A 70786-nucleotide genomic window follows, 5' to 3' on the forward strand; every position below is an offset into this window, starting at 1 on the left:
CAGCCCGTATATCTCGGGGAAGGACAAACAGGGATCATTTAAACATCAGCCCTTTTGCCCCCTAGATGATATTGTGCATGACGAAACACCCGGCTCCAGGCCAAGCTCTCCCCTCCTTGCAGGGGCATCACCCTGAGCGTGATGGCCGCGTTGGGAAGGGCAGGTCCAGAAAGCAGGACCCTGCCTGCAGCATCCGGGCAGCCGCAACTGGCAGCCCCAAGCTCCCGCTGGGGATTTGGATCCCATTCAGTCTCCTCCTCTTACCGATTCTTATTAATTCATGCTCCTGATCCGAGGCCTCCCAGATGTCCTCACATCTTGTGCCAGCTCCCTAATCAAGCTGGCCTGCTCTCCGTCCCCTCTGGGCAGGAGGCATCAGATACGAGGTGGACAGAGCGCCATGGCCAGACCTCAGGTATAAAGATACGATGCCTCCTGCCTCAGCCAAAGCAGGGCTAAGATTTCGTCTGCTTTCTGCTCACAGGTCTGTTGGCTTTCTGGGTGCAGGCATTGCATATTCTGCAACAGGCCAAGTCATTTTGTCAGGTTAAGTGGGTGCAGGCTGAAAATACTCCCTCAAACCTTTTTTTCTTTTTTTTTTTCCTGGTCTGTATGATATTTCCTGTCGATACTCTTGTCCTTGAAATTAAAAATATTAAAAACAAAAGAAAAATCCCGTCCCTACATTTCTAGTGTCTATGGCTCAGTATTTAAGGATACCTTTTCAACAAAAACCCGCAGCACTGGAGATGCTGCTCAGCTCTCCAGCACCTGCCCCTCCCTGCTCGGCCCCCGCGGTGATGCTCCGTGGGGACGCAGGTCCCATTCCCAGTGCTCCCAGTGCTCCCATGCTGCCCTGTGCACCCTCAGCACATGATGGCTCTAATGAGGGCTCTGCAGATCCCGTAAGAGAAAGGCCACAATTCCTTTTTAATAATACGGGAGCGTTCGGCTGGGACCTCACTGCTCCAGGCTCTGTACGTCCACACATACTCTGACCTTAAAAGCTCAGTGGAGCTGGAACCTACCTGGGACCCAGAAAGCACTGGGATGAGGCCAGTAGCCGTGGTCCTACCACCGCTGCCAGCCTGGGGCTGGGGACATCCCAGGGCTGCCCAGGCGACAGCAGCGACTCATCCCTGGCACCCCGGCCCCGCTCCGGGGCACTTCCCACCAGCCTTCCCCACGTCACACCTCGCTGGCTGCCGGTCCCGCCGGCTCTCGAGGACAATGCGTGTCCCTACAACCCAAAGGCAAAAAGTCCTTGAACTTTCTGTGTGATTTCAAGGGGGTGGGAAGCCCAGGAGATTACCGAGATCAATAGAGGATTTGGGTAAAACAGGACCCGCCATTGACTTCTCCCTCTCCTCGGGCTCTCAAATCCTCGGCTGCTGCTGCCCTGTCCCCATTAGCTATTGTTCCTATTCACTTTAGATGAAGGGGCTTTTGTTGTAGGAGCCCATGCGGGGTCACATCGCCCCTCGGTTATCAAGCTGTTTCTCTCTCCTCTGTCCCATACTCCATCTCCCCGGTACAATGGGATGTTTTCTTCTGCGGCAGCTTCCTGACAGGCAGCGGTTCCCTTTGCCTTCAGACCTTATAATCACTTGTTAAGCTGTGCTAGCCTCGGGCTCCCCTGTCCCTTTTCCACCATACTCTCCCAGTTTAACCCCTGATCCCATCTACGCTACGGGTCAGCTGGAAAGAGGAAAAAATTCAGCCGTCCCAGTGGGGCTGGGGCGGGCTGTGCATGCACGAGGCGTCGGAGCTGGAAGCCTTCCACTTTCCCGATCGCACGGGAACACCTGGAAATATCAGATGGTGGAAACAAAGTTTTCAGCTCTTGTTTGCCAAAGCGACGGAGCATTTGGGTTGCTGAGTTTAAGCCTTTGCAGTCACTTGTCAAAGGGCTCTCCTGGTAAGCAGGTCTGTTTCCTTGGCGTCCCAGAGGGAGAGCATCCCGAATCAGCTCGTTTGGGGAAGGCAACCTTGTCAATGGGTGGCTGCTGGCAGTGGAAGGGGATTTTGGCACTGGCCATACTGGGAGAAGAGCCCCGCTCGCTCTCAGAAGTAGCACCAGAAGCGACTTGTGCAGCGGAACATTCCTGGGGGGAGGCAGGAGGGGGGCAAGCAATAAAATCATAAATAGATAAAAGGAGAAAAGAACAAGCGAGCAAGGTAAGGAACGAGTGCAAACAGGACCACGGAGGAGAGCCTGCCAGGATCATCCCTGGGCTGAGCCCACGCCAGCAGCGGGGCCGGTGCCAGGGAGCCGTGAGCCACGGGCACCACACGCAGCCCCGCAAGCCGGGACAGCCACGCTTGCCTCCCCCCTGCCAGCCCACCGGGCAGGGGGATCGCACCCCCTGAGCTCCCCTGGCCCCCCAAGGCACCCCGAGGCACCCCGAGGTACCCCGAGGCACCCCGCTGCTGCCAGGCTGCGGGAACGGCCCGCTGGTGCCTGTGATGGGGTGCAGTGAAAGGCTTCAAAATAGGTTGATCGATCAACGGGGCAGAAATTTAAGGGGGAAAAGAAAGAGTCTGCACTGAAAATGTTAAATCAGTTGTGTAAGAAGCTGAGTAAAATGGCAAGCACCTTTTGCTCCAAGCCTCTAAGTCATTAAAAAAAAAAAACCAAACACGTTATCCCTGAGAAGGGTTATTTTTGCATTAGGGCTAAAACAGAGAAGAGGTGTCAGTTCTCAGAACTGGATGTCATGACGTCAGACACCCAATTTTTCTGGCTATACAGCATTCACCAAACAGTCTGTGTACCGAGGGAAACTCATCTAAAAATAAGGACAAAACCAGTCTGCTAATAAACCTCTCTGGAATCTCCTGTTTGCAGCTGTACTAGCAGAGTCGGCAGCAATGTAGGGTACAGAGGGGTGAAATTATTCACTATTTCGTTGCCCTGTATTGCACTTTCTACCAGGTAAGACACCTTCCTTCTCAGAGAGCTGCTGCTGGCTACCGGAGCCACCGGTGTGTTCAGCCCCAGCAAGCAGAAACGATGAGTCAGGTTCTGGGAAAAAAAAAATCACAAGATTGCCTTAAATATCGTAAGGCGGTTTTAAATACAGATAATTTTGGCTTATTGCTTTCTAGACACCGAAACTTTTTAAATAGACTCTGGTCATATTTTCCCTAGGCAACTGGTGACTTTTTAAAGGAAAGCTGAGATTCTTACCAATATTTGCAGGAAAAAAACAGCAAACACGGGTCGTGCGGTATGATCACAGCAGACACACACACACACACACACACACACACATCCCTCTTTCGCACCAATTTCACTTCTCTTTTCTTGTTTTCTCTGCTCGAAATGACTATATATTCGAACAGAAAATGCAGCATTGTTCTAAGTGTCTAGGAAAAAAAGTATCGTAATAACCAGCATACAGAAATCAAACCACTTTGAATTGATCACGCTCCTCTGCGGGGCCCACTCCAGAGCCCATTGATGTCAGCAAAGGCTTTTCATCGACTTCAATGAGCTGCGGATCACAGCGCAGATTTATAAAGGCATTTAGGTTCCTAATGATGGAAGCAGTTGCCTAGAGGTGTTAGGGGCCTAACCTGCTTATAGCCTTTTGTAAATCACACCAGGCATCTACTTAACATGTTGAAGCATTGAAATACCTGAAACGCTACAGTATCGTGAAGTCACCAAACATACCGAGCTGGAATTACGCTCGCTAATTGGAGATAAAGTGATCTGGCTGCAGTGAAGCTGGGGTGGGTATGGATTTGGAAATCCATATATTCAAGATAAGCTTTTTTGTTTGGAAAGGAAAAATGTCATAAAGTTGGGAGAAGATCTAATAGAATAATTCATTGCAAATAACATTTGTTATTAATTTTGGCCTGTTTACTATTTGGAAACACACTTTTATTAGCCAGCCAGCTCTGCAGATGGCTGATTATTATTCATTGCAATTTTTTCCCTCCCTTTTCATTTAATGATTTGTGGATACACCGGCTTTATTTCCAACTAGTTGAAGTTTAATTCCTCAGCTAGGTCCATACCAAAAGGGTGGCGGGGGGGGAGATCTAAGTCAAGTGTTTCATGTGCAAGTTTGTTTAAAAATTCTATAATCTATGACAAACATTTCAAATTAAAAGGACATTCCCACAGGCAATGAAATAATGAAGCCCTTCGCATGAGGCAGCCGAGGCATGAAGCTGATAGCTATTTCCACATTTCATGTACTCTCAAAGGAGAAGAGCAAATTGTGAGAGCAGCGTCGTGTTGTGTTCGCAGATATTTCTTACCAACTGCGGGCCAGATTCTGCAGCCAGCCTAGGGCTAATGTGTTCGAGTGAGGGGGGGAAAGGCTGATTTCAGGTCTTTCTGTGCCGTATTCAGCACAGTGCTTAGTGTAACTCTTGGCTGTAATACTGCAAGTATGTTTTACACCCGTGTCAGTGGTTTCACTGGTTTTAAGGGGCACTGTTCTTCCATGTAAAGATATTTGTGTGTGTAGGGGTGGATATGATCGTCAGGCAAATCAGGAATTTGTGCGCAGGTACCAGAGGGATGGGGGGGGGGGTAGTTCAAAAATCTGAGTGGACGGACAGAAGGGTGGAAAGAGTGCGGTCAGACGGACATCACGGTCTCCTCACACTGCACACACTTAACGGGAAAGGCCTGCGGAGTTCGGGGTGGGTTTCCCACCGCTGCTCCAGCGAGAGGCTGGAAAGACAGTCGGCATCTCGAGAAAAGCTGTAGAGAGCTGAGACCTTCTCTCTGCCCTACGGGACATGCCCGCACCCCCCGGGACAGCCTCCGGGCACCCTCGCATCCCTCTATCCCCTGAGACAGCCTCCAGGCATCCCTCTACCCCGCGGGACAGCCTCTGCAGCACCCTCGCACCCCCCCGGGACAGCCTCTGGGGCACCCCCACACCCCCGTGACAGCGTCCCGAGCACCCCCTCATCCCTCTATCTCACAGGACAGCCTCCGGGTGATCCCCGCACACCCTGGACAGCCTCCCGGGGCACCCCCGCATCCGTCTACCCCCCGAGACAGCCTCCTCGCATACCTCTACCCGCCGGGACAGCCTCCGAGGCATCCCCGCACCCCCCGAGGCATCCCCGCACCCCCCGGGAGAGCCTCCCGAGCACCCCCGCATCCCTCTGTCCCCCAGGACAGCCTCCCGGGGTACCTCTGCACCCCTCCCCACCCGAACGGGCTCAGCAGCTGCTTCCCCGCGGGGCCGCACCCCCCCCGCACCCCGCGGCTCTGCCGGGGCCGGGCCGGGGCCGGCTCTGCCCCCCGCCCCGCCCCGCCCCGCCCCGCCCCGCGCCCGGCGATGTCTCCGCCGAAGTTTGCGGCGGCGGGCGCTGCACGTGGGAGCCCCGCACCGAGCCCCCGGCCCCGGCGGGCTCCAGCACCGCTTCCCCGGAGCGGCAGCGGGGGCGGCTCCCTCCCCCCCGCCCACGGCGGGGGATGCCCCCTTGAAGCGCCGCCGCGGCGTGGCCCCGGCGCTGGGGATGCGGCAGCGCGCAGCCCCCCGCCACCGCTGAGCACTGCGCGGAGGGGCCGCGCCGGGGGGCGGCCGCGGAGCATGGCCAAGGCGCCCGGCCGCCGCCTCGGGGTAGCATGGCCGTGAGCGCGGCGGCCCCCCCCGCCGCCGAGCCGCTGCCCCGCAGCATCTTCAAGAAGTTCCTGGTGATGCTCTGCTCCCTCCTCATGTCCCTCTACGTCTTCTACTGCCTGGCCGACCGCTGCCAGACCCTGCCCGGGCCCATCATCGCCGCCGGCGCCGCCTCGGAGGAGGAGGAGGGCGGCGGCGGCGGCGGGTACCTGGGGGGCTCGGCCGAGCTGCCCCCCTGGCAGGCGGCGGCGGCGCGGCGCAAGCGGCTGCTGCAGCGGCTCAAGCAGCGGCGGCGGCGGCAGGAGGCGGCGCCGGGCGAGGAGGTGCCGGCCGGGGGCGGCGGGAGCCGGGCCGGCGGCTCGGGCGGCGGCGGGGGCAGCGCGGCGGGCACGCCCGGCACCCTGGCGCTGCTGCTGGGCGAGGGCAGCAAGCGGCTGCCGCAGGCCATCATCATCGGCGTGAAGAAGGGCGGGACGCGGGCGCTGCTGGAGTTCCTGCGGGTGCACCCCGACGTCCGCGCCGTCGGCGCCGAGCCCCACTTCTTCGACCGCAACTACGAGCGGGGACTCGCCTGGTACAGGTACGGGCCGGGCTGGGGCGGGCGGCGGGGCCGGGGCCGGGGCCGTGGCCGAGCCGGCAGTGCCCCCCGCTGGCCGCGGGGCCCCTCCGCCGCCCACCCGCGTCTCCCCGACCCTCAGCCCCGCTGCCCCGACCCCTCCTGCCCTCCAAGCCCCATCGCTGCTCCCCGAAGCCCCGGCTCCGCTGCCCAGACCCACCCGCCGATCCTTTTCTTACTCCCCCGATCCCCCCCGCTTCGCTTGACTCCATTTCCCAATTCCCCGATCCCTCCATCCTCTCTCTCCACCCTTTCTCCCGTCCCTGCTCCCAAATCCCCCAGCCCCTCTCTCCCCCCACATCCTCCTCCATGCCCCCCCACCACCCCATCCCCTAATCCCCCACCCCTCCTCTCCCCCCGCTGCCCAGGGCATCCCCTCCTGCCCCGGTTCAGGGACCCCCCGGGGGTGCCTCCCCGCACCCCGGGGTGCTGCCTGCAGTGGCGGGGGGGGGGGCAATGGGAAGAGCAGTAGGTGCCCCATCGCCCTGGGGACTGCACGGGGATGCTGAGGCAGAGCTAAACCCTCCCGTGAGGAGCACAGGCCCCCCAACACCTTGCTGCTCCCCAGCATTTTTTTTGGGGGGTGCTTTGCAAAACCTGTGGCTCATCCTCACGCTGAGCTGCCCCGCAGCCCCAGCTGCCTCCCCTTGCAAAGCATCGTGTCATCACCTCCCGCGACTCCCAGTCCGGAGGTGCGGACGTTGAAAGCAGCTTCCCTATATTTAGTGCGGAGAAAAAACATATTTCCCATGCAAACGTTTTGGCAGCCCGGTAAGGAGTAACCAAAAATGTCAGTTCCAGGAGCGCAACCCACACGTTCACCTTGCCTAAGAAACGAGCAAAAAGGTACATGAGGTTCTTCTTCCAGTTAATTAGTGCTTCATTAAACCGAATAAAAGGTATCCCCTTTAAAATGAGACAGTAAACGTTAAAGCCAAGGGGCAGGGTTCTCATTAATGTTGTTTAGGTGTTTTCCTTGTGTGTTTTAAAGTTAATAGAGGAGCATCTTCTGGCAGATTCCTATGGAAAGGCTTGGTTAGGGTGGGGGCGAAACTGCTCTTTTGCTGAGTGTGTCTGCGTTTGTGGCTTTCTTGAATGAACAAGCGAAAAGGAGAGGATTTCGGGTACCCCCGGAGCTTGTTTTACTTTCATGTTAAGCCCAGCTATTAGCAGAGAGGACAGGATGGTTTTGGCTCAGCTTGTGGTGACAGTATTGAAATGTGGAGTAGGAGAGTACTGACAGTCCGAGTGTTTATGTAAAAGTCTTAACACGTGGAAGTGATGAGCTTCCTTGTGTCTCTGCCAGTGTCAGAAACACGCTGGGTTTTTGCAGGCAGCAGAGTGTGGGTTCTCTGAGAAGAAAGATTTCCTTTTGTGTGGGCTGAAGCTGTCTACAGAATTATATTTTTAGTCTGCGCTTATCCATTTTCCGCGTGCTGACCCCGTATCAGAACGGAAACGTTAAAAACGAATCTGAAAAACCTCAAGAACTTTTAATCAAGTCGTGACTTTGAAAAATAAACACATGGCTTTGGGGTGGCATCTACCGAAATTTATGGTGGCTCTGCAGAAAAGCTCATTTCTCAGAGATGCTCGCGAAGCCTTGAGGAGCAGATGGCGGTGGAATAGACCCGCTCCTGGAAACGGTGCCCGAGCGAGAAGCACAGCCCCAGACAGAGGAGGAGCCACGGGCATTTAGGGCATAGTACAGTCCTCGGTGTAGGGGATTTGATTTTCCAGAGGTTCGGTCTTGGTCTTGCAGCTCTTGCTCATTGGAGGTGCTGCCCTGCAGGCTGTTTGTGGAGTCGTTATGTTTTAGCATTTGGTACATGAGCTCTCCCATTAATTGCCGCAGTTTGTTTGTTCTGGTATTTGATGTACTGAGTTTCATCTTTTTTTTTTTTTTTTTTTTTCTTTTATTAGCGCTGTGGAGGCTGAGGTACAGTGAATTCTTTGTATGGGATTATTCCTTTGAGACCTAATCTTGCTGGCTTTGCTTGTATGAGTAATCTTTACTAACACACAGAGTCCCGGCATGGTGGCAGAGCTGCGGTGTCAGCTCGCCGGTAACCAGTTACCAGCCTGTTATAAATACTCATTTAAAAAAAAATATCTGTCTCTCTCCACGGGTTTGTTGTAATCTTTGATGAGGGTTCAGCGCCGGGGAAATGGCCAGATGTTTGCCAGGGGTCCCCATTTCTTATCTTTGGCATCGGAGGCTTAGGTTTCACGTGCATTTCTGTTTCCCAGCGGTCAGACTAAACAGCGTCATTACGAGGTATAAACAGTTGGGTTTGCTTTCAGCACCCGCGGGAAGCCGGCGCGGGCAGCGAACGCCCCGTCCCAGGGAGCAGAAAGCTCTGGGCTGTTCGCAGCGACGTGGGCTTGTGAACGGAGAAGGGCCAGCCAGCCTGCACGGGTGGTGGTCGGTGCCGCTGTCACAGGGGTCCGGAGGTGGACTGTCACGAGGGTGCCCACGAGGACTGTGGCAGGGTGACTGTGGGGTGTTGGGCACGAGAGGGACCGAGGGCTGGAGCATCTCTCATGAGGAGAGGCTGAGGGAGCTGGGGCTGTTCAGCTGGAGCAGAGCAGACTGAGGGGGATCTTATCAAATACCTTAGGGGGGGGTGTCAAGGGGATGGGGCCAGACTCTTCTCAGTGGTGCCCAGCGACAGGACAAGGGGCAACGGGCACAAACTGAAACTTGGGAAGTTCCATCTGAAAATGAGGAGGAACTTCTTTGCTGTGAGGGTGCCAGAGCCCTGGCACAGGCTGCCCAGGGACGGGGGGAAATCTCCTTCTCTGGAGATAATCATACCCACCTGGACACGACCATGTGCAACGTGCTGTGGGTGACCCTGCTTCGGCAGGGGGTTGGGCTGGATGATCTCCAGAGGTCCCTTCCGACCCCAACCAGTCTGGGATTCTGTGACCGTGGTTCCTCCTGGAAACAAAAGAGCAGCTCCGGTAACAGCTGCTTGTTACATGGCGTGAGGGTGGATAAACGGGGCTGAGCTGTGGCTGCAGCAGCAGGACGATGCTCCCAAAGTGGCTGGTGAGAAGGTGGTACCCATAGGGCAGGGGCTCGCGAGGCACAGGCTTGACACGTGAAAGTCCTGTCACCTACTGGGGTGCTACAAGAAAACACCGTCCGTTAAATCAAGTGGAATAATCTCTCGGCTCTTAAAGCCTGAGCTGTGCCTGGGTAAGAAGGCAGCTGTTCTACCGAGAGCCTGGTTTTATAAAAACCAATCCGAGCGATTTAATTTGGTGAGTGTGACACCTCCGTGCGTGGGTTGAATACCGAGGGAAGTTGTGTGCCGAAAGCAGCTTTCTCCATTCGGGGTTTGCAGGTCCTCTCTCCATATGGGCACGAAAGGAGTTGGGGGGGAGCCCACAATGCTCACATTGACCTCCCAGCACAGAGATCTCCGCTCCAGCCCCGAACAAGGCTATTGAGCTGACAAGAGTTCAATAGCAGGTGAGGGTGGGTTTTAACAGAGTTCAACTGCCATCCCCCACCCTGAATACAGCTCTGTACAGCCTGGGGAAAACTCCCCGGAATAAGGACTAAGCCAGTCAAGTGAAAAAATGTCTGGATTAAACAGAAATATCTGTATTTGTGGGTGATATTGCGAGTCTGGCTGGTTCCCTCTGATCCTTTGTTAGTCTCGCGCTGATTGAGCTGCCTGTTGGAATGTCATTACGCTGTCAGTCACCCCAGGAACGTTTATTTCATATGTTTTAATCTCCCTGCCTCTCTAGCACCGATGCCAATTGCACTAGAGTGAAGCCAAGCTAATGTCATTAGATCACACCCGATCCAGGGGAAGATGAAAGATGACTCAAAGTTACTCCGTCAGGTTGGGTGTTGAAGTATCGATCCTCCCCGATGCTTCCAGAGCTGGGAAGTTCTGTCTCCTAATTAGTGTCCTCTTGAGATTTTTCTCCAAGGCTTTTTTTTTTTCCCCTCCTTCTTTTTAGTCTAGGCAGCCACTGATGTTTCTGAATTGAAGGGAACAGAGAACATCTCGTATGCTGAAGATGTCTGGGGTGGAGGAAGAGGGGGTTTGTTTTGGGGGGGGACATGGTTACAGCAGCTGTGAGCAGCTGCATCCCCCCCTGTGCTGTTTCCCATCCTCTGTGCCCCAAATCACGGTGAAATGGCAGTCCTGGGGGTGGAGGAGACGGGCTGCTCCCGAGGCAGCGGGTGGCCTGGAGGTCTGCGGGGTTATGTGGTCACTGTCATTCAGCAGCGCAGGCTGCGAGTGCTTTGTAAGCATGGAAGTGAGGATGGGAGCATCGGTGTGGGGAGCAGGAGCGTGTGGGTGATGCCAGGGGAGGCTTCCAGGGAGCGAGTACAATTCATGAAAGGTGGAGCAGGACCAGACGGCTGTCAGGAGGAAAGACCTTGTTGCAAAACCTCCTGTGGGAGGGCGATGCTGTAGCAGTAGTTGTCTTAAAGTGATCTTCTCCCCCACCTTTCTTCAGCCATCCTTGCAGCCTCTGCAAGAAACTCCTGGTCTTTGCGTTCAGGGTGTACCCAGCCCAGAGCGTGGGTTGTGCCCTTGGACATGGAGTTTGAGCCGGTTTGGGTTTTCAGCTCCCTGCTGGGTGCACGCCTGCTTGTAGGAAGGTCTGGTTTAGCAGCGCCTGCTCCTCGTCCTGGGAACAGCTCGTCTCCCAAACACATCTGAATTACTAATAGCATCAAGCGCAGCCTGCAGCAGTTTCTCTGGAAATTGCAGCCTTGGCCAACCGCATGCTGAGGAGGATCAAGGTCCTTGTTTATTTATTAGCTGTGTAATCAGATACCTCCCCCTCCTGAGCTCATGGTGCTGGGTGCTGTATAAAAAGGGAACAAAGGATGGTCTTGGCCCCAAAGCGCAGGTAATTCACTGGAACCAACAGGTGGAGGTGAGCTGAGACAGGCGTGAAGGCGGTGGAGAGTGTTGGTTGGTTGGGCAGCGTGGGTCTCCTGGCCAAGGAGCCATTGGAGATGGAGGATGAGGTGGGTTTATGAGTGGTTGAAGGGAATTCTTGCTGGGGAAGAGCAAGGGGGAGAAGGAGCTTGTTGGAAACGCTGATGAGATCGGGACTGGGGTCATTGGGTCTGTTGTAAAAAGACAGTAACTGGTTCTGGTGCTCAAGTGCTTGGCCGCTGCCTTTGTGCATGATCTGGGCTTGGGTTCTCTAAGGCATTTCAGTAAAGATTTGAAATAGTTTGAAGATTGGCACCCTACTGCGGGGGAGATCATAGAATCATAGAATCATTTTGATTGGAAAGGACCTTTATGATCATTGAGTCCAACCATTAACCCAGCACTGCCAAGTCCACCACTAACCCATGTCCCTCAGCACCACATCTGCATGTCTTTTAAATCCCTCCAGGGATGGGGACTCCACCACTGCCCTGGGCAGCCTGTTCCAGTGCTTGATAACCCTTTCGGAGAAGAAATTTTTCCTGATCTCCAATCTAAACCTCCCCTGGTGCAACTTGAGGCCGTTTCCTCTCATCCTATCACTTGTTACCTGGGAGAAGAGACCGACCCCCACCTCGCTACACCCTCCTTTCAGGCAGTTGTAGACAGCGATGTCTTGGTGTGCCTCAGTTTGCCCATCTGTAAAGTGAGTGGGAAGTCACTGCCCTGTGCTGCAGGGTTGTGACTGTGGCATCTCTCTCCGGCGCAGAGGTGAGGTGCTATAGGGAGTCTGAGCTTGTTGGGCTGTGATGTGGGTTAAATAACACACAAAGCAGGTGAACCCTACCAGAGCTACTAGCAGAGGTCCTGCAGCCTTGGTGCAGCTCCAGCTCACTGTCCTCTCATGACAAAGTGGAGTGCCATCCAGACGCACACCCCTAGCAAGATCTAACTGCAAAGAGCTGGGGCTGGGCTCTTTCCCCTCTTACTCCTGAAATAAACCCCAAAGGGTTATTATTTTTGGTGGTTCTTTTAAGCATTTTGCATCTATACACATCACTTCTGTTTTCTGTTAATGGAGAAGTTCATGTCCAGGGTTTGTGTCTGTTCCTGATGATGGAGTGAGTTCCTGAGTTGGCGTATAAGGAGACATCAACCCCATTCCCATTAGAAAGTATCAAAATAAGGACTTAGGATTTTATTGGACTCTTCTCTCAGCAGATCCTGTGGTCTACATGGGGATATACTGGGGAGGTTCAGAAGTCAATAGACCCCATCCTCCTCTTCAGTACTGCTTCACACCCTGGTCCCTGGGGCGCGGGAGGCTGGAGTGGATCGTCACCTTCCTCGTCTACCCCATGGCTCTGCCTGGGCCTGGGGTGCTTGGAAAGCGGGGCTCCCCTGGCCCTGCCTGCTGGTGCTGAGCAATCTTGAAAATATGGCCTCGACTGTCCAAGATTTTGTCAGTTAAATTCATAGAGCTGGGTCTCGTGAAAAGCAGCGCGAAGCTCCAGCTGGCTGGGGCGAGAGCCCATTTATGGCAAAAATTGTGATACTCCTCAGAGAAGCAGCAGATTCACCCCGCTGAAACCACTAGCCCTCCTGTAAGGTCAGATCTTGCAAATCCCCACCTGTGCACGTAGCCTGTCCTGCTGCCATCGGCTCTGCTGCCTTCGGGGGGGCTTCTGGGAATAATTATGTCAAGTCTGGGGTCTGGGGCCGTGCTCTGGCTGCACCATCACCACCAATATGTCTGTTCACCGCAGCCGAGCTAGGATTTCACCCCGACCTTTTGAAGTCTCTAATAAGAGCAGTTAGGTCTGGGGAGGGGGAAGGGAGCTGGTGCCTTTCCAAAGAGTTCAGAGCAAACACCAAGTGATCAGAAAACTTGAGAGTAACCCCCCTCCCTGACACAGGCATTAAAACTCCTGAGCTGCTAATTATGCTTTTCCCCTGGGGAATATCAAGGTAACCCAAACTGCTCTCGCAGAGGCTGGTGAGGGGGAGCAGGGGCGGTTGTTGTGGCCATAAATCTTTGCAAATCCTCATTACGTGCAGGTATTATGGAAGGGAAGTGGATTAAGTTGCAGTTAAAGTTGCGTTGCTGGGGTTGGATACTGGGGTCTTACCCCGTTACAAAGCCCTGTGAGGGTCAGCGGGGCTGTTCATGCGAGGTCTGTGGGACTGGGGCCATCCCGGGCACTGTGAGAGTGGCCGGTGTCTCTGCCTGTCTCCTGCATAACCCACCTCCTGGGAAATTCAGTTTTTCATGGTGTGGAGTTAAACATGTTAAGCCCCAAACTGCACCCTCCTGAGCCCTCGCGACTCCCTGGGGTGGGGTATGCGAGCAGAACAGTGCCCGCAGCGGGAATATAAATAGAGTTGCTCGAGGAAGTGAATTATTCTTGGCATTTCTTTCATCGAATGGTGTGATTCTGCAGGAGGAAATCTTTCAGCAAAAGAAATCGCCGGGTCCCTTCATGCATGGCAAGACCATCCGTCTTGCTTCCTGGAAGTGAGGAGATTCATAACGTGCTCTTTCTGCTGCAACACCATCTGTTGCAGAGATATAAAGATCCCTGCTCAAACTCCCCCAGGCTCGAGGCTCCCGCAGGGTATGTCTGTGGTGGGAGACAGAGGAGAAACTTCCCATTGCTGCCCCGGGGGAGCTTTGGAAACCTCGTGTGGTTGTTTTCCCCACTGTCGAGCAGCCGTGCCCAAGCGTCACATCAGAAAATCCCACCTGGGCAGCTCCAGGCATCTGGACACCTTCCTTGGACAAAGCTGTGCAGATCGTGGATGCCAGCACAGCAGCTTCAGCAGGATCCTGCCTGGCTCCTGGCTGTGAACAGGAGATGGAGCAGCCTCCCCTGCCCTGGCCACATCACTCAGCTCCAGTTCCTGAGCAGCAGCCGGTGGCTGGAAACTGGGATGTGAACAGCCAGGTCAGGTCTGACCACAACCGCCCTTCCCACGCCTTCCCCAGGGGAAGGATGTTCAGGTTCGAGCACAGCGTCATGATGGGAAGGTGGCTGTTATTTATTTATTTAGATCTCTCTGTAGCGGGATCTTTTCTTGCTGAAAATTGCAGAAAGCCAGGCTGATCTGTTCTGACATCGCCCGTTGGAAAAGGGGCTCCCTCCTGCAGCCCGTGCTCTCTGGGGAAGCCTTTTATGGGAAAATACCAAATCCAATTGGTTTGACTTCCATGTTTATCTCATGGGGGGGGGTGTGTGTGTATACACTCACATGTACGTCTTTGGGCTCTCAAGTGATGCGTTTTGTCGTTAGCATTTCATTTCTGCTTTCATGGTATTGTATCGTAGCGTTGAGTACCATATACCGGCATCTTTCAACAGTGTTTAAATGCTTTTGCACTGTCTGAACTGGACTGTTTGGGAAGCCCTTTTTGGGGAGAAATTCCCAAGCGTTGGCATGTTCCAGCTCAGAGTAAAACAAGTGAGAAAACATCTGGATTTCCCACCTGGGGGAAGCTCTATGTCCTGACCCCTCCGGCACAGGCTTAGCGAGTGAAAAGCAGGAGATGCGATGGCCTGGGAGAAGTGGTGTGGAGAGACCCCGCGGAGGTGGCCTGGCTCGGCTGAGACCCCCAAAACCGCGCTCCAGGATCAGTGTCCCCACGGTGCTGATGTGCTCTGAGCCCCAGTAACATGCCAGCTGCGGAGGCCGCTTTCCCCATTTTGTGTCTGGATTTTTTTGGCTCCAGAGTCCTTCCCCCGGCTGGAAATTTGCTCCTTTAAATCCCTTTGGTCTCCAACATTGCTGGACTCCAGGTTGTGCCTCGCCAAGTTTTGCTTTAAGCCTCAATGAAAAGGTGTTTGGGAGAACGCTGGGTCACTCAGTGCAGCAAGGCATGGCTTTCCCCTGCTCCTGCTGAACCTGTGCCCATGGTGGGGGAACGGGCAGAAACAGGCAGAAAAGCACCCAGAGCCTCTGGCAGAGCGAGGCTTAGCACATGGGGCCTCTTGGCATCTAGCTCCACGCCGCTGTTGGTCTCTAACTGTGGTAGGAAGGGATGCTGGCCGGTACAAGCGTCGGCGATGGGTGCTCAGCGTGTGCTGAGCTTCCCCCAGCATCAGCCACGTCCCCCCGGTGCTGCTCTGCTCCTCAACCTGCTCCTCGTGCTGAAGGTCACGGAAAGTTCCCCTGACTCCTCTTACAAGGGTTGAGGGTGCTAATCCCCACGTCCGGGCTAACTTCCAGCTCAGGTAATTCTAGTCTCTGCCCCTCAAAATTAACTCTCCAGTTTCATCTGGCTCTAGTCGTCTTTGTTCCCTGTCCATGGACCTGCTGGGCACCCTGCTGCTGGCACAGACCCACCACGGGGCTTGGTGTGGTTGGCTTTTGGTGGCTGGGAAGTGGTCTGTCTTCTGGTCTGCAAGATGATTTGGGTTTTTTTTCCTCTGTGCAAAAGCTGCGTGTCACAGCAAGGGATAAAGCTAATGTTGTGCAATAATCCTGCCCTCTTGCACTGCTGAACTGTGCTGTGTGAATATTAATATTTGCCTATAAATGTTTGCCTGGGATTTATCAGTCTTGTACCTGTGTGACAATGGTTGTTAGCTCGTCTGTCATCTCTAAAGAAGGGAAAAAGCAAAAGCCAAAGCTCACTGCGTGCTGCGAGCACAGCCCAGGCAGCGACACGCAGAGCTGGGTGAGAGGAGCGTGGTTTGGGGTCGGTGGCTGGTTCAGCGGCCTCCTGCGCCGGGCTTGGTAGGACCTGGCTTGTACACGTCAGTTCCACCAATGTCTGGCTGCCCTGCATGCCCTGTCCCAATCGGCTTCCCCAGCGGAGCAGGGCCGTGGAGGAAGAGGAGGAGGAAGATGCTGAGCACAAGCACGTGTGCACATGGATGCTTGCTCTTGCCCAGCCTGGCTGCATCGCGGGCAGTGACCATCTCTCCCTGCAGCCTTAGCTCGTGGGGGTTTACTGGGTTTCTTGGTCTGCTGATGCGTTAGAGATGACACAGCTTTACCAGGCGCTGGGAAAGTCCTTTCCACCTGCTTCTGGGCTGGGGGCCATCACTCCTCCAGCTACCCTGCTGTCACGGAGTTGGCTGCGTCTGTGAGTCCACTTAGTTGCATCTTTATCTCCTTGGAGGTTGCTCGCTGTCCATCTTACGTTTCCCCCTCCCCTGCACTGCTGCGCTGTGTTATCGAGTGGCTGTGAGCTGTGACACTCTCCCAGGAAGGATGCTCTTGAGCTCTGCTAATGACTCTCCCCGCAGCCTGGGTCCAGAAGCTGCTGAGAGGAAGATTTCATAGCGATGGTGTGGAGGAAGCCCCAGCACGGTGTGATGAGGGCAGCCGAGCAGCAGCCTTGCGCAGGCTTTTGCTTCCTGCTGCGGGGCGCGGAGCTGGGCTGTCCCCTGGGCTCCGACAGCGGGTGCTGCCGGGAGCGGGCACATGGGGCAAAGCCGTCACGGTGGTGGCAGTGGCAGCACGTCGGGAAGTGGCTGGGACCCTCAGCCCTGGGCTTGTGTGGGGTGGGTGAGAAGGCAGCGGCCATCCCTCTCGCTTCTCCATCTATACTGTCAGCAGCAGGTTGGGAAGAAGCAGAAATAGGGACTCTTTCAAACAGCGTGAGATTAAATTGTGGAACTGGCTGCCCCGGGAGGTTTTTGGCTAAAAGACTCTAAAAGGGCTCCAGAAGTGTTTAGCAAAGAAAGATGCATCAGGAGTTGTTAAACACGGGGGACCAGAAGCAAAGTGCAGCTGAGGGACTCCCTGAGCCTTGGCTGGGGGGGACCCAGGGGTTTGCTCCTGCCGCTGGCACAGGAGTTAGCTCGTGGGTCAGAGGGACCCTGGGGTGACCCAGGGAAGCTCATCTTCCCATAACTGTTATTGGGGGAAAATATGGTTGGTGTTACTGGGTTAGAAATACACTTTCTGGGAGGAAATGAATTTTTCTGGTTGGCGTTGAATGGCCGGTGATTGACAGTGGAGAAAGGAGCATTGGACTGTGCACCCACGGTCGGGGTCATTTTGTGTAAGTGACCATTGACCGCCTGCACCCGCTCAGCTCTTGTGCTGAAGAGCCTGGACGTGTGTGTGTGTAACTCTTAGTTCATACCAGCTGCAAAGTAAAAAAGAAAGATGTCATTTTATCCCCTCCAGGCCAGTGCCGAGTCTAGTTGGAGGCCTGTGGCTTGTGGTGTTCCCCAGGGGTACCTCGGGAGCCTCCGAAGGGGCTGAGACAGTGGGAAGGCCTGCAGGGGAAGGACCTCAGGGCCTGACCCAGATGCGGTGCACAGCGTTTAATTGAGTTGGGCCGGCTCCAGTGCTGCGGGCTGGGGTCAGCCCCGAGCGGTGGGGCAGGCCGAGGCGCCGGAGCCGCTTCGTTTGGCACTTGGACGGGCTGGGCTGTGCCCTGCCTGCGCGGCGGGGGGGGTCGGGGCTCTCTGTGACATCAGGGGACCCACTGTCCCCACGGTGCCGTGCGGGAGGGTCAGCGAGCCCAGCTGCAAGCTGCGGGTTTCGAGGGGGCCGCGCCTCAGGGTTTTAGAGCTTCGTCTGCTCGTTGCTTCTTAATTGCAGTTGAGTTATTTGGCCAAGTGACAGTGAACTGCCGGGTCGCAGCTGATGCCTGGATGCGTCCCCGTTTCTGGCGCTCCCATCCCTGCAGCCTGGCTATTCAAGGGGCTTTGTGACAGTCAAATCCAGCACTCGTTGCCCTTCCTTCCAGCCTGCCCCAAAACGGAGGTGGGAGGAGAAAATCGGTGCGTCTCCATCACCACCTGCCTCTGCCGGGTGCTGCGGTGGGACAGCAGCTCTCCTCCCTGGGCACCAGCATCTCGGGCATTTTCCTGCAGCAGCTGAGAGAGAAGCCATGGGCTTGATTTATCCATCAGGACCCACCAACCTTCCCAGGCTAGATGTAAAACCTCTGGTTTCCTGATTTTCTTTGGTACATGAGAAATATGCTATTGCAGCACTGGATTTTTAAATTTTTATTTATTTTTGGACAATGTAAGCATCTCTCTAGCACATGCTGCTTTCTTGGCTCTCACCCTGGAGCAATGCCCCCAGCCCTGCTCTCGCTCAGAAGCTGCCTGGGCCCGGTCACATTATAGCCCTGGGAAGGTAGATGGGAAAGGCATCAGGGGTGGTGACTGCAGAGCCGAGGAAGGAATTTGGGTGTGTTTCCTCTGGAGTAAATCTGGCTTAAAATTATGAGCGACTCTGGATTTTATTAAAGCCCCAAAAGCAGCGCTTGGTTTTGTTGGCCAAATGGAGCAGCATTGTAAAAGCTGGTGTAAGCCCATGCCTAGATGAAGGAGCCCAAGCCTGGGTGACCTGCAGAGCCATGCTCAGCCCTGGCCGCTCCCAGGGGCTTTCCTGGCTATCACCCCCATGCGACATCCAGGGGTGAGTGGGGTGGAGGAGTCCGGACCCTCCTCCCCTCCATCCCTGGGAGTTTTTGCTGAGTATCCCATGGTCATGGGTGGTCTCGTGGGTCTGGCCTCTGCTCATGGTCATCTTTGTGGTCACCTTGGCTGCTGGGAGCCAGCTCTTCCTGGAGCCCCTTTTCCTTCCCCAGTATAAAGCCAGATTTATCAGACCAGGGAGTTTTGCACCAGCAGCTGAGCCTGCTCTCGCAGGAGTCTGTCTGAGCAGGCTGTGCTCCTGCCTGCCTGCGGCTGCTGGGGTTGCCCGGCATCCCTGGGTCTGCCAGTGGCTCTGTCCAGGGTGGGGAATGCATTTAGGAGCCTGTTGGCTTCCCAGAGATGCATCAGCAAAGGATCCCAAGGAAGCTCTGTCCTGGCTGATCTCCTAAGCCAGGCATTAACTGCACTTGGAAGGAAAGTGCCCTGCACGCTGAAAGCCGTCCCGTCCCTGCTCTGTCCTCGGGGAGGGGGCACTTACTGCACCCCTGTACTTAGGAGTGGAGCCCTGAGGTAGTCCTGCTCCTGCCCTGACCAACCTTTCCCAGCCCACTCCAAGCCCTCAGGTCCCCAGAGCCATAAAAAGGATTCCCATGGGATCCAGAGGATGAGGGGAAGGGCGAGACTCAGGCAGACCGGCGGTGGGCAGAGCCGCAGCTAAGGGGCCGTGGGGCTCCCGGGAGGAAAAGGGCCGGGAGGGAGCTTTAAGGAGTGATTAATGGCCTCGTCCGCAGCAGGGCCATGGGTCAAAGAGGCCCAATTATTTCCTGGTGATACTCCTGCTGGAGGGGGTGATAAGCCAACACGGCAGATACAGGTCCACCTGACCCCCGGCTTTGGAGCAAAGTGAGGGCAGGGGTGATGGCGAGAGCCCCTGAGCCCCCTTCACACTCTCTGCAGAAGAACTTCCAGGCGTGAGCCCGAGGGTCACCCCGACATCGCTGACTCAGGCACGGTCCCCCCTCTCGGCACCGACTTCCAGGAATGCCGTCCTCACCACCTCCCGCTAGGCAAATCAGAGCCATCAGATGTTTGGGGGGAAAATTGGATTTGCCTTGTAAGCTAATCAATGTTAAATAACAGTAATTCTAACTCCGAGGCTCTGTGTTTAAAGCGCTGTTGGTCTCCAGGGATCATCGGAGTTATTTAATCTAATGAAATCACCATTACTGTCTAATGAGGGTGCACCACCGGGATGTCTTTCCTGGGAAGGAAAGCAATGGTTAAATAACGGCAGTCAGGGGGTAAACGGGCGGAGTGCCCTAAGCTGGAGGTTTCGCCTGGTAGGGACCCAGAGCTCTTTGGCTGCGTCATTCTAACGGTGGCTGTCATTGCTCCAGACATGGTGGTGGTGAGCACGTGCCCAGGTTCCTCCCGTCACCTCCCTGGACAGGCTCGACCACACCGGTGCCACCTTTTCTCTTTCTCTGGCCCAAGCAGGAGCTGTGTTTTTTTATCCCATCTCACTACTCCATCCCGTGTCATGACTTGCTGTGCTACCTCCAGCGGGCTGCCCTCCGCGTTGGCTCTCCCTGGGGTGGTCTGGCCTGCGTTGTTTGCTGGTTTTTAAGATGTTTTCCTCCAAACCTGCTGTACTTTTTTTCTTTTTCATTAAGCTTTTTTTCCTTATCTCCTTTTTTAGAGGGAGACAGGACCTGTCTCAGTTCACATTTCCCACGCTGGCTTCGCAGCAATTTCAGAGCCACCAGTTGATTTGGTGGTTACAGAGCAAGCCGGCCCGTATCGAGCCTGTTGCTTTCCTACACGCTGAACTTATTGTATTCAAATATCTTGGGGCTCTATCAGCAGCAGGCAGGGACCTCGCTGCTGTCAAATGCCAGCACGGCTGTATCCCATGTAACGGGGGAGTGTTCCTTCCCTGTAGCGCGTGCTCTAGTTTCCCTTTATTATTTCTTTAACAAGACTGATACTTACTGTATGTCGCTCATTTGCTGCTAAAATCGGAGCCATTAGAGCAATAAGTGGCAATTACCTTCCGAGCAGCGTGGTGTGCGAACCCAGCGCGGTGCCGCCCCGAAGGAGGAGGCTGAAACCGACCTTTCGGGAGCTGAGCAGCAGCGTAACGCCAGAGTAGGGACAGCTGGGGTGGGTGTTAGGGGTGCCCGGCATCCTCCGGATGGAGGATTGTACCCATGGGTGCTGGGAAAGGGCCCATCTGGCCTGAGGTCCGTAGATGATGGGGATGAGGAGGGGTTGTGGCTCTGCACATGCTGCTGGGTTATCTCGGGACATGTTCCCCAGCCAGGCTCCTCTGAGCAGCCCATCCCCAAGGAGAGGCTTCTCCCTTGGAAAACAATCTCCATGTTTGGGGAAAAAAAAAAAAAAAGGAACGTGTCTGGTAATTTAATCATGTTTAGTGCTCCTAAAATCGCGTCTCTGCTGCACGACAGCATACCAGAGGTCTCTGGAGGAGCAGATGCAGCAGGACTGGTGAGGACTCGGTGCAGAGAGATGGGGCAAAGGAGGGATTGCTGGAGGAGGGAGAGTGAGCCCTGCAGCAGGCAGGTCTGAGAGCCCCATCCTTCTTGACCACAGCCCGGCCAGCACTGCAGGACACCAGCCCTCGCTCCCCCGGGGGCAGCACTCCGTCCTCAGTGCCGGTGTGGATGGGCCGTGGGTCCCCTCGGCGCGGCGGGGCAGCGCAGGCGATGCCCCGCGTGCTAACGAGGAGGTCTGGGAGCTGCTGCTGGTGAGGACAGTCCCCACGGGCATCTCCTCAGCGACAGCCGGGATGTCTGTGCTCATTACGCACATCCCTTTCACGCCGCCTGCGTTATTCGCGTGCTATCTAGTGTCATTAAGATATCAAGTTCATTTAGGTACATCCACATTGGCAGTTTAATTATGTCTGGGTACTACTCTGTATTTTATTCATGGACTATCTGGGGGCGGTTGTCAAACACAAGCCCAGGAGATAAAGGTTCGGTGGCTGCAGAATGCTAATGTCCTGCTGGTTCCCTTTTGACAAATACACATGCCAGTTATTACCAAACTGATTATTTCATTCATTAACACCACATACATCAGCTCCCTTCACCCGGTATTATTGTGTACATCCATCTTTTCATAAACAATTACCTGACAAGGTTGGGAAAGGCAAGTACTGGGGAATTAATGCTCTGAGGGGGAGTTCCTGGCGTGGGTTAGTAACAAGGTGCTGGGAGGGGGGGGGTGGAATGCCCCGTTAGTGTGATCGCTTCATTAATCAAATTAGGGACAATAGCGTGTCACATGTGTGCCATGTTTCCCAACAATACCGAACCCGTTTGCATTGTGCCGGGGGCTCAGCGGATGGGGCTCTCCGTCCAGTTTGGGGTGATGGGGGAGATGAAATGAAAGCCAGGAGACCCGGTGGGAAAGCTTGGAAAGCATTCACTGCAGCCGGACCGTGGTGTGCGTTTGTCATCTGCCCCTTTCTTTTATTATTATTATTATTATTATTGTCATGAGGAACATTTGCATGAGAACAGGTTCTTTGTTTATTGTTTGTGCCTTTTTTTCCGACTTCCTCATATTGCTTTCCCGGAGCTGTAACCCTCCACGATAGCATTAGCAGTGGTGGTGGGAATGATTAAGACACCATGAACATCCAACTGTCTAGGGAACAAAACCCCACGGGTCTTCTTACTACATGTTTTAACTGTAAAAGGCTGGTGATGGAGAAAAAAAAGTACAGGGAGATATGAACAGTGAAGAATAACCAAACTCATTAAATAAGTGATTCCTGCAGCTTTCTTAGAGGTGGTGGTGAGACCCACCAGAGAGGACTAGTGATGCTGCTCGCCCAGCTGAAGATAGCTCTCGCAGTCTGGATCTGCCACAAATAGCATCTTCCAGCACATTATGTCCAGCATTAACCCCCGTGGAAGGAATCAGACCTGGAGCTGCTCTCAGCGATTTCCCTTGAACACACAGCCCACATGGTTTGCCCTCCCTGGCAGTGTTCAAGGCCAGGTTGGATGGGGCTTGGAGCAACCTGGTCTGGTGGAAGGTGTCCCTGCCCGTGGCAGAGGGGTTGGAACTAGATGGTCTTTAAGGTCCCTTCCAACCCAAACCATTCTGTGATTCTGTGTTTTCAGTATGGTTTTGGTCCCTTATTTATTTCTTTAAATACATTGTACCCTCAACTGTTTCTACCAGCAAGCTCTCTCCCTCCAGGATGGAGAAGGAGCAGCTGCAGGAGGCCACCAACACAGCCAGAATCGATTCAGCTTTTCACTCAAGCAGACACACTCAGAAAGTAATGCTTCAGGGGTCACACTTCTGCGCTACTCCAGCGCAGGATTTGCAAACTAAATAAAGGATCCGAGTGAGATTTAAGTGCCTAACTCCCTTAGGCCCCTTTGAAAAAAAAGCCCCACTGGAATAACTAAGCAGCTTCGACTGTGCTTTTGCAAAAGCATTAATCCTCCTTGCTATCTTCGCAAGGCTCTTTGATCACACTTCAAAACCTTCATCTCCAGGGGTCCTGTCTGGGCTTTCCAAAGTGGCTTAAGAGCAGACGTCTCGCTTCTTCTTGGGGAGACTTGGGCTCCCAAGACACAGAATCACTTTTCAAAGCCCCACCATGGCTCTCCTTGGTGGGATGGAAAGATGGAGGGTGAGATGGAGGGTCCCAGTGGTGCTGCTGCTCTGCAAGGTGAGACCCCCATGCTCCAACCACGGGGCGATGCCCGGCTGTGCTGGGCCATGGTGTCAGCATGGTTTTCCCTGCTGCTGTTGAGTGTCAGCATGGGCTTAGCCTGGTTTTCCTGGATTTTCCTACATTTTCCTACATTTTCTTGTGTTTTCCTGCATTTTCCTACATTTTCCCGGGTAAGCGCAATCAAAGAGCGAGCACACCCAGGCTGGGTTTTCTCCTCTTTTGTGACTGCTGAGAAATGAAGGGGTAAGGAGGGCTGGTCTTGCGAAGCAGGGCAGCCCTGGGAAATGAGAGGCTGGGGTGTCATCTTCAGGAGGCGATCTGAAACCCCCAGCCCATGCCAGTTTGGTGCTGAGTGAGGAAGATGAGGGTTTATTGGCCTGGATCCACATGACTCAAGTTGACTCATGAAGCTGAGGTCACTAATTGGGGTTTGGTTTTTTTTTCATCCATTCATATTCTGGAGACCATTTTTCTTGCCTTTTTTTTTTTTTTTTTTTACATTAATGAACTGTAAAAAAAGCTCTTTTCACTTTTACAAACCTTGGTGTCACGCTAATGCCCAAGCAACAGCCTCCATGTCCCCCCTGCAACGCCTCCCCTGTGCAGCAACATGAAGGTACAAACCTATGGACCAGCCAGACCTGAGCTGGACACTGGGACTTCTTCTTCCTCCCCTTGCTGTACAATTTACTCATGAAATTTAGGGCTGCTATCAATGAGAACATCCTGAAATATGTCCGATGACTCTGTTTGATACGGGGTTAGACAGGGATGCGTTCCCTGGGAGGAGGTGGAATTGCTGAGCGCAGAAAAGAGCTCTTAATGGGTGACCTTGTGAGCTGTGTGGGGCTGGAGGAGGCCAGGGTGCGAGAGCTCGGCACAGTTTCTTCATCACTAGCCCCTGCCTTGCCCAGAACTTGCAAATTAGCCGAGGAGGAGGAATCTTTTTAAGCTTTCTATTTTCTGGAGACTTTTGCCCTCTTTGCACTTGACCGCGTTGCTCCAGGAATGAAAGCAGGGAGCCCTTTTCTACCCATTAAAGTTTCATTTAGCAAAAGGACAAAGAAGAGTTGGCACAGGAAGGATGAAGAACGACCGCGAGGGTAAACTTGTGTGACTCCATATATTTTAGGTCGTAGCCTGAGGTCAGGCTCTCTTTTTTAGAACACAGATAGAGGATTCTTTTTGGCCTTGCGGCAGGAGGAAATGTGTAGTGATATATAAAGAAGTCACTCGCGGCATAATTTAAGAAACAACCTCTGCTCTCAGAAGGGGGGTCCTTTGAGGTGTCTCATAAAGCTCCCGTTGACGTGTGTGCACGCACACACAAATACACGTGAAGCATCTCCAGCAGTATAGGGCATGTCAGCGTATTTTCCAAAACTTAGTAATTGCTGTTGAATCCTTTGGACTCCACAACACTATCGTGGAGGATGGATCCTTTCATCGCTGCAGAGGAGGGAGAAAGCCCTTCTCCCTGCTCCCAACAAACCCCAGCAGTCAGTCCATTAACCTGCAGGGACATGGTGGGGGGTCCAAAACTCCCTGAGAGTGGCCATGTGGCCTGGGGGGGGTCTCAGCCTGCTGCACCCCCTGCCCATTCCCAGTATTATTTCCCTACCTCCGGCTTCAGCTGCTCCAGTTCCTGCACTCACTAGGTCCTGGCTTTTGGTCTCTGAGCTCTGGCAGGATTTCAGAGAAGCTGAAATCAGAGAAGCTGTGGCTGCCCCCTCCCTGGCAGTGTTCAAGGCCAGGTTGGATGGGGCTTGGAGCAACCTGGTCTGGTGGAAGGTGTCCCTGCCCATGGCAGGGGGTTGGAACTAGATGACCTTTTAAGGTCCCTTCCAACCCAAACCATTCTATGATTCTGTGATTCTCCTCCTCCGGAGGGAAGGAGGATGGAGGAACACCTTTTTTTTCCCCAGTCACCTCCATTCAGTGGTTTTCTGGGTACTTCCAATGTCCAGACAATATTTCGTTCCCCTTCACGTTGCCTACAGCTTCTCAACCACGGCCCTTCTCTCCTGCTCCGGTTCCTGCCCCAACTCCTCTCCCATCCTCCTCCTCTTCTTCCCCAGGCAGAACGCAGGCATTGCCACAAGTGTGCATGGCCGAAGGTGCGCATGTGTTTGTGCCTGAGAAAAATGAGACAGATAGATACAGAAAACAAGCAAATCACATTATATATTGCAGGCAATAATGTAGCTCCCAGGGGAGAGAGATAATATAGTGAGAGACAAAGGAACAATAGACTTTGCTGGCCTGTGCGCTCACTTGATTGTGGCTTTGCTGGAATTACTCTTGACTTCCTCTGCGTGAGGGGTGAGTCGGGCCCCGGAGCTGCTGAGAGGTCGGGATGCGGTCTGGGGCTGCGGTGGGGATGCTCCTCGTTTCGTGCGGGAGCCCGTAGCATACACACTGCTCTTCGGGGGAGGCTCTGGCTCTGCGCAGGAGCCCCGCAGCACGAGGGATGGGGATTGTTTTAAAGCTGGCTGTGAGTTTTGTGGTTTGGAAAAACACGCCGCTGTCTGAGAGACCTTGTCCGGAGAACTGTGTTGATTTGCGTTCCCGTTTAGGGGTGGGTGCCATTAGCACTGGGAGGGGGGAGCAATGGAGATTCCCTGAGTTTCAGATGCAGAAAGAGGCATCAGGATGAAACCGCTGGCATTAGCCATGCAGAGTGCTTCCCCCCGCGCCGCGGCGGGGGCGTGGGGGGCTGGGGGCTGTTAGTGCCCCGGTTGGCAGGTGGCTGAGCGGGGGGCACAGGGCCAAGGTAGGGCAGAGGCTATCGGAGTGCGTGATGGGGATGGCTTTCCTCCCCAGCCCGGGCAGCAAGGAGCCATCCAAACCAAAGCACTGCTGGCTTCTGGAAAAATCCCAGCCCAGAGGCTCCCCAAAGGTCCCTCTACAGAGGCAGCCGATGCTTTGAGATGTGCTTCAGACTCTCCTTCCTTCCTTCTTTTCTCCCTTTCTCCATTTCTTCTTTTTCTTTCTTTTCTTCTTTTTCCTTTCTCTTCTCTATCTTCTTTCTTTTCATCTTCTTTCTTTTTCTTCCTCTCTGTCTCTTTCTTTCTCTCTTCTGCTTTTTCTGTCTGTCTTTCCATCTTTCTTAGACCTCAGCAAATTCCAGGAAGGCATCAGTTGTCTTTAACACCCAAAGGAAAAATCGAAGGGAAGGGTTCAATTACTCGCATGAAAAATGAGCCTCCTAACCGAGGTCTATCCATTTGCTAGTTGTGCTTGTTTTAAAACTGAATTATAGAGACTGCACATTTTTCTGGAGACAAATGCATTAATTTTTCTCAAAACAGACAAGAGGGAAGCAGAGGGAAAATAAGATAATAAGAGTTTCCACAGTGATTTATATGCCTTTGTGAAAAATAATGGGGGCAGACGGCAGCACACACTGGCAGCCCATGGGGGAAGGGGCAGGGGGGGTGGCAGGGACGTCTGCGAGGAAAACTGCCAGAAGTCCAAGTAAGATTGTTGGTTTTAGATGATATAAGATCACTTTATGTCTCTAGCTGGCTTGAAAAATCTCTCTCTCTGTATATACACACACACACATAAAATATATGCCATATGATGCACTTAAAGTCAGCACAGGCTATACTGTTTATACAGGAAAGGATTGTGTTTCTCGCCGACCTCTCCCCAGCCCTCCTTCTTCTGCCGAAGGATAAACTGGGACCTTTAGAAAACAAAGTGGTGGCTACAATTTTTAACAGATTTGCTTTTGCATGTATTTATATAGGTCAGGCGAGCCCTTCCCCAGGGCCGCCTGCCTGCACGCTCAGGCAAAAACCAGGGAGGGTGAGTTTATTTTTTTTTTAATCTGTTCACTTTGGTTTGATTTATATGCTAAAAGAGATATTTTTATTACAGCGCACAGTAAATTGGGTTTCTTTATTGCTCATGAGAGCTGTTTTCCAAAATTGGACTATTTATGTAGCATGCTGATTGCGATGTATGTCCGATCTTAATGTCTAACTGGGGGGAATAAAAAAAATTATATCAAATCGTATTTCTTTAAAACCTACAACCTCCTTTGAAATGAGATGAAATGGGTCACTTTTTCTCGAGAAGATGCTGTAGCACTCAGCAGCTTCCAGGAACTCATCTCGTTTTAGCAAGTCAAGGCTTTCGGTGGGAACTGGAGATTCTGGAAGGGTTTGAAGCAGTTTTGTGGTTGGCCCCATTGGTGTAATCCACGGGAAACACAGCCGGGAGGCCAAAGGCCACCAGGGCTGTTGTACCTACGCTGATGTTTCTCTCCAATTACTTATCGGAATGATTCAATGAATTTATTCCCTGTTGGTTTCCCAGTAGCAAATCCTGTGGTGTTCGGATGGGTACGAGAGTGGAGGGAGGCTGGAAGTGATGCTTTAAAGCAAACCCTAAAGCTGTTCCAGGGCAGATGGTTAATTGTGGTTCAATTTATTTGCCTAATGCAAATCACATCCCGTTTGCCCATGGCGCCAGGGGAGCCAGATTCCTATTTGTTTTGCTAAAAACTGGGCTGAGATGTCACTGCATCTTCTGCAGCTCCCATGTGAAGCTTCCCTGCAGCGAGGAGGCTTGGTGGTCCGCAGAGGAGGATCACCGTATCTCCAGGGCTGGTGGAGATGAGAAACATCACCTCCCATGGAGGAGGCCTGGGATGGTGAGGAGCCACCGACACCATGTTGGTTTGCAGGATTCAACCTCCCATCTTCATGGCTCCAGGCCATGCTTTAGTGGATGGCAGCATCCCCTTCTCCCATCCCAAAACCAGGCACCGGGGGGTGTCTGTGGGTCTGGGCCCCCCTGGTCCCCTTCGACCTCAGACCAAGAGGGCATTTTGGGGGGTTCTCAACTTCCCACATGGGCCTAATTGAAGCCTAAAGAGATTTTTCACAGATTCATGGCTTTTCAAAGGAGAAATTTGCATATTAATAAGAAGCTGTTCAGACTGATTGGCTTAATGTGTTTGGGGTAAGTATAATTAAATGTCAAGGGAAATATATCACGAAGTAATGAAGCTGAAGCTAATTTATCAAAAAATGAGTCCTAGAGATGGGGACATTTCCAATAATAAACAGTTCTTTAACCTTCCTCTTTAAGGTGATGTGCTTAGTCAGGGATGAAATGTGTGGTCTTGAAGATCCTCAAGTGAGAGAGATGTGAGATGGGTACTGGTTTGGGGGTTGAGGTTTTCCTCATGTTCTCCCCAGTATAAACCCTTCTGCCCAGGTCGAGAGGGTTCACCTGGGTGGAGGTGGGGGAAGGTGCATCTCTGGTCCCTCTGAGGCCACCAGCAGCACCTGGGAGGATGTTTGGGGGGATGTACACGTGGAATGCTTCAGGGGTGCCTTTAGGGGAGAAGAATCACAGAATCCCAGACAGGTTGGGGTTGGAAGGCACCTCTGGAGATCATCCAGTCCAACCCCCTGCCAAAGCAGGGTCACCCAGAGCACATTGCACAGAGTCGTGTCCAGGTGGGGTTTGAATATCTCCAGAGAAGGAGACTCCCCACCCTCCCTGGGCAGCCTGTGCCAGGGCTCTGCCACCCTCAAAGGGAAGAAGTTTTCCTTCATATTTAGATGGAACTTCCCATGTTTCAGTTTGTGCCAGTTACCCCTTGTCCTGTCACTGGGCTTGAGGTTTAATTATATCAGATGCTGGGTCACTTAAGCCATTTTTTTCCCTCATCCTTCAGTCTTTTCTCTTTACTCCGTAAGCTTTTCAGCGCCCGTGCCATCTCCTACTCTGTTCACATACTAGGCTGGGGATAAAGACCAGCCCATACAGGCACAGCTTTAATACAAACACAAAATGTATTCAGAATTGCGATGCAGGTCCCAAAACTGGGTATTTTAACATCGGAATGGAGGAGGGTGAGGCCCAGGCTGAAGGCCACGCTGGTCCCTACGAAGGCTGTGACTCTTCCGCATCCTTCTGTGTGATGGGAAGAGGTGGTGACCTCCTTCCCCGCAGCGCAGCCGTGCAGTGGGCAAACGGGCACGTGTTTTTCAGCAAACCTCTGCTTTGGGTGAGCGCTGGGTTCATAGGATTCATTTCCATCCGTGCACTGACTGTCTTCACTGCCCACGTCCAGCGGTGACTTACTCCCGAGCACGGTGGGAGTGGGACTGGGAGCTCGTGATGTGCACTTTGTGCTCTTGCAAAGGAGGAAGGCAGGGTGCGGGGCTGTAAAAGGATCGCACCCATTGTATCAGCTGGAAAATCTTCCTTCAGTGTAATATGGTGTAGAGGGGAATCAGCAGGTTGCAGAATAAAAGAGGCACCTGTAGAAGAGAGCAGAACTTGTGTCTGTTTTCATTAACAGTTACAATAAAAACCAGCACCAAAAAGCCAACAGAATCAGCCACCAGAAGGCTGAATTTACCCAAGCAAATCCATCCGGGAAGTGAGGAATCACTTTTCATTTGGGAGCTACGTTGGGAATACGATGAAATCACCGTGGGCCTGATTTGCTGCCTCGTAAGAATGAGCTGGTGCTGCAGGGATTTGGCAAAGGGCTCATGCTGTACACTTGGAGCCCCGACCACTACTGGGGTTAAACTCTCACTGAGGAAGGTACGTGGTGCTGGAGAGGCTGCTGAGATGTAAAAGAATGGGGGATTGAAGAATATATATGGGCACTGCTGGAGGTGATGAGTGCTGGGTCCAGGTCTGATGAGGAAGGGCAGGGTTTGGGCTCCCCGGTGCGTGGCATACCCCAAAACTGCTGGAAGTGCCTTGAGGGGAGCTCAAAGGCTGGGTTAAAGAGCACGCTCGTGGCCAGGCTGAGGAGGGACCACTGCAGGGCTCCTCGGTGGCAGGGATGGCTGATGAAGCCATCCCCAAGTCCAGCAGAGAAAACTCCTGTAGATGGTGCCTGGTGGTGTCTCCATTCCCATATAAAGGATGGAGATGTGATAAAGGGGTCTATGGCCAAGGGCTCTGGAGCTCTTCATCTGCTTCTGGTAAGCAGGTGGCTGTAATTTACCAGCAATGCCACCGGCAGGACCCAGCATCCTCCCAGATGAATGCAGAAATGCACCACAATGACTTGGCTTTTTAGCCATTGGGAAGAAAACAACTACAAAATGCCCCTTTTCCAAACCCCAGCTGGTCAGCCCGGAGGAAGCAGCAGTGCCACCCGTGATTGCCTCAGCTCTCATGAGTTTCTTGTTCCAGCAAACAAAATCAATGGCTTGCATGGCTAATGGCACCAGAGAGTTTCTGCTGGTCAATACCACTTAGGCACTGGCGGTCTCCAGGAGATGCCCAGATGTGCTTCCCAGCACAGCGGATTTTCAGGAGCTTCTCGGCACAGCTCCTTCTCCCAGACTGGTTAGGGGATGCCAGGACAGTGGCATCGCCTCTCGCCATTGGCATTGCCTTCGCTAGGAGCCAGGAGGTCACTGGGCACCTGCCTGAGCACAGGGCTCCCTGCTTACCTGCTGCCCTCGAAACAGCAGCTCTGCCTGCCATCCAGAGGGACCTTGGCAGGCTTGGGAGGTGGGCCCGTGTGAACCACATGGAGTTCAACAAGGCCAAGTGCAAGGTCCTGCACGTGGGTCGGGGCAATCCCAAGCACAAATGCAGGCTGGGCGGAGAATGGATTGAGAGCAGCCCTGAGGAGAAGGACTTGGGGGTGATGGGTGACGAGAAGCTCAATATGAGCCGGCAACGTGCGCTTGCAGCCCAGAAAGCCAACCGTGTCCTGGGCTGCATCCCCAGCAGCGTGGGCAGCAGGGCGAGGGAGGAGATTCTGCCCCTCTGCTCCGCTCTCCTGAGCCCCCCCCTGCAGTGCTGCGTCCAGCTCTGGGGCCCCCAACATAAGAAGGACACGGAGCTGTTGGAGCAAGTCCAGAGGAGGCCACGGAGATGCTCAGAGGGCTGGAGCACCTCTGCTCTGGAGACAGGCTGAGAGAGCTGGGGCTGTTCAGCCTGGAGAAGAGAAGGCTCCAGGGAGACCTTCTAGCACCTTCCAGCACCTGAAGGGGCTACAGGAAAGCTGGAGAGGGACTTTTTACAAGGGCATGGAGTGATAGGACGAGGGGGAACAGTTTTAAACTGAAAGAGGGGAGATTTAGATTAGATTTTAGGAAGAAATTCTTCCCTGTGAGGGTTGTGAGACCCTGGCCCAGGTTGCCCAGAGAAGCTATGGCTGCCCCCTCCCTGGCAGTGTTCAAGGCCAGGTTGGATGGGGCTTGGAGCAACCTGGTCTGGTGGAAGGTGTCCCTGCCCATGGAGTGTCTTTAAGGTCCCTTCCAACTCAACCATTCTATGATTCTATGAATTAATCAGAGCAATTAGGCAGAGGGCTTGCATGTTGTAATTAGCTCTGATAAGTGCAGTCTCCCTACCTGGGGGGCAGTGAGGCAGCAGCCAAGCCCTGAAAGCACAGCGAGGGGACAGTGCTGTTGAGCAAAGACCCCCCCCCCAAGTGCAGCCCCCCTTTGTGTGTAAATGCTCCCCTTGCCCGTCAAACGCCCCACGGCCCCACCGCCCCAGGGCCAGGGAAGCTCACATGAAGTTACACACGTGCCTGCTCGTACGGGGGCTCTCGGGGGTGGGGCAGAATGAACCCCTTATCTTGGGGACACTGCTGCTTCCTGCCGGGTCACCTCGGCCGGGGGTCCGTGGGGCTCGGCCGCCCTGCCCTTGGCCGGGGATTGTTCCTGCTCTTCCTGAGCGAGGTCATGGCCCCGAGCTCCGGAAGGACAGTGTCCACCTGCGGAGTTATCAGCCACGGCCTCATTGATGGGTTTCCCAGCTCCTCGGGAAGGAGAAGGCTGCCCGGCTGTGACCTTGGCATGGGGTGACACCGGCTGTTACTCCCGTGGACGCGGCGCTGACAGCTGAGGTGTCCAAGTCCCCGTTTCGGAGGCAGCGAGATTTCTAGAGTGGTTTTTCTTCAACGCTGAAGTGGTTAAACCCGCTGGTGGCAGGGAGCAGAGCTGCCCGAGGCTATTGGCCTGCAGCCGGGGTGCAAAGTAGGGAGGGGGGGGCGGTCTGCTAGGGACCCCGCGAGAGCCTGCACAGCCCTTGGGTGGACACGCAGATGCCTTTGCCAGGATGCCCATGCGATGGGCACAACATGAGTGCCCAGGTGGGCACAGCCGCCTGCCTCACCCTGCCCCGGACAGACCCTGCCTGCTGCCTGGGCTGGGTTTGGGGCTGGGACAACTGGCTTTGGCTGCTGCTGGGGGTTTGGATGGGGACAGGGCAGATGTCCGGGCGTCCCTGGGGCCTGCAGTTTAGTCAGAGATTTGCACCACGGGCGCTGGTTGCATCCCGTGTCGGGCTGTGAGCCATGTCCTGAGCTTCAGAGGGAGCTCACGTGGAAGGAGAGGAGGGAGGGACAGGAAGGCAGCTCCGCTGATAAGATGCTGCTTGACAGATACAGCGTGGAAACAGATGCTACTGGCTGCAGATGTAATGAGATACATAAATAGCGAGACTTGCTCAAACGAACGCCGGCACCCGCTGTTAGGATGAGCTCAGGAGCTCCCGACGCCGCTGACTGCGTGCCGGGAGCAGGCACAGAGCGGTTGGGTCTGGGGCAGGGAGAAGACACCCTGCCTCTGCGAGAGCATTGCATTCGGGAAGGTGGCACATGGATGGTGTGCCCCATTTATTCCCTGAAGTGATGCCTGTGGGCAGGGCTGTGCCCGCAGCACCCAGTGACCATCCCTGCAGCCCGGGCTTGGTGCGGGTGACGGTGCCCATGCTCAGGGCTGGCTGTCTGCCACCACGTCTGGTTTTTGGGGTATTTTCTAAGTGCCTAAAAGTAACGACATGCCCCGTGTGCTTTGAGAACTGCCCTTTCGTCCCAGCACAGCTCAGTGCAGCCAGGCCCTGTTTGCATGTATGCTTTGATTTTAAACCCCTCTGGAGTCTTGGGGATAGTAAAAAAAGCCCTGTGTCAACCCTGTGTCCTGGGAGGGACCTCGCTGAGCCGGGCACAGGCAATGTGCCAAGGTGGCAGGAGGCTCCTCGGCACATCTCGGGGGAGCAAATAACCCCGGGACCACTTACCGCTCGTAGGAATGAAGCAGTCCTGCTTCGCGACCACGGCCGAGGGAACCACGATGATCCCCCAGTTTGCAGTGGGGTCAGTGGGGACGGCAGAGCACAACCAGAACAAACCCAAGGCTCTGACTCCACCGCAGCCGCTTCGCGAGGGTGCAGGCGTCCTCTGGGAGATGGCAGCTGTGTTGCAGTTCCCCCCCAATAACACTTGGATTTCCCTGAGTGTTATCTTTACCCAGAGAAAATACCCCAGCAGCAGGATGGGGAGGGATGGGAGAGACCCACGGTCTTCGTTGTCCTCTCCCAGGGCCATTCCTGCCTCTCATTTTGCTCCAAGCTCAGCCCAATCCATCCTCCGTTAAAACCAATGGCAAGGGTGTCCCTTTGATATTAGTCAGTTGGACTTGATTTTACATCCAGCAACGCAGTAAGTGATTTTCTTCTGTCCTTCCAGACCTCTCTGATGTTTTGCCACTGTCCTTTCAGCTTCCTCAGTCCCAAAGCTTTTCTTGGCGGTTTTATTTTTTTATTTTTTTTATCAGTTTCCTGAAATGTATCTTCCCATTTATTGATTTCACCTGACATCTAAAGGAGGGCAAAGCAAGAGGCTCAGCTGACTCCCATGTGCCCTCACAGCTCATCAAAGCAAATTTCGAGCTGCCTGGGCAGCACAGCCCCTGGGCTGAGACACAGGAGGGACACAATCACCTCTTTAGGCAGCGGTTTTTAATCTATATATACATACGTGCTACTGGTTACATCAAGTTATCACTCTTGCCAGAGCATCTTTCTTTTCAGTCATCTCCTGTACACCCTGTAACGGTACTTCTGGGAGTGGGTGGGGGAAAGGCGACCGCCTGTGGTGGGGTTTGATTTTTTTAATAAGTTTCTGTTGCAGAGTCACTGCTTAAAGTGATCTGGAAGGAAAAGAGAAATGGTGGTGGGGAGGAGAAGACAACTTGCTGGTGGCTGCAGTAGCACAGGGAGCAATGCGCACCACTTTGAGGGGCGTGAGGCTGCGGCAAGGCGCAGTGCTGCCTGTGCCTCAGTTTCCCCATCCTCCTTGTTTCATAGCTTCATGCTGGAGAAGGCTCCATGTCTCCCAGCCATGTTGTATGCCCATCACCATGGTGTCTGGACCCGTCCTGGAAACAGAAATTCTGGCAGCATTTCTATACAGAGGCGAGAGGTGAAATAACTCACCTCGGACAGTTAATTTTCCCTCCCTGCTCTCCTCTCCTAGTCTTGCCGTAGCAGCCACCATCCTCCCAGTCACTTCCCACTCAACATGTAAAAGGCAGCACACAAGTGAGGGAGGCAGAACCCGCCCTCAAATGGGACTCCAGGGCACGAGCACGCCCATGCCCATCTCCGTGGCTGCTTGTTTTTTCGGGTGGTTGATGGGGCAGGGGTTTCCCTCCAGCCTTGAACACTGCTGTGCCCCCAAGACAAAGGCAATGACTTTTTTCTCCTCCTTCTCCTCTTCCTCCCATACACAAAGACCAGATAATTTCGCATGAATAAACCGATTTTATTTGTAACCACGCTGTCACTTTGTGGCACAAAGGCAGGACCGGGGATGGGTGTTTGCTGGTGGGACAGTGTCTGATCCCCTCCGTGACCCCGTGTTACGTTTCTGGGAGCAGATTTGGCCCTTCCTTGCCGGAAAGGCTCTTCCATGGGATTTCAAGGTCCCACAGCTGATTGCAGAGCTGTTGGAAAGAGCAGCATGTCTTTGATATGGTTTTTCCTGCGATGACCTCTTTGGTGGCACTTCCTTCATAACAACCCTTGCCACTACAAGTGACTTCCTTTCCCACCGCTGCTGTGGGCTGGGCTGCTCCAAACCCCAGCTAAACCCTGGCCATTGAACCTGGAGCAAAATCAAACTGCAGCTGGATTAAGCTGAGCAGGGCAAAAAGTAACGGAGGGCAGATTTTTCTTTGAATATTGCTCTAAGGTGTTTATTATCACATCATCTCGAGCCATGGAAACAGGGAGGATCCTGTGGGTGTTTCTCCATCTCAGGTCTTGGCTGATGGTGGTTTTGCACTTTCGGGCTGTACCTCTGCCGTGTTTGCTGGGTGCTCACAGACCCACTCTGCTCCCCCGCCTGCCCCGAGCGAAGCCATGGCTGCCCTGGGGATGGGCTGAGCATGTGCCCACATCTCAGCCACCCCCACTTTGCTGGTGCTGGGACCAGGACACCAGCATTTGGTGAGCAAGGACTGATCTTTCTCCTTCGCTGCTCATTCACCCTGGGTTGTCCCCTGCTCCGGCACCGAGGAGCTGCGTTGCTGCGAGCTGCAAACCCCAGTGCTGGGCCAAACCTCCTCTCTGCATCCTCCTCCTCCTCGCTCTATTGCAATTGCCATTTCAGGCAGCGCACAAACTCACTTTTCTATGCAGGTGAGCTCAAGGCAGTCCTGGCCGTGCACTCAGCTGGAGATGGGTGTGCAAGACCCTGTGGCACGCAGGCACACCTTGGGCTGGGTGATCATCTCAATCCAGCCTGAACACCTGGGCTCGGACAGGCTGATTATTTTTAACAAGTCGTACTAGGACTGCCTGGGAGAAGGCATTCACCTTCTGGGGTTAAGAGGAGATGAGTCCTGCCCTTAGCACATGATTGGGCCAGGTCTTACTAGAGGCCAGAAAGCACGTGGGGCTGATCGCTGTAATCACAACAGCTTTATTTATCGCTCTGGGTTGCGATGGCGTGAGGCCTGGTGAAGAGCTGCCCTTATCTGCCAACATCAGCCTCCCTTCGAGAGAGATCTGGACTAGATTTATGTGGGAAAGGTTTGCAGCAAGTCCAGCCACAGCTGCTTTTAATGCCTTGCATGCTGCCAAGGAGCCCAGGAGGTCCTGAGCAGGACAGGGTTTGGTCTAGCTGGGAGCAAAGCAGCAGATGGACTTCAAACAGCAAACTCACCTCGAGTTTTCTGGAGTCAATGACCAAAAGCTGCTCCCACCTCTGTAGGAAACAGCAGCATGTGTCTGCTCCTCCTACATGAAACAGACTGTCCCCTCCCAAAACTCATTTCTGGACCAACCAATGCTTGTTTTCTCACTAATCACCACCTTCTCTTGCTACCTTGAGTGGGTGGGACAGCAGCACAGGGCAGCTGAGGCAAATGAGCTGTTTTAACCCCTTTCCCAACCCCTGATGGAGTTGTGGGGAGGGTACCCAGCATGGGCTGGTGGCAAACACCACCAACACATATCGTTGCATCCATTCCTCAAAGCTGACTTTGCAGAAACACAACCCTTGGGTGTTCAGTCGTGTAAGGAGGGAGCCTGATATGTTATTCTGGTTTCTTGACATAAAGTGATGCTTTCTTCCCCAGAGGTGTGTTCTTGCTAAGAACGAGGACTCGAGATCAGGTGGCGTCTCTGTGGACTCTGAGCTCTGGGGCTGAGCCGACACCCTGCTTACCCTGGGAAACTTAAAGTCAAGCTTTTTAAAGGCATCATTGTACCATCAATAAAGAGATATAAAAGCCATCATAAACATGATACCAAAGATCTGTTCCCACACCAGGAGTGTCTGAGGGTTGGGAGACTGTTACTGGCATGTCCTAATGTGACCCCAGTGCTAAAGGGCCGATGTCAAGGACTGGCACACCAGAGTGCACCAGGAAATCCCAGAGCAGCACCTCGTGCATCGCTGGGACCTGTAACCACCTGGTGCTGAGCCCTTGCACAGCATCACCCACAGAATCAATCAGGTTGGAAGCGACCTCTGGGATCATCGAGTCCAACCATTGCTCTGACACCACCATGTCAACTAGACCATGGCACTAAAAGTGCCATGTCCAGTCTTTTCTTAAACACAGCCAGAGATGGTGACTCCACCACCTCCCTGGGCAGCCCCTTCCAACGGCTAATGACCCTTGCTGAGAAGAAATGTTTCCTAATGTCCAATCTGAATCTCCCTTGGCGAAGCTTGAGGCTGTGCCCTCTTGTCCTATCGCTAGTTGCCTGGGAGAAGAGGCCGACTCCCACTCCACTACAACCTCCCTTCAGGTAGTTGTAGACTGCACTAAGGTCACCTCTGAGCCTCCTCTTCTCCAGGCTAAACAACCCCAGCTCCCTCAGCCATTCCTCATAGGTCATTAACCCCCCCCCACCCAGCCCCTAGCCCATCCCTCTGAGGCAGCCGACCCTGTGCCTCTCCCACCCCAGTTGGGTGCTGGAGGGTTTCCTGCAGCGGCTCCGAGGGAAGACAAATCCAACCCATTGCATTACCAAAGGGAAGTCCTGCAAAGCCCATTGGGGTGGGGAAAGGGCCACAGCCCCCACGAGCAGCAGCCCTGTGAGCTGCCTCCAGGGCTTTGGCCAGACACCACTGCTGGGCAGACAGCACGGACCTGGGAAAGGCCAGATATGAATATGCACGCATAGCCGATATGCTCCCTTTGAGGAGAGTCTTCCTCCCCTATTAAGTAATTAAATAAAGCCCCGAGCTCTACTAAAATTAAAATAACAGAATCCATTTATTCTGGCAGGGCCCACTGGTGGCTGCTCTTGCCAAAAACATTTTTGTGGTTCTTGTCTTTTCAAGTGGCTCTTTTGCAATAAAACCCAGATGCCATTAGTCCAGGGAGGCCTCCAGGCAACTGTTTATGTCCATGAAAGATGCCCTTTGTAATTAATTAATCTCCCAAAAGCTGTGGTAGCACATTCCCCGTGGCTCCTGGCGTGTCCCTGCCCGCCGGCCCTGGCAGCGGAGCTGCGTGCTCATTCCTGGGCGCTGAAGAAAGCTTTTGTGTTGCAGCCTTGCCACGAAAAGGGTTAATCTCCTCCTGGGGAAGACACAGCGGATATTTCAACGCTTATCAAAATACAAACAGAAGTCAGCTTGCCTTCCCCCTGCCCTTGCCCCCGCTGCCGGTTCAGCAGCTCCTGCTCTTGCTCAACAGCAAAGTGCGGTTGCAGGCGGCTGTTATAGGGGCAGGGATCTGCTGGGGACTGACCCGCAGGCAGTGGGGAAGGGGAGTACAACCTGGTTCCTTCACCCTTTCAGGAGTTCAGGTGCTTCCAGATGACTCAGTTGTTGCAGGGTTTCCAAAGCAGAGGGTAACAACACAACACTCGTTATGAGGAGCAACTCACATGAGGAGCAGCTGAGGGACCTGGGGGTGTTTAGTCTGGAGAAAAGGAGGCTGAGGGGAGACCTTATCACTCTCTACAACTGCCTGAAAGGAGGGTGTAGCGAGGTGGGGGTCGGTCTCTTCTCCCACGTAACAAGTGATGGGATGAGAGGAAACAGCCTCAAGTTGTGCCAGGGGAGGTTTAGACTGGAGATCAGGGACAATTTCTTCACTGAAAGGGTTATCAAGAATTGGAACAGGCTGCCCAGGGCAGTGGTGGAGTCCCCATCCCTGGAGGGATCTAAAAGCCGTGTAGATGTGGTGCTGAGGGACACGGGTTAGTGGTGGGCTTGGCAGTGCTGGGTTAATGGTTGGACTTGATGATCTTAAAGGTCCTTTCCAACTAAAACGATTTAATGATTCTATGGTTCTATGGTCTGAGAAATGTGGGCTTGGGTGGGGGAAACGGTGCTTCATGAGACTGCCCTGAGCAAAATAACATCTGAACAGCTGCACCGGGCAGAGCAAAGAGCCATCCAGCCCAGTACCTTCTTCCAGATGTGGCTGGTATCAGGTATCTACAGAAATGTGTACAAAAGCTGGTGGTTTGTAGGGCTCCTTCTCCTGTTATCTCCTCCCAGCTGAGGACAGTCGAGGTTGGGGGCTCCTATGGCTGAAGTGGCCCTGGGACTCTCACATTTCATTGCCACCAACTCATTTCATCCACCATGAATTTGGCCAGTCTGTTTCTGAACTATTTACACTTTTGGCCTTTGCAGCATTAGGTGATGGCAAATCCCACCACAGAATTATGTCTGCTCAGCAAAGGCCATCCTCGTGCTGGTGTTTGTCTTTATGTCTTTGCATCCTTCAGGATGCGCAAGAGCTCTTTCATACCCCTCAGCTCGTTTATTCTCCAGCCTGAATGTCCCAAATACATGGTGTTTCCTCCAAACAGAAACCCTCAGCAGAGACCAGGGATGATTTGGCTTCTCTAGGACCCTGTCTTTGCTCAGCCTCTATGTAATGGGGTTGCAAATAGAATTGCTTTAGGAAGGGCCAGTCCTCGCTGCCTCATTTGTAACGCAACGATTCAGCCTGGGGTTTGGTTGTTATTGGTGTTTTTAGCTGTTGTTGGCTTTTCATTGTTGCTTTTTTGATAGATGAGTTTAATTTTGCTGGCGTATTGCACATGTTTGCGAACCAGATGTTGCTGCTGCAAGATGGTAACGGTAACGCGGGCAGGGAGCAGTTCATCACAGCACACGGGTGTCGCAACCGCAGCGAGGTCAATGACGAGGGGTCAGGGCTTGGGGGGGACGCGGGTCCCTGCTCCACGGGACCCGGGGCCGCAGTTGTCATGAGAACTGCTGGTGGCACGGCGGTGAACCTCACCGGCGCTGCAGCCACCTCCCATCCATCTCCCATTCCCCCAGGAAGGACCGGACCGTTGGAAGGAGACCAGGCTGCGGAGAGGAGAACTGCTGAGAGCCTGGAAGGAGGGATGGGGTTGTGTAACCAAACGATGATCGTGTAAATCACTGGGGGTCTGTAGATGCTGGCTCCTGTCTGGGGTGATACACGGGGTGATGCGAATGTGAGGGGATGGGATGCGGTGTGGCAGGCAAGGGGGAGCAAGGAGGGGAGCTGGGAGCACCCAGGAGGAGCAGACAAACAGCTGCTCATGTGGCTCCTGCACCTTTCTGCCCTGCCTTGTTTTACACGGAGATGCTCAGGTTATCCTGCAGCCAAACCCTGCTGTCCTTCAGCAAATCACACCCGATGCCCGCCCCAGGAGGGCTTTGAGTTCTCAAGGGGACCATGGAGCAGGATGGACCCCGGCCCTAACCCCAAGCCCCTTCCCGCTCCTGGCTGGGAGAGCTTCCCAAAGCAGCCTGCGTGTAGGGTTTCTTTGAGTGGAAGAAGGAAATCGCTGAGGTCAGGGGGCTGATATTGCACATTTTTATGTGACATCAGCTCGCTGCCACCTTGAAAATACCAAAAGATGGAGTCTTACGTCCTGGCCCTTGCAAATCCCTTGAGCCCTGCAAGAGGGGAGGGTTGTTACTCGAGAAATTAAGTGTTATTCCAGGGAATTTAAGCCAATGTGCAGGAAGCCCCAGTATGGGCAGGGAGGAATTTAAAGGGATGAGACATGAGGATTGTAGAGACGTGCTCAGTTCTTACAGTGCCATTGCAAGAAGGGAGGTGGGATCCCCCTCAAGAAGCTCCTTAGAGGCCTTGAATAGGCAAATTGGACTTAGGTCTCATTCTAGGTAAACAGGCAGCCAAAGGAAGGGGGAAATCAGGAGTGTGTTTAGATGCTTTGCTGAATCAGAGCGTTATGGGCCTCCTGACAGTCCACACAAGGAGGAAAGACTGGAGGGGTGAGGCTCAGGAGCATCCTGCCCTTGGTACCCGGGACGTCCCCAGAGCACTGCCTGCACTCAGCTCCCCCCACCCCGCCCAGGGGCATTTTGTACTAACGTGTCCTCCTCTCCCCCTCTCTCAGGGACCTCATGCCCAGGACCCTGGAGGGGCAGATCACCATGGAGAAGACCCCCAGCTACTTCGTCACCAAGGAGGCCCCAGCCCGCATCTCCTCCATGTCCAAGGGCACAAAGCTCATCGTGGTGGTGCGGGACCCCGTGACCAGAGCCATCTCGGACTACACCCAGACGCTCTCCAAGAAGCCCGATATCCCCACCTTTGAGAGCCTGACCTTCAAAAACAGGACTACGGGCCTGATCGACACCTCGTGGAGCGCCATCCAGATTGGCATCTACGCCAAGCACCTGGAGAACTGGCTCCTCTACTTCCCCATCGGGCAGATCCTCTTCGTCAGCGGGGAGAGGCTGATCAGCGACCCCGCGGGGGAGCTGGGCAGGGTCCAGGACTTTCTGGGCCTCAAGAGGATCATCACCGACAAACACTTCTACTTCAACAAAACCAAGGGGTTCCCGTGCCTGAAGAAGGCGGAAGGCAGCAGCAAACCCCACTGCCTGGGGAAGACGAAAGGCAGGACCCACCCCGACATAGACCAGGGGGTGGTGCAGAGACTGCGGGACTTCTACCGGCCCTTCAACATGAAGTTCTACCAGATGACGGGGCAGGACTTCGGCTGGGACTGAGGCTGAAAAAAATAATTTAAGAAAAGGAAAATATAATATATTTTTTTTACATATCAGTAGAGAGGGGGGAAATACAGAAAAAAATAATAGTTGTGCTGAAATATGATTTGTTCTGATTTTTTTTTTGACATTGCTTTGTTTTCTTTCTTCTCTCAGAGATGAGGTGATGTGTCCATCCAGAAAAGGAGGCTGTGAACTGCAACCTGGTCCTATTGATATCACCTGCAGCTTGGCTGCTTCCTTCGATGGGCCCAAGGTTTAGCACTGTCTCTGTAAAAAAAAAAATGCAGGTGCAAAGTTTTTAGATGTCCTCAGGTCCACCTCCAGCAGTGACAGGGGTGCTTGGGCGAGCTCAGAGCCTTACTGGAAGGTCAGCCAGCTTTTGGCTTGCAAATGTCATTTTAGACCAGACCTCATCACTTTTGACAATGGAACAAAGGAGGCTTAATATCTAATCTGGCTTTCAAAACCTTACCTTAAGGGATTTTTTTTATTGCGTGAAACCTTTGGTGAATTTTTTTTTTCATTTATCCAGTTTTTTGTTTGACTTTTGCCCCCTCTAAATCAAGCTCTTTTCATCAACCAAACTTATTTTTCATCTTACAGAAGCCAAAACCAATACTCCTTTGTTTTGTTTGGAGACAAAACAATTTTGGTAGCCAAAAGCGAAAGAAAACAGGTGATTCTTTTGACTCTACGATGAAAATTGCCAGGAAGTCAAAAGGCCCCATTGACAGGAGTTGGCTCTGAACCAGTGTTCCCCATTGCCAGCACCACGCACCCCTTTCACTACGCTGACAGCAAAGGGCTTTTCCCAGGGGGGCCCATCGGAAGGGATTTGGGTGATGGGTAAGGAAGGTCCACACTGAGATGATGCTCATGATACACTTGTCTTGGAGGTGATGGGGGACCCACCATCCCACCACTCGGATGCAGGGTGCAAGTTCACAGTGTCTGGCGGATGATACTTAAGCCATAATGAAGAATGTTTTAAGTTGGGCCAGTCTTAAAACAGTGGAGAAAGGGTTGTTTGGGAAAAAAATGAACAAAAATCATGTCCAGAAAGGGGAGGGAATGAGGAGAAGATGATGGAAGTTTTCTTGTCCTTTCCTAAAGGAGAACCGAGGGGGAAGCAGGAGCAAGAGCATTGGCTGTGCAGGGCTTTAAAAATCATCAGGCAAAACAAATCTCCTGTTTGCAATAACCAGGAGCGTTAAATTCTTTGCTTTGATTCTTATCACCTTTTTTGGCTGGTAGAAATGTCTCAGCAACAGAAGTCTATTAGTGAAGCAGGTTCTTGTATTACTGTGGGCTCATTCATCTGCTGGCTCTTTATCTTCAGCATTTTCTGAGCTATAGGAGCACCGAATTATCGCTTGGTTCTGTATAAACACAGCACGATGATGCTCTCTCTCCCGAGCCTAACTTTAAAAAGCCCCTGATGGGGTAAAACAACTAAGAGGGGGATCATCTGGTAATCTGGGTAGGAAGAAGCCTGGGGACCAAGCTCACTGGCTGCCTCCACACCAGCCAAGATCTTAATAAAATCACAGCAGAGCAGAGATTTCCAGGAGTCCAAAGAGAATTGTATCTGAAATTACAATTTAACCCAAGAGAGAGTAATCTCCACCTTGGGCTGGCTTGCTTGACAGGTTAGGAAAACAGCTTAGTGCCTGCTCAACTTGATGGCACCAAGTTCCACTGCGGGGGCTGAGCCTCCTCCTTCCTGCCCCTCCCTACACACCTCCCTCCGCTCACAAGGGTGCGAAGTCCAGGGACCTTCCTATTCCCTGAACACACAAGCCCACATGGTTTTTGCATGCAAGGCCCATTTCCCAAGGTAATTAAAATAACTTCACTAGTGTTGCAAGCCCCCAGAATCTTCTCCCACCATTGCTGCCCCAAAGCCTTACCTGAGCTCAGGTTTCCGTGCCCTGGCTGGTGGAGCAGTGGTGACGGGCTGGTGGCACCAAAGCCGGGCTGTGCTCAGCTGTCTGTCCTGGCATGGCACAGCTCAGTGCCACCCTTGCTGCCTCCACTTATACCTTCTCCCCCTTCCCACCATAACTTGTTCCAGTGTGTCCCATTTTAAGCCCCTTTTTGTCAATGTCCCATGCCACACCTGGGTAAACATTTTATGTAATTGCCTTCTGCAAACACCTTACAGCAGAAAGGCAGATGAGGGATCACACAGACCCCCAAGAACCCTTTCTCTTACCTACCTCCCTTCAGCCCCTCAGTGTTCATGCAAGAGATGATATGAGAAAAAAACAGAGATGGTCAAGCAGCTTTGGCTTCATGGGGTCATGGTCCCTCCCAGCATCTCTGCAGCTCAAAGCTCCCAAATCAGAAGTTGGAAGAGTGTTGGGCTCTTGGTAACGGTCTCCTCAAAGTGTCACTGGAGATGAGGGAAGCAATCTGCTCTCTGCCTATGCCAGCCAGATCAAGGGGGAATGGGCTTAAGGCGTAGCCAAAAGGATGGGGGTTAATCACTGGGAAAACCTTCCTAACAGCAAGGCTCGTTGGGGCAGGAACGGGAGATGACCACCACCCCTCCCGCATCGCGCTCTTCCATCCAAGTGCAAAAGCCAAGCTGGTGATGAGGACAAGGTGTCACTCGCTCACAGGCACAACTGAACAGTGCCAGCACTACCAAGGCACAAAATCTGAGGTTTTCCAAGCTGAAAAGGAGATTTAAGCTTGCCGTTTCTTTCGTATTTCAAGGAGACTTAAGGTTGGGCTCATCAGTACGTGCCTTTGACAAGTATAAATATCACTTACGAGTATGATTTACAAAAATCAATATAATTATATTGCTATTGTCTCTCATACAGTCACATTTAGACGAGTATAAAGCAGCTTTATAGTGCTACAGATTGTTCTTCCCATATTGAACTAGCTATAGCAATATAAAGCACCTTCACACAAATGAGTTTCTACAACTGCCACCAAATCCCTGTCATTAAATCAGCATTGCTCCGGTGTGTACGCACGCCTGACTCTCATACATGCCTTTAAAAAACTCTTCCCAGCACACTGAACTCAGCTACACAGACAGACTTTCCCCAAAAACACTCGAATGTTTTACTTCCACTGATTTCTGAGGGGCTGAATCCCTCGATGCACACCGAATAAAACTCTCTGGGGAGCTGAGACTGCAGCGGATTTTTTGATCTGGGCCATAAGTGTGTTTGAAAATCCCTCCACGTATGAACAATGGCTTTTAAAAAGAGGTCACGCAATCAAATTGCTTTGAACTCTGATAACATTTAAGCCTCTAAACTCTTTAGGCTTATTTTAAAATCCAGCCATGAAGTTTAGATTATTTTACCCTAAGAAGAATTGGAAGTAAACTAGTGAAAACTGCACCCCTCCTAGGCTTAAAATACTGAGGATGGGTATTAGGAGGGGAAAGCAAAAGTAGCTATAAATCAAAATGAAAGTGACCTAGAGAGTTTGATTTTAAAAAAAAAAAAAAAAAAGGCAGAAAAATCAATACATTAATGATGAGAAACTAATTAGGTGTATTAAAATTCTTCTGGTTTCAATAATCACATGTGCCATTAGGCACTGATGAAGCTTAGGCTTATATGCCACGCAACATTTAGATTTTAGAACATTTGTATTAAAAGAAAAGAAAAAAACCACACCTTTATAAAGCATCCTGTCAACGTCAAGCGCCAAATCAGTCTTTCAGCAGATGGATACATCTCCTTCACCCCCCCATTTGCAGCACTGCATGGGTGCCCCTTGGCCAACAGGCAGGGGGGCTGCCCAGGGTTCGCCCAGCCCAGCCCCGGTTCACAGAAACCCCCAGGAGCTTTGGTGCTGAGCACAAGTATTGCCCCCAAAGTCTTCAAAAATCAATTTTTTTTTCCCCACTGATGGTGACGTGCTTTGGCACAGGCTTATAGAGCCCAGCTCAGAAAGACACTTGAACCTGAGACCACCACCCTACAGCCCGCTGCGGTGGCAGCTTTCAGCCAAACCCAAACTGTGGGAAGGCTCTTTGCACTCTGCTTCAACCGGCCACACCTGGAAAAATTCAGAGAAATGGGTTTTTCTTTACCAGTGAAGTTTGGCAAGACAAAATCACGGCCCCTCTGCTGCTGCATTCACCTTGCTGCCATTTCTGGAAGGGAAGGACCGGGCTGCTGCAGCCACGTGGCAGTTGGTGCCGATTTCGTGCTGTGGGGAATTTAATCAGCTCCGAAGGAAATCATAGAATCACAGACTGGTTTGGGTTGGAAGGGACCTTAAAGCTCATCTAGTCCCAACCCCCCTGCCACGGGCAGGGACACCTTCCACCAGACCAGGTTGCTCCCAGCCCCATCCAACCTGGCCTTGAACCCTGCCAGGGAGGGGGCAGCTACAGCTTCTCTGGGCAGCCTGGGCCAGGGTCTCACCACCCTCACAGGGAAGAACGCTGCCACCCAATAATTTACACAGTTAAAAGGAATATAAGCAGCAATGTGCCACAGAGATCAGCGTACGAGTCTCCTCTACGTGGTATTTGGGGTGGTCTTTGGGGTGCAGCAGTAAAGGTGAATTTCCAGCAGTGATTTGGCCATGCCCACCCTGCACCCATCCTTTGCCTCCTCGGTTCTCCCACGTACACACTAGCATACGCAATGTCAAGTCTCCAGATTAAGAAAAAAAAAGAAAAATTGCCCATTTTCTTAACCATTAAAAAAATCCTTGTTCGTATATAACGGTTTCTGGGTTTTCTCTCCTCCCTCCCCTTTGCTTGGTGATACTGTCATCCTTCTCCCTTTGGTGCTATTTCAGTATGAAACAGGCTGATTTTAATTTAATTTAAGAATGAAAAAGCACACATTTAATAAAGTTTACGGGTACTGAGAGGCTGTGCTCTCTTTTTGCTGGCGGCAGCAACCTGGAAAGAGTGGGCAGGTTTATGAAAAAAAAAGGGAAAAACACAGAATTACCCATTTGTGTCTGATTTTAGTCTCCTAAACCTAACGCGCTCCACGGAAGCTGGGGGATGGCTCTGCCTGCTGTGCCCCAGTGCCATCGTTGGCATCATTTCCAGACCCTCTTATCTTATCTTCCACTTCATGTTTCTCCAGCAACCTTAATGTCATACTCCTTTCTTTAGATTGCAAACACCCTTGAGAAGTCAGGTCTTCACGGCTCCCCCCACCATTCACCCCCTTAGCCATCGCTGGCCCTGCCACGTCCACAGCGTTTCGCCACCGAGGTCGATGAATTCCTGCTTCCCCCCAACCTGGTAGGAGAGGAACGGCCCCAACGCACGGTGCGCTGCGTGAAACCTGAGGTGGAAGCAGTTCACCAAGAAATATATACAGCGGAGCAGCCCCCGTATATCAGGTTTTCGGTGTGGTCAAGTAAAGTGATATTCTATTTACTTTTTTAGATGTATAAACAGATTAAGTCCCAGGGAAAATATGCTCTCAAACGTCATAATATTTTATTAAACTGCTGAAGTTTAATATAATCTTTTGGCTTACACTGAAAAATGTTCCATTTCTTTTCTGAGCACCTTTGATTTTATTTTCCTTTAATTACCGTTATCCGGAGTTAACAATGTGGGTTCTGCACTCCACCCAGCAAGGACTATCCAGATTAGAAGTGGGGAATTTTGCTGAAATACAGAAATATCTATGTGGTGGTAAGAAGTCAACGACGCCTGGCTGGAAAGCTCTGGAGAAGCCAATGTGCAGAACAAATTCCCCTCCGCCAGGCAGTAACAAGGCTGCATTCCTCAATTCCGAGCATTTATTACCTAGGACATTGGCCAGCCGTGGCTTTTGAAAAAAAATTATACCTCCTTCATCTTACGCCTGTCCACACCGCTGCTGGAGCTCGCTCCATCCCGGAGGCAGCGCGGCTCATTGCTCCGCGGGGAAAGCTCTCGTTAATTCAGGTCCGGTGTTGCCCTCGGGCTCAGAGCCGCGCCGTGTGAACGCAGCCTTGGATGCGGCGTCTGTCCGGGTGTGAAGTTGCTAGCAGAGGCCAACGCTGCGCAGAGCCTCGAGCACACCGCTCAGTCGGAGACCTTCCAAATCTGATGACCAAGAAATGCCCCACGGACAGCTCAGCTCACGGCGAAAGCTGCTGGGAGCCAAGCAGAGCTCTTCACGAAAGGCTCAGCACCTGCATTTCAGCATCGTTAAATAGGAATAATAATGGTAATAATCATTGCACGGTTCTTAAAGCCAACTGTGTAATTTCTGGAGGGCAAATTCGCTACTGTGAGTGTTACCCGAGGTCCTCAGTGCAGCAGAGGAACTTCAAACGCAGCTTATCAGCTACAAGTACATCTCCCTTGCCAAACCTCTCTGCTATTTCCTCTCCCGTAACTCGGACCAGTCCTGGTAACGGAGGGTCCTTCTTAGACGCACCAGCATCTGGCCCCTGTGAGCTCCTCCATTAACGCCGGGGCAACGGGGATGTTGTGGACAGGATTAGACCTGCTCGGCTATGGTTTCTCCAGCTCATTTCTTTTGTTCTTTCACCAACAGCTGTGATTTAGGGCAACATCTAAAGGAAATGACTGAGAGGTATTGGCTGGGGAGCACTTACCTTCCCTTGTACAGGCCTTATGGAACAGAATCAATAGATTTTCTATACTGCTCACTGCTGGAGACCCCTGTGGCTGGGCACAGAAGCGACGGCAACGGAGTGAAAAAATTCTCCTGAGAAGGACAAGTTTAAGAGCACAGAGGAAAAACAGCCGAATGCACCATATCAACAGGACAGACGCAGTCATGGATCCACCCACCCACCCCTCCACACGCTGCCTCGGCCGCAGCTCACCGGGGCTTCGTTGCTGCAAACCAGCCTCAGCGGCTTCCCCGGCCCCATGGCTTCGGGGAGCACAGAGGGGTTTGTGCTTTGACCACAGGCTCCCCCCGCGATGGGGGCAGGGTCCAGCCAGGCGCAGGGCTGGGCAGGGCTGGCGGAGGCAGAGGAGAGCATCCAGCCGGGGCCCTCCGAGCACATCAGCAGCGTCACAGGATTTGCTGGATTGCCAGGAGCCATTTCCTACTTGTTTTTTTTTTAATCAGCTCTTCTGCCCAAAAGAGCATGTTTGCTAAGCTCAGACAGGGTCTGGTGTCCCAAGTGAGGTCACAGTCCAAGGACCCCAATTGAGGGGCACATCCTATCCCACAGACACGTCTCTAGCTGCCTGCCATGGGAATTATAAAGATATAACCAACAGCATCGCTACACCATGATTTAAAAAAAAACCTCACTGTGGTTCCCTGTAACTCAAAACCAGTATTGGCCTGAGACCAAACTCCTCCATCTTCCACAACGAGAAGATTCAAGGTTAAATAAAGAAATTATTTGTATGGCTACCCACGTGAGCTGCTGGCAGGGCTGGGGCTCAGGACACGGCCAGCTCTGCCTGTATAAATTGGATATTGCCCCTGTATGCCTTGGGGAGCAAGAGGTGCCCTGTGAGCTCTGCCTGGCCCGCAGTTACCCCGGCTGGCACAAGCCATGTCATCTGGAGCAGACACGCACATGCTGGTGGTAATGGACCGCCCGTATACATCTCATCTGCCATCAGGATCAAACCTGGGCTCTCACTGCCTCAGAAAAGCTTATTAATGGAAGAGCTGACCGATGTCCAGCCGCAGCCCCGCCCTGGCCGCAGCACTGCGCACCCCTGTGGGGCCAGATCCTGGGTGCAGATCCCACCTCGGTCAAACAGAAGCTGCTGCTCATTTCCCAGGCAGTACAGGAAAGTCCATCCAAAGCTGGAGTCCCACATCTCAACCACCTAAACCCCTCTCAGACACAACGTGCCCCCAAGCCAGGGAGCTCACGGGGAGAGTGCAGGGCTCACACCACACCTTGGACCCTCGGCACCGGTGCTCCGGAGGGAAATGCCGCAGAGGAGCCTGCCTGGATGCAACCGCTGGCCGGGGGGATTCATCCTGCTTTGACAGCCCGTATTTTACCAGCTTTACTAAAGAGAAAATTGTCATACGCTTCTGCTTTCTGAGGAGCTGAGCTGTCCTTTAGATAGCAGCTGCCAGCATAAATATACATGAGGAACAGGTTTTTAGTTCCTGAAAAAACGTCTAAAAATTGTAAACAATACTCAAGTCATATGGGGATAAACAGTCAGAATTTCAATATTGTTTATAGTTTAAGAAAACAACAGTCGTTTGAGTTCAGTCAAGCCAAGCATTTTGGATAGATAATTTTTAAACATTTGGTTTCAATTCTCCCAAACCTTCGGCAAAGAAGCCCCATTCATGCTGTACTGAGCTTACAATTCAAAATGAAAAGTATTATGGACAAGGAAACTGGATGTTTCTATTTCCAAAAAAGACATGGGCTCAGACATTGGACCATCTTGGAAGACCCTTTCAGAAGAAGAGAAAACAAAAACACTCAGTTAAGAAGTTTATCCAGGCTGATCTTCTCCTGCCTAACGTTTTGGTTTTGTTGAGTTGTTTGCTTTGCTTCACAAAGAAGAATACCCTGTCAAAAAAAAAACACCCAAAAAAATGTCCTGACAAGCACTGTTTGTGCTCCTGAGAGAAGGAACGTTCCTCCTTGGCCCAGTCCTTCCCCAGCACCATGCACACACCGTTCCTCCCTGGCACCGGCCCCGCTCCCTGCGCTCTCCCAGACACTTTGCAACTGGGCAGAGGGGAAAACAGAGGTCTTTAATTTCCTCTTTGCATTAGAGTTCATTAGGAAAAATCCAGAGGCCCCTCATTGAGCAAACGTCTGCATTTGCATGTCTTCTGTAGATGTTTAAATTATATTTTCCTGTAGGTTTTTTTTTTTTTCTTTTCCCTCTTCTTGTGTTTTTCCTGCACCACTGACACTGGACTTCTCTGCTCACAATTAATTCCTGAAATAATTTTTTTCACTTCTGTCACTGTCTCTCAGCTGGATGGCTCACAGGAACATAATTTGCTAGTTCTGTTCTTAGGAAATTATCTATTTAAGCTATTTGTTGGTTTTAGTGATTACTCAGTCAAGTTACCTGGCAGGACTGCCATTCCCAGGCTGGATGACCCATCTCTCAGGAAGAAAGAAGAAAATAGTTACTAACGAACTTTACCAGGTGCATTTTGGATGCTTCACTGTCCCTCCTAGTCTACATTCTGGAGTAATTTTTCCTCTTGTGCGCACGCAGGGGTCTTCGTGTGGCAGACTGGAGCATTTTGAGCTTTGGCAAGCCCTCCATGCACATCAGAGAGTTACTGCTCTGAAATACAGCGGAGGCAACTGAAAAAAAAAAAAGACTCCCAGATGTTGCACTTGACTTTTCTATCAGGCTCTTTGCTACCTGTGTGGCCCTGGCAGAGCACCGGGGCTCCTTGGATGCGAGCTCCCGCGCTCCTGCTGGCTCCATCCCGAGATAGGGAGCTGGCTGGCGGTCAGAGAGGAGAAGCCAAGCTGCAGCTATTCCCTCCCTCCGCTCCCAACCCGTGGGCTGTGCTCCAGTATCTCTGCTGAAAGAAGGAAAGTTTTTTATTAATCAAATGAAATAAAGATTGAAGGGATGAAAGGGAAGGTTCAAGGGAGCTGCAGGTGGGGAGGCACCGAGGAACTGGAGTGCAGCAGCTGTTTCTATAAGGCTCGCTCTTGCAGAAGTGTTATTTGTCCTTCATGCCCCTTCTCTGCTCCATCCCCACGTTGGCCTTGGAGCACTGCAGCTTTTGCACCCCCTCCTTCCTCCCAGCCCTTCTCTCCCCACACACACCCGCAGCATCTCTGGGCACTAGCAAGCCCCGGCCATCACGCTCGGCGTATCGCTCGCTCAGAGCTGCCCGCACACACTGCGCTCAGTTAAGAAACGCGAATAATTCTCCCACATATGGGTTTTGGGGATTTCTGTGCTCAGCCCTTGGCCACCATCCTTTCCTGTACCAACCACCCGAACCCAGAATTAATCAAATGAATGAGCTTCAGAGCATAAGAATTATTCTTTGCCTTTGTAATCCCAGTTCCAATTTATTGGCATAAAAAGTATCAGTTTCCTTTGGCTGCTCCCTGTGGAAACTCCTTTTCCAAGCTCACCTTCCTTTCCAGCACCACCACACCCACCTCCAACCAGAGACACCAAGAACTCCTACAACCATCCACACACAGAGGGTGTAGCTCCATCCTCAGGGCTTAGATTTAGGCACTTTGCACCGTAGTCAATTGGAAACAGAGACACTCAATCATCCTCCTTTTCTTTTTATACCACATCCCACGAGCACTGACACGCAGCCAAGTTTGGGAGGTATTGGTAGTTTGGTGGACAGCTGATCTTTGTGAGGCCATATGCAAGCCAGCTCAGGAGGATATTGTGTTCCAAGGCAACTGAAGCCTATTTCTGTTTTTACATCAAATTCTCTGCTACCTTTTGGCAGAAGGCTCGCTGGACGTACGGTCGGGTTTGAAGATTCCTGCACTCGGCGTTCTTGCGCTTAGGTTAGGTGCTGCAGAACTCCTTCAAGTCTGCAAGGGTTTGTATTTGTGCATCATCCCCATGAACTCACAGCAAGGTCCTGGTCACCTCTGACGCTCTCTACATGTTGTCAAGCGAGAGTTGAGCTAGCGTCCTCCAGCTGGTGGGTCCAGCCAGCCCTTTAGGAGTCACTGTAGCAGGTTCAAGCTGAAAGGTCCAGACCCCAAAGAGCCCAAGGAGACTGGATGGAGCTGGCCAGGACTCGGAAGGCAGGAAGAACCTCTCCTCCCAGGGCCCTGCACTGCATTTCCATGTTGAGTCAGTTGTAATGGGAAATGACAGCTGATGGAAGCTGCTCTTCATGGCTCTCTAAACAGTTCATTACCTGCCTCCTCATCCCAGCCGCTCGATGAGATTCACTCTGGCTTCAGTCCAAGCCTAGAGATCAAAGCGGCTGGAAAACCCACCCCAGCCCCAGTGGCCAGTGCTGTACCGGGGCAGGGGTTTTCCTGCTGTGCATCACAGTCCCCCGTGGAAAACAGCCGCAGGCTGTGTCCTGCCCCGCTGCAGAGCCGGGGCCATCCCCAGCCCTCCTTCCATTCAGCCGATCCTGTGTTTCAGGTGAGACACCGAGAGTCACCAAGGCCCCATTTGTGCATCTCTGTAGGCTTCTTTGGTATTTCAGTACTTCCCAAAATCACTCCAGATGTGTAGACATCTGGGACACACACACACACACAGAGCAGGCACAACATTTACCACTCCACTGTTTACCTGCATCCAGCCCCTTTTGTCCCTCCAGGACATGCACCGATCATTTGCTGCAGGACTGCCACACCACTTCAAACCTTAAATGCCTTCTCCAAGCCCAGGGGCTCCTAGACATCCCCCCTTTTCTCAACTTTGCCAGCTCTAAAAGACTTCTCGTCACTAGCTAGCAGTGGTTTTCATCACTAACTGCTGGGGTGGCTTCCTGTACAAGGTACACAGAATTTAGGTTGGATCCTGTCTCTAAGGTCCTAGGTAGCTCCACACCTTGAGCTGTAGGCTGAAAAGCTGGAGGAGGATTCAGAGAAGACCCTTGAGAATGGCTGAAGTCCTGGAAAGCCCTGAAAATCCTGTCACGAGTGAAGGAGCCAAGCAAAATCTATCTGGCTTAACAGCAACCTTTTCTCAGTCTGTAAGAGAAGAGGTCCAAGTCCTACAACGATCTGAGCTTGGACCAGAGCCTTTGGTCACACATTTAGGTGCCTAAGTTTGATCATCTAAGTCTGGATTTAATTGTCCTCTGTTGCAGGTTGGCCAGCTGTGCTATGGAGTATGAATTAATTCTTCTATTTCTGCCTCACAGTTCTGAGACTTAATGGATGTAAATGATTTTACCCTGCAAAAACACACCATGGTAGTACCAGGAAAATAATTCCTACCCACGGGCCCTGAGACTGTAAGACAGGCAGTCAAATAAAAGGGTAAATACAGCTTTTTGCAAAGAAATCTTAAAAAATCAACTCTTGCCTCTAAACCTCTGACTGTTGCATCATTTTACAAAGAGGGATTCCTGCACGGGATACTTACAGACAGATATTTCAGCCAGGCTAACTTGATGGATAATGAGATACTGGTAGCGGGACAGGGAAAGCCACTAGTGCCCTTCCTCGAGGAGTCCCGTGATGGTGCCACAACCGTGACCAGCAGGGATGGACAGAATTCCTTCATCATAACCTAACCCTTTGGGCTCGCCCATCTGCTGGGACAAGCCCTCTTCTCCTTGCCTTTGCACTCACTGAAAATGCTGTCCAGGATTGTACTCACCAAAGCTTTAGAGTTGAGGTCTGGTCTGTGCCATGGATCACTAACAGGGTGCTCTCTGCAGGAACAATTGTGCTCCGTCAACTGTCAAAGCCAAGGGGATGACCTGAGAAGGATGTATCAAATGAGTGTCGTTAGCTTCCTAAAGCCAAGTGCCAAAATTTTATCAACCACCAACCTAAGAACCAAGAGTATTCAAAGATACTTTGGAATAACACTCACAAGGCAGCACTAATTCACTCCCCAGGTCTCCAGGAATGCAACAAAACTTCTTGTTGTGTCTGGTTGTGGAACAAGACAAATCCAACACTTCTAGCACCGAGTAACACTCTGTCTGCCATCACGGGGGGAGAGGAAGGGGTCCCAAGCAACAATCAGTAGGTATATTAGGCCAAATACTTCTCTTTGTTTTCATGCCTGCCTGTATCCGTCTCCTACCCACCTTCCCTTTAGCTTTTTGAGGCTAAGAACCTACAGCAACTGGATTTTAGCCATCACTCTTTGGTGCTATCACAGTAGAAACCTTCATGCCCAGAGGAGCCCAGTGTTCAGCTGCTCCATAGGAGCGGGACAGGGTGCAGCTGGGATCTTCAGAGGGGCTGATGGGACCGTGAGCTGCTGCTCGCAGACAGGAAGAGGAAGGACCGGGGGGTCTGTGTCTCCCTGGAAGGATTTCCGTTTCCACAGCAGGCTTTCAAAAACATTAGCTGCCACAGCCTAAGAAGCAAAATGTCTGTTTGTGGGTAATAAACCCAGACAGATGCCTCCTGCATGCAAACAGCCCGTGCCTCTGAGACAAGAGGCTCTAAATAAATAATCAACAAATCCTAGAGCTGAATGCACAGTTGCTGTTTGCATCATAAATAAATGAGGAGGCTTTTATTTACTCATTCTGGGGGCAGAGCACATAACAGAGGAGCTCCTCAGAGCTCCTATGCCAGAGATTGTCATTACTTCAGCACAACCATTCAGTTCCCATCAGCTGTTTGCTCCTGGGCTGCTCCTCAGGAAACGTACAGCTCGCCAGCGAGAAGGGAAAACAAACACGAGGTCTCCATCATCGTGGAGTGCTCAGCTCCCTTCTGACCTATCTTAGTGCGGCACTGGCAAGGTGGGGAGGACACAGCCAATGCCCAGGGACACAGCTGAGCTGCAACTGTCCTGCTAGCCAGGGAGGTGGAGGTTGGAGGCTCCATCACACCAGGAAGGTCTCTAGATCCACCAAAAGACAGCCACGTTTGTCAACATTAGAGAGATCTCACTTGGTGGTAAACCATCCTCCTCTCAAGGCTCCATGGGAGCAGCTGTACAAGAAACGCATAGGTCCTTCTCACTGTCGAAGCTGGAGGACATCATTTTCCATCAGGAAGCCATTGCACAGTTTGAGGAGAAGGCCATGCTCTGGGCAGCACTTTGAGAAGGGGAAGCCCAAAGGAAAATTAGGTTTTTTGATCAAGAAAAATAGTCCTACAATGGTAGAGAAAGCCCAGTTAGTAGTGCAAAACTCTATGAAATGTTTCAAGAAAAACTCTACCAAAAAAAACCAAACTGGAAAATTTCAGTTTCACAAGATGCTTTCCACAGAAGACACCTGCTCAATACCTCCTTTCTCCTCACAAATTTCACTAGGGAATGTAGTGAACCACCAGCTGTTCCTTCTGTGAGGCCAACAGCAAATCCTCCATCCACCACCAGTCCTCGGGATCAAATCTGCTCGTAGACAAGCAACTACGGTGAAACTGCACCAGCCTTGCAACAGGGGCAGGAGCTCCAGTGCTGATAACCAGCATTCAGGGTGCCATTCAACAAAAGCCAGATCAAACCACAAAGAAGAACAGAAGAGAAAAGTTCCCATTTCTTTTCCTTAATACACAAAAAACAGGAAAAACAGTTAGTGCCATTTCCAGGGAGAAAAACCACCTTTTCAGCCACAAAATATATCCCTGGAGATCCAGCAGCAGGGTCTGGCTTGGTTTTATTTAGTTATGTATCAAGTGGTATTGATCCGTTTGCTTCAAGCAAACCAGCGAGCGGTGAAACCTTTGCTGCTCTTTATGTCCTGAAAATTGTGGTTTTTTCCTCTTTGTGTTCGGGGATGACAAACAGCGAGAGCTCACGGAGGCTCAGAGCATGCACACGCACCCTGACCCCATCCATCAGCTCCAACGGCATCCAGAGCCTGCAGCTCTCTTCTGGCTTACTAATAAAACACAACCGGCTCCAGGGAGGTCCCACCCATGGACACCACAGTGGCTCCATGCCTTGCTGGTGGCACAAGGAGGCCTAGACGTGGGCAAGAGAAACTGCAGCGTAGAGCCAGGAACTGAATTCAAGCCTTGCATCTGAAATGCAAGGTCACCTTTCCCTATAAATCACGTCCTGCAACTCCACGTGCACCTTTGGTGACAGGAGGTGGCCAGTCCTGAGCAGATGCAACACAACATCATGTGAAAGCCCAAACCAGACCCTTTAGGAACAATTTCTCTCCAAATGAGATTGTTATCTCATCCCATCACTAACCCAGCTGTCTATTCACACCACTATTGTATCACCCATCTGATAGCCAAAATGCATTTCCACGCTTGAATGGTTCATTGCAGGATTCGTATTTCTAATATAGCTGTGAGAGGACCGCGGCTTCATGCACTGATCCCACTCAGAGGGTCTCCTCTCCTGCCTCCACACAGCGGGTACCTCGGCCCACAGGGTCCCAGCGAGAAAGGCTCATTGCCAGCCTCAGGTTTCGTGCTAGGATTTATACCTCTTTCCTACAGGAACATGAGCTGCACCAGCACTCATCGGGCTGGCACCAAACTGCTAATAGTGTTCAAAATTAGGGCTGGTAGAAAAATGTGTCATAAAATTTATTTTGCAAAGGAAAAGTCATTTTTAGGGTTTTTTTCTTTTTAAATAAAATTATTTCCTCTTCCCGCATCGCCACCACTCAATCCTCCCCCACCTCACTGAAATCATGTCTCATCTTGCAGAGGAAATTTTGATTTTTTCATTGGAAAAAAGAAGCCAAACAACCCTAAGTGAATTATTTTGGCATGAAGTCAATACGTTTCAGCTCCAACATATTGCCACAACACCTCCGGCATTAAGTACCCCAACCAGGGAATGGCAGCCGGAGTACAGCTGCCATGAGGACGGGTGGCAGCACAGCCAAAGCAAACTGGTTTGGTTTTCCAGTAAAACATGCCACTTTCCAGCTCAAAAAAAGGCTGGTTTACCTTTTTGTACATGCACATTAGTGTATAGCCCCTTGCTACAGCAGCAGGGCAGGTTTCCTATATGGCTCGGTGGGTTATTTATTGCCAGGGATGAGTAGATAATTCCACGGAACGTGGTTAAGACAAGATGCTGCTGGCCCTAGGGGATGGCGTCCTGCCTCTGCATCTCTTAGACCTTCCTCCACCCCAGCAAATCTCAACACAGCCTCTGCTGGACGAGAAGGGCAGTGGGGTCCCGTAGGGAAAGGAGCACGTAACCACGTATTAAAACCCCTACCAGCACGGGCAGCGTGGCGCAAGCGAGGGTTGCTCAGGCAACTTGCTGGCTTGAACTCCTCCGGGGTGCAAGACTTTGCAGCTTTATCAGTTGCTGTTGTTAACACAGGTGGGGTTTGTGCAGCTTCCCAGCTCTTAAGAAAATCAAGAAAAAGTACGATTTCACCCGGTGGCTCTACCTGTGTCATGGATGGCACATAGGTGATGCATTTCAACCTAAAAGATTAAAGTTTTGCAGTCCTATAAAGAATTGTAAAGAAGCTCCGATAACGGGAAATGTCAGGAAACTTAATAACAGCCGAGATTAGCGCCCTGCCTATAGCACGTTATTGCTGCATCCAGCCAGCTCTTTATATACAATGTCGACAGCTCCATACAAGCTGTGAAGTTTCCTATCTCCTCGAGCCTTGAGTCTCCAGTAACTCGACTGACTTCCCCAGAGCTGTTTTGGATTTACACTGGCTCTGCTGAAATCAGAACTGAGCAGCCAGAGCAGACTGAGGCAAGCCAGCCCCACCGCTCCGAAAGCAGAGGAGCCGTGTTGCCTTACGCAACGGGACGATGGAGGAAACGCGCGTTGGATCTCTCTCCTTCCTTGGCAGGAATCCGCATCCCTCTTCCAGCTCCAGTAGAGCTGTGCTGATTTACAGCGGTGGGATATCGCGTCCTCTGCTCGTAGCTCTGTGAGATGATGGAGACAGTGCTGATAGCGGAGACCTGTCCCGTTTCTAATCCCAGTAAGAATTAACCGCCCAGTTTAAGCAGCAGTAACGGACAGGTTTTTCCAAACCAGGTGGAAGGTGAGCACGCCGCAGGCCAGCGGGTCAGACATGGAGCATCCTCTGCTCACGGCCACCCCCACCAACCCCCCAGTCCCCACCAACCTGCTCTTAACGTCGGGCTGGGAAAGCAGGGTGGTTAGCACATCACCAGCTGCATCATGGCCTCTTCCACTCACCTTCCCCCTGACACTCCACACCCCTGCCCTCGGCTCCAGAGCCCAGCCTTCCCCATCAGGTGTGGCATTCCCAAGGGTTCATCAGGGCATTCCTTAAATCTCTGCTAACGGAGGGGAATTTGACAGGATCGTCCCCTTGAAGCCCTCCCTGGCCTCCCGATAGTCTTCTATGGTGTTTAGGGCTGCTCTTCTGCATGTGTTATCTCTAAAAATACACAAAAAAATCGAAGGAAATCCCCTCCCCAAACTTTGCAAACCCAAAAATAAATGACGTGATTAATTAATCTGAAAGAGGCTGTTTATGGTTTGGACTCCATAAAACAGAATGCCCGATTTAATATACTATCCGAGAATGTGCTGGTTTTCATTTTAGCACAATCAAGACCTAAATCTGTCTCCCTCTCCCTCATCTGAGCTGGAAATGGTTTCATATTCCATCTTGCTTTAAATTATACACATCAAGTTTACAATGGGACACGGTCTATTTTGTTGCCAAAACCTGCTCTGTAAGATAATCTATTAAACTGTATTTTTTATGACAAACAAGAAAAATGACAAAACAGCTACTGAGTGTCTGCTAACAAGGACCAAATGCCTCCCCAGGCACCGTTCCTACTACAGGCGTCCGCACAGGAGCTGAGTTAACGTCCTCCCACCCGCCAGCGATGGCCCAAGGAAGACACGGGGCTTTATAAACCCCGCTATCAGCCCCCGGGGGATTAGGGCTCTTGCTGTCTGCACTTGGGTATGAGATCTGGGCTCAGGAGCTGTATCCCAGTGGGATGCAAGCAAGGGACCTCAGCCCTGGTAGACGGGAAGAAATGCTATTTGGAATAAGGTGATAGGAGAAACCCCAACTAGTGTTCAGCCTCTCGCCTGGGATCAGGGTGTGGGAAAGCAAGGCTGGTGGGAGATTAGTTAAACCTGAGGCTTTGGAGCTGGCTGGTGGGGAGCTGTCGGAGGCACAGGCTCCCCAGCCAGTCCAGTCCTCTCCCAGAAAACCTCCAGCTCCTGGGGATGAGACTCCCTTGAGTCTCAAGGGGGCTGTAGGGACCCTCAGCTGGACCAAGCCACGGCTTTGAGTCCTGATTCTGCCCCTCAAGAAAGGCTGGCCTAAAAAATGACCTCGAGGAGCACGTTGAGCTTGCCAGATGAGCACAAGGCATGGGAAGATGTTTTTCACTCCCTGGGGCCCCACCAGGCCCTGCAAACTCTTTTAGTAGCACAGACTTTAGGAAATACCTTCTGCTACCCAACAAGTCCACCCAGGCTGGGTGGAATCAAGCCATAGCCCACATGTATCTCAAGATGTGGATCTTCACCTGATCAGCAGGATCTATTGGTCTATACATCGACAATAAGGACAACATAACAGTGTCCAACTTGCCTTGGTGCCCTGAAGAAAATCATTAGAAACCGGGGCCCTGGGAAGCCATGGAGGCAGAGCCCTGCCAGGGTGAGGGGGCCACCCGACATGCCCCAGCCCCTCAGGGCTCATTGCCTCCCCTCCACCGGCAGCGTAATGCTGCTGGGAGCCCATCCCAGCAAGGAGGGTGTTGCACAGGGCTCTGTGACAACGCTTCAAAATTTCAAGATTTGGGGCTTTGTGAAAATTCTGAAGTTTTCCCTGGAGGCTACCAGAGCAACGCAGGACTAGAAGGACCACCTCAGGGGTTCACCATTTCCTCAGTCATTTTATTTTTCTCTAAAACGTGCCTGGACCCCTCCAGTTGCGACCAGCTTTCACCTCAGCTGCTTTTTAGCAGGGCAGAAGCCAAGTGGTCCCTCTCTCCACCTGCCTGCTCCTCCTCCCTGCCCTCCACAGGGCCCCAGCACCCACCTCCCCGGCCCCGCAGCAGCTTTGCATGCAGCCACAGAGCCGGGCAGGGCTGAGGCCACCCCCAGCAGGGTATTTGTTCCTTCCTTCCCCACCCTCAGCTTTTGCATGGCAAAGGAGGGAGCTGCGGGTGAATGCAAAGGCAGCGCTCCATCAGCGTGCTCCTTGGCAGGTCCCTGGCACCAAGCAAGTTGCTCTGACCCAACCACCCTTGACCCTGGGCCTGAAACCAGTCTGGACATCAGGGCAGACTCATGCACATCCATGTCTAATGTCCATGTTGTATTCCTGGGGTTGACAGCAACAAGAAGACCCTTCAGCGACCAGTAGCAACAGGCCTCCAGTAGTGTGGGGTGCATTATACACGTGCCAAGCTTTACAGCCTTGAAGGAAAAAAGCAAATACTGTATGGAAAGCAGAAGACCTCTTGGAGAAACCCCTTCAGCCTAGTGTTTCATCTTCTCTGCCAGACACCAAAACAGTCCTGGGATTTTCCTTATGAACGTTGACTTTGGAGGCTTCCCTCAGCTAAATGATTGCTTATTATGGCACTAAGCGACCGTCCTACCTGGCTCTTCGCCACCACCAGGGTGGTGGCCACATTCTGCAATGCTTTGGGAACCCCTATTAGAGGAGAGCAAGCCTGCCCATGTTTCCTTGGCAGGAAAGCAGGCTATAACATGAGATCTGTGGCTAAAAATCACCATGCTATTTCAGTTTAAACGACAGCTCCGTTTACACTACCGTGGTAATGGAGAAAGTCCTTCCCCTACCATCCTCTTGGTTTATTTTTGCCATGCTAGTTGCTAGTGAGCACAACAGCAAGTTTTTAATACTGGGCATGGCAACCCATCCCATTACAATAAATTCCTTATGTATCGTATGAATAGCTAGACACTTCAATAATTTAACCATGGTTTAATCAACATTAAATAATGGTTTAATCAAGACCAACTATGTCATCTTTCCCTAAAAGAATTACAGACCAAGGCTCTGGCTCTGGTTTCACGGCATAGGAAGAACACACATATCCTCGGTGACATTTTAAACAAATTAATCATGCATTTCTCCATGGCACCAGCGAGGCGAGGGCTGGAGCGTGTTAGCCATCCCTTCTCCTGCTCCACCCAAAAAGATTTCTACCTCCTTTCCTGCTGGAACCGCAGAGCGAGTTGGATGCAGTGGAAAGGAGGTTGTGGCAGTAAAGTCCATGCCAGCCTGCCTTCCCCGTCCTGCGCCAGGTTCGCACATGGGCGCACATGTGTGTGTGTCCGTGTGTCCCTGTTGATGTCCATGTGTGCCGAATCAGGTCCGCACCTTGGACCTGGGAACATCACCCAGCCACAGCAGGCAGGGCAAGAGAAGAGCTGGGCAGGAGCTTGGTGCTCCCGTGCTAGGCTTGCTGCAAAGGTGGAAAAACCACGGAAAATGCAGGGAAAAGGGACAGAGTAACTCAGCCAGCAGCTGAAAAGAGCATAACCACTTGTGCTAAGCAGAGAGCGTAAGCAACCACACGCGGGAGGCAGGAAAATCACAGCCCTGGTGCAATGCCCCAGGCAGTGGGAGAGACCTGATGAGCCAAACACAGAAAGGATCATCCACGAACATCTGCTGGTCTCCAGAAAGGACCAGACAACCATGGTCCTCTCGTTCTCCATGGAAGCCCTCAGAGACCAGCAAAGCCCCGGCTGCTGCTCAGCGCTGAGCCCGTGGGAGCTGGACCCAGAAGTTCCAGGGTTAGGGCAGGAGATGCCCATCTGAAGCGCTGCTGTGGAGGGCCACAGGAAGGACAGTTTGGGTGCTCGGTCTCCACTCCCCAGCCGCGACATCTGGGATGCACAAGGGCCCTTTCACTACCGGGTCAGTGGTGCTCACCAGGGGACATTTCTTACCTAAGACACCTGAGCTGGGACAACACCCGTGAAGCTGCAATATTTCAGGTTTCCATTTTCAGGGAAGAACTAAAGCTCACCACAGAAAATACTGATGAAAGCAACAACTTTTACCACAGCACCTCCAACATCTGCAGCCCCAAACGTGTGGCACACGCTACACATTTCCAACACCATCAGTAGCAGAGCAAGCAGCTTCTGACACCCAGCTGCCCCCAACAAGCATCAGCATTTCTCAAGAGCCGATGAGATTTTTGAAGGAGCTCAAACTCAATGGCAGCCAGTCGAATCCTCCCTCTCTGGATCTTTCAAGACACTTTCTAAAGCCCTCGTGAAGCCCAGATCTCACTCTGCCCATGTCCTCTGATTTATTAACTGTTTTAAAGGAGTTTATGGCTGTTACAGCAGCCGGAGATCACTGCGAACTCAGCCCGCGCTGCTGGCTCGGAGCTGCACGTTTGTTCCTCTCCAAAATTCACAGCCACGTTGATCTTATTCCAAGCAGCTAGGGCATCCTACAGTCCAAACGGTTCATTATCTCTGGCTTTCTTTAAAAGGTCAAGAAATGCTCTCTGCTTGGCAGATGGGCTAGTGCAGGAGTCGCGAAGTCTCAGGATTTGTAACATAACAAGGTTATTAAATTGCGAACTCTATCGCGAGCAGAGGCCAACAGCAAAAGTTTGTCTAAAGTTTTTAAACAACAAAAAAAAGGGATATTTTGAGAAAATGTGTTTTTTTTCACATTTTCTTAAAAAAAAAAAAAAGAGAGAAAAAAAGAAGTTATATCTCAAAGCAAACAACTTTCCTCTCCAAATAACTCCATTTCTCATTCTTCTGGTATTTGTTTTCTAACCTGTTGCCTCCAGGCCCTTCCTCCCTTTTTTTTAAAACTTGTTTTTTTCCACTGCAGCTACAGGAGAAAAGAAGGAAAAGATAAGAAAAGAGGAGGAAATCCCTCCCCCAAATAAACTACCAATTCAGCAGCTCTTCAGTTCCCACTGCCTTTATGTTATATCGAGAACTTCAGAGCTCATACGCATCGGATACAAGCGCCAGTTGCGAGGGCAGGCAGCAGTTCCCAGTGCACCAAGCGAGCACCTTTGGGGCCACGGCTGTTTTGGGGCTGGGTGGGTGCAGGCCAGCACCCACCCCCTGTGCTCACATCCCACCTGGGCACCAGGAACGGGATCACACAAGCAGGGATGACAGCACAGCATTAGATATCCAAACCCTCTCTATCTCCGGAGCGCTTCACTGCCGAGTCTCGCTGACCTTTCAAGCTAGAAAAGATCAAATGAAGGCAAATGCACCAAGCACTTAATAATAATGAGCCCCCAAAACAGAAAACCTCTGGGAGTCTGCAGTGCTGTTGCAAAACACGGATCTGATCGGTGGGAAACCCTGCTGCTTGCCAGCAACCAAACTCCTTGGCTGGCCCACAACAACGGTTGTGCCTGTTCGGCTCTGACTTGCACGTGAACCAGACGCTCAGGAGCTGGTCCCGCACAGCCCCGAGTCCTCGTTACCCTTTGCACCCCCCCAGCTCTCCATGGAGCACTGGACAGTAATCACGAATGCCAGCCCCCAACTCCCAGCCTGGCAACACTCAGACTTTAAGCTCTACAGACCTTTATGGAGCCCAAGCTGAGTTTTATTAACTCCAGTAGCTGCCTAGACAAAGCATCCTTTATAAACCCCATTAAGTTCCTGCTTTTAGCAAACACTTTCTCTTTCCACACTGTAATTATCTGCCAGCGAAGCAGAAACCACCACATTGACAGGATCCACTCCCAGGGCTTGTAATGCCTGTTCCTCTGTCGCAGGTACGTGTGTTGCGGTGGCACACACCGATGATGAGAGCTGGTGAGAGACAGCAGCTGTGGCTGGAACATCTGTGTACCAGGAACGCGTGTCTTGCTGAGCTCCAGGACACACGGGGCTTCGAGTGGCTCCAGGAATGGAGACTCCCTCTTGGACCGAGAAATGATGCTCCTTAGTGTGCCCTGAAGGACCCCAAGCCCTGCTGCTCTGCCCCATGGCCGAGCTCTCTGCATCCACATGAGGCCAACTTACAGCACCGGAGCACAGGCCCCTCCTGGCCCCTCGAGGCAGGACCCACCAGAGGCTGCGGTTGTGACTCTGCCCTATTTTGTGTCATAGAATCACAGACTGGTTTGGGTTGGAAGGGACCTTAAAGATCATCTCATTCCAACCCCCTGCCACGGGCAGGGACACCTTCCACCAGACCAGGTTGCTCCAAGCCCCATCCAACCTGGCCTTGAACACTGCCAGGGAGGGGGCAGCCACAGCTGCTCTGGGCAACCTGGGACAGGGTCTCACCACCCTCACAGTAAAGAATTTCTTCCTAATATCTCATCTCACTCTCCCCTCTTTCAGTTTAAAACCGTCCCCCCTCATCCTATCACTCCATGCCCTTGTAAAAAGTCCCTCTCCAGCTTTCCTGTAGCCCCTTCAGGTACTGGAAGGTGCTAGAAGGTCTCCCTGGAGCCTTCTCTTCTCCAGGCTGAACAGTCCCAGCTCTCTCAGCCTGTCTCCAGAACAGAGGTGCTCCAGCCCTCGGATCACCTTCGTGGTCTCCTCTGGACTCGCTCCCTGAAAGGCACCCGAATGCCCCGTCCTGCTCAGCCCCATAAACCAAACCATTGTGCCTTTAAGGCGCCGCTCCAGGAACAAAAGGCCTTTCAGCATCGCTTTTCCTCCACGCACCATCTGTTTGCCAAGCTGAAGAGCTCCGGGCTGGCAGAGGCTTAGTCATTCGGACAAGAATAGGTCCTGCTGTACTTACACTTCCCAGCTCCCAAAATAAAAACCACAGCAAGTCATTGACTTCGCTTACCCCGTAGCAAGCACAGAGCTGGCGTGAGGAAACACCCGACTCAGCTGTTATCTCCTCCTAACACAGAACCAAAAGACGAACACAGCCCTGGGTCCCCTGCAGTCAACGGTCCCTTCGAGCAGCCTTATCAAGTCTGGTTATTTTTTTAGAAGGAGAAGAGGAATTGCTGCTTCAGAGCATCCTTACAAACATGCCTGAGAACTCTGCCACACAGACCCGTATTGTCCCACTCTGCAGGGAAAAAATACATGACAATGGCCAAGACTGAGTGTGTGTTGGGGCACCCAGAGGTGCCAGAAGATCTCTCCAGGCTTTACGTGTCCCTGGGGACTGAAGTCTGGCCACGGGCCCGAATTCCAGCATCTGACCTCCCTTCTTCTCAACTAGCTCAGGACATGATTTTAAACAGCTGGTGGTTCTCTAAGTCAGGATATTTGAGGAGAGAGAGGTAGGTTTGTCCTCTACAACTCAAAGCCTCAGATGCCTCTCGTTCCCCAAACTCGGCAGTGTCCTTAAGGCTCCCACCTCACTGTGAGGGCTTGGGCAGGGCCGTGCGATGCAGCCCGCCCCACACACGGCGCTTTGTTGTTGTAGGGTTGCCCAAGGACACAGTGCTGTTCCCTATACGCCCGGGAAGCCTGGCCCACCTCCAGCACCCCCCGAGGCCTGGGACACGGCGCAGAGCCACCTCTCCAGCACCGGAGAGAACCCGGCATCTGTGCAGCCCCGAAATCTGCTTCGCTACGCAAAGCTTCACTGCTGTTACTCGCCCCCTCCAAAGTCTTGCCAGCCAGGAGGAGGAGGCAGGCGGTGTAGGGATGTAATTCATTTCCCACGTGGAAATGAGTTTTCCCCCAAGATCCCCTCAGGGCAGCTCCCCACAGCCCCATTTCTCTTGCTCTGCGCCTCCAGCCACCTCTGTCTGGTACATGCTGAAGAGCTGCTGGCCCATCGAGCAGATGGTGCCGTTTGAACAAAACTGGAAATAGGAATTTAGCTGGCGTCCCAAGGGGGAGCGTTCGGAGCCGTTGGGTAAATAACCCTCCGTGGGCCAAATTCAATTCTCCATCACTGCTGCAGGGAGCAGCAAGAGCACAGCCTGTGCCTCACTGCTGCTCACCTGGGAGCCAAACCCCTGGCTGGCATCACCCCAACGCAGGGGCTTCTGCAGAGGTGCCCAGAGCCTCCCCACGGCGTGCAGCCCCCTCTGCCCACGGCAGGGTACCGGCTGCGCCGGGCTCAGCATCAGCTAAGCCAGCAGCAATTGCAATTCCCCCCCCATTCCTGTCCCATCTTCTGGGGACATCAAGGGAGCACATCCCCTCCTCAAGCTCAGAAATCCATCCTTCCTCTGCCTGAATCCTGGGGGAAATCTGGTCTCAGCCCTCCATCACCTCTGAAAAGCCGCACAGCCCCGTTACTCGGTGCCATGCACAGCAACGTTGCCTGGATCCTCCCCAAGGATTAGTTTAATAGGTGGCACAGATATCTTTACGCACTTCAGAGCAGATGTCCCTGGGACCCTGATGTCCCTGTGATAACCCGTTTGTCCCCGTGACTCCATTTGCCCTCTTATATTTGCTACTCAGACACCACGACTGTCCCCCAGTGCCCAGCAGACCCCAGCCCTGGCTGCTCCTGTACCGTAAACCTGCTGGCTCAGGTGAGGATGCAGCTATTCACCCCCAACCCCAAATCAAATCCACTTGTGCTCCTCCCTGTGCATTGCACTCCTTCTTCTCCAAGATGGGTGTCTACGTTCCCCATCAGCTCAGAGGAGACCTCCGCGAGGGCTGGGCGAGCCCAGGGAAGCGGCCCAGGGAGCAGCCGACCTGGCTCGGGGTTTCCTGGCTTCTTTAACTTGTGGTCCAACCTAAATAGTATTTAAATATCATCATCTTGCTCCCCCTCTCCCTTTCTTTTTGTCACCTGCAGATTTAGATTAACAAGGAGGTCTGACAGAGTGCTACTGTATATGTTAATAAACCCATTAGTGTCGGCCCGCCTGACGTATAACCTGCAGAGCCTCCAATGTTTACTAATATGATTGTCAAAGCAGAGGAACATTACTTTTTAACGACATTTCATATCACTTCGGTTGAAGTAATATCCTGGGACATGATAATCAGAAAGCCATTTAGCCACGAAACTATGTGCCGAAGAGAGGCTGGTGCATGAAAGATGCTCATTTTGTCAGAATTAAAACATTTGCTTTTGCTTCATAAGTTGTAAGAGCACTTGTGGAGGAGAAATGTTGTGAAATATTTATTGGAAGCAGCTCGGTTCAGGTAAATGGGGCTTCAAAATGAACTGTTGGGAAAGGTTATTATTATATTCGCTGTGTCTTTTGCATGCAGTACATCAATTGACAATTCATACATATGATACGCTTAATAAACCAGTAAGATTTTAGAACTTCTCTTTAAAGAAAATTTCTGAAGTGGTACAACTGGCCATTACTAGCCCAGCTGAATTTATTGCTGCTTTCAGTGTACGGGAATGGCTGCAAGACAGACTGAGATGGAGTTTGATTTTATAGAGCACCTCTCATGCTCCAGGTGATTCCAAAATGCTTTATAAAGCAACGAGCGCGGCACAAAGATAGCGGTGGCACAGTGACGGCAGACAGCCCTGCTGCCCTCATTAATAGTCCTCTCCCCACCTTGGCTGCCCAGGGCCATCTCAGGGCTTTGCACTGAGCTCAAGGGGCAGCAGATCGAGGAGCAGAGGATGCTCAGCCAGGGGAGAGGGAACTGGGGAACTCCCCAACACATCCCTCATGGCCTCTGAGCTGCACTGGGGTCATTGAATAAAACAAAGAAATTATCCTGGGACAGATAAAGATGCAGAAGTTAATAATAAACTAATAATTTATCCTTTTTTGAAATAAAGAACCAAGGGGATTCCTCCATCAATTTGGTCAGAACAACCTTTCTGATAGAAACTCGTAATTGATTTAGTTAAAGTCTCCCATTGGATGGTGGATAGAGCTGATTAAAGCTGTGCATGCACTATTAATAGGAGCAGGATGTCTTTCTGTCATTATTATTAATTATGCTGCTGTGATTACTATCTGTTCATCCATCCACCCATCCTCCCTTCTGTAATCCCACCACTGGCCAAGTAGGTATGAATACAAATTCTTACTCTCTTTTTCTTCCCACTTTTCCAGGGGCGGGGGGAGATCAAAAAAACTTAATTTACAGGATTTCTTATTAGTACATGTGAGAGCGTGAGTGTGACTGTGTGTGAGAAAGCGAGCGAGTGGGTGGTGGGAGATGGGTGGGTGTGACACATGTGGGAGCATTTGTCTGAAAAATGCACAAAGGGGAAGTTAAGCCAAAGAAAGAGACTTTGCGTTTCATGTCGAAGCCACCGGATTCCTGCACCCTCCTCCCTTCCGCAGGAGCAGTCCCACGGAGGGGGTCTGACCCCCTGGAAACTCCCCTCCCACGCTCACAAGCACGTCCCTACCTGGGAGCCAGGTTCTCCTGAACTCTTGGCCACTGGCCCCAAGATAGTCAGAAATTTTCCTTCACCGAATAATTAGACTGTGATAAGAGGAAACAAATGGGCCCTCGGAGCAGTGAGGGCTGCAATAAGAGATGAATTATTAGTCCAAGATGGAAATCTCTTTTGATAAATGACTGGCCCCAAGCAAGGAAGGATTCAGCAAAACACAACAACGTCCTTGTTGCGACACAAGGAAGAGGAAGGAACAACCTTATAAGGGGCAACAAAGCCTCCACGCTACCACCTTGACCAATGGATTAATCAAGTGTATCCCACGACATCAATATGTTTCCCTCTTTGCATTAGTTACAGCATCTAAAGGCAGAGGACAGCTCTGACGTGTTCAGCTTGGGACCCGTTTTGAAGCCGCAGCGGAGGCTCCCCTGGCAGACCCTGCCATCAGGAGAGGGGAAGAGCAAAGCCTGCCCGTATGTCCCACAGAGCAGCATCGAAAGCTCATCGATCCGTACAGCACTTCAAAGCTAACACAAACCAGCACCCAGCCACAGCGGTCTGGGACCAAAAAAAGAAAAGGAGAGAGAAGCAGGTTTGCCCCTTTGTCCTGAGCCAGGAGCCTGGCTCAGCGGGTGGGGCGATGCCTCGTACCCCAAGTGAAGGAACTGCCATTTATCAACACCGGCCCAGTTCCTGGTGGTTTTAAAGCCTAGTTCAGAGCGGGGAAAAATACCCATTGGCATCCCTGAAAATAAACCTGGCAATGAGGCACGGGACAAGGCATTGAAATCAGCAGGCTTTAACATCACAGCTTCTCCTGGACTGTGATGTTGGGGGGGGTCAGTATGTCTAACTCCAAGCAAGGTCCAAGAAGGACCCCAAGAGCTCTGCAGATGAGTACCCTGCCATGAGCAATGACAGGACTGGAGTTTCTAAGTCCCTAGAGCCTGGAATGGAGCTATCCCTGGGGACTGGTAACTGGGGCCTCTGCTACCACTATTTTTAGTGGGAGATTTAAGTAGAAACAGTTAGCAGAAGCATATATATATATGTATGTATGCTATGTATACATATATATACACTTTAAAAAAAAGTGACAGAAATGGCTTGAGCTGAAATTGCTAAATCTATTTCTCTCTTTTTCGTTCCCCAGAAACTGCTACCAAAACATACCTCTCCATCTAATGAGATTAGCAAGGTACCACACTAGATCTTTATTAGTTAAAGCTGACCGTAAGTGCAAAACTTGGCCTGAATCGTAAATGAGCTGACTGCCAGAATGAGGAGTGCAGCCAGCAAGCAGATTTATTCCAAGTGGGTCTCTGCTGTTTGCCTTGGGCAATATGCTTCCTTCTCTTTAACTCCCTGAAAACTGGTAGCTGAAGTTCAGCTCTCCTTACGCTCCCCGAAGCCAGCGGTACCGCCGCTTCCCGCTCACTCTGGCTTTATTCAGCCTTAATTCCACTGGTGACTTACATGAACACAAGGTAAGAGTGAAATAAACTTATTTACTCTGGTGGCTCACAGCAGGATTTAGCACTGAGGACATTTATATATGGCAATTCCTGTCTTCTCTGCTTCACTTGACTGGCACCTTCAAGAGACCAAAATATCAAATATTAACAGTGGAGCCCTGGATGTTCATATCAGCAGTACGTGTTTTTACAGCCATCTTCTGCCCTCAGACAAGCTAGTCTGGCTCCCAACGTTTTTCTTTTTTTAAAAAGGAACAAGTGAAAAAGATAATTGCTATTATAAAAGGAATGGTGCTGGCCTACCCTCACATGTGGTGGCCGATAGGAAATCTTTCACAAGATCTGCACATTCCTTTCCCAGGTCACGCCCAGAACCTCCTTTTAAAGGTCTCAGGAGGACCAGCGCATGCCTTGGGGGAAGGAACAGAGGCCAAAGCATGGCCATGTACGAGTGTTTCACTGCAAACAAGTTTCTTGCTTTGGAGTAGAAATGGGAAGCACACGCAGAACAGATCTGGTTTCCATCAGCCCGTTATTTATAGCGTTGGTTTCACACCATGGATTATACACACTCATGCTTGTTCCTTCAGGCTCGCTCTCTGCCGCACTTCCCTCTCACCTGCGCAATGAATCTCTGTGTTTTACCCTGCCGCGATCAGGCTGTTCACGTCTCATTTAGCTGTGCGTGCACTAAATACGCTCCACAGAGCCTGGCTGCTCATGAAATGAGAGTTTGCAAGCAGAGTGTCTCCAAAACATCTTTCTGAGCCCTGGGCTAACGTGGTGAAGACAGACTAGTTTATCAACAGCGCACAAGCGAGAGAACTCCTGGAGCCTTTGATTCACAAGTCCCGAAGGACTTACTGCCTCTTTACAGTTGGATCAATTGAAAACACCTTCAGCACCAAGAAAAATATGGTCTCGTGAGATAGCAAGTTACTCTGCTCAGCTACAGCTGCATGGTGGCAAAGACCTGATATGAAGTCCCACCTTGGCCAACTCACTGGAGACTGCACCAAAGACCTCCCATGCTACCACCCCGTTTTAAACTGCAGAGCCTTCTAGCCAGCCCTGAAACAAGCTCCGACCCAGCACAGCTCACAAGGA

At 52.0% G+C, this 70786-nt stretch overlaps 1 protein-coding gene across 1 annotated transcript; it reads left to right on the forward strand.

The window, feature by feature from the left end:
• Positions 1-5586: 5586 nt before the first annotated feature.
• On the forward strand, positions 5587-46308 carry HS3ST3A1 (heparan sulfate-glucosamine 3-sulfotransferase 3A1). The gene is made up of 2 exons (XM_068413450.1): positions 5587-6180; positions 40845-46308. The coding sequence occupies exons 1-2, from the start codon at positions 5606-5608 to the stop codon at positions 41461-41463; spliced, it is 1194 nt and encodes a 397-aa protein (XP_068269551.1). The 5' UTR covers positions 5587-5605; the 3' UTR covers positions 41464-46308.
• Positions 46309-70786: the final 24478 nt, after the last annotated feature.

The sequence above is a fragment of the Nyctibius grandis genome, chromosome 15 (genome assembly GCF_013368605.1).
Source record: "Nyctibius grandis isolate bNycGra1 chromosome 15, bNycGra1.pri, whole genome shotgun sequence".
In the NCBI taxonomy this organism is placed as follows: Eukaryota; Metazoa; Chordata; class Aves; order Nyctibiiformes; family Nyctibiidae; genus Nyctibius; species Nyctibius grandis.

Coding starts and splice junctions, on each gene's coding strand:
- HS3ST3A1 (XM_068413450.1), top strand. CDS start 5,606: ATGGCCGTGAGCGCGGCGGCCCCCCCCGCCGCCGAGCCGCTGCCCCGC. Junction 6,181..40,844: donor CGGGGACTCGCCTGGTACAG/GTACGGGCCGGG, acceptor CCCCTCTCTCAG/GGACCTCATGCCCAGGACCC.